The sequence below is a fragment of the Eschscholzia californica genome, unplaced genomic scaffold (assembly GCF_041429995.1).
Source record: "Eschscholzia californica isolate CP2 unplaced genomic scaffold, dmEscCali1.0.p SCAF_3, whole genome shotgun sequence".
NCBI classification, from domain to species: Eukaryota; Viridiplantae; Streptophyta; class Magnoliopsida; order Ranunculales; family Papaveraceae; genus Eschscholzia; species Eschscholzia californica.
The window spans coordinates 37,139,119-37,210,228 of NW_028238420.1; the positions used below are offsets into that span (position 1 = coordinate 37,139,119).

The window sequence follows — 71,110 nt, forward strand, 5'->3', positions numbered from 1 at the left end:
CAAGGCGGAAGATCAAGAAACACAACATACATAGAAGGTATGGTTAGAGAGAGAAGCACACACTCCGATGAATCCAAGAGACAGAAACATCCACTAGAATGTATGTTAATGTATGTTTGGAGAGAGACGTATATGAAAGTATGTAGGCAAAAATAGAAAGAAAATTGAGGATGGAAAACATTCTTAATATTTAATCTAGGGTTTCATAGTAACATGTAAGAAAAGAAAAAACCAGAAGAGATTCACAAAATGGGGGGGAAAGGAAAACAACCAAAATACAGACAATTAAAGAAACAAAAGCCGTGTCTACTCAGATGACCTGGCTGCTACCACCAGAAAGACATTTAAAGAAGAATATAGATTTTATTTGGAACTAGGCTCTACACATCCACGAAAAATTCTCCCCTTCATGTTGTTGATATGACTATTTCGAGTATCTAATATGATCTCTTTTACCTTGAAATTAATAAGAACCCATAGGAGGCATGCCAAATGCTGGCATTGGAGGCATACCCATTCCTCCCATTGGTGGTGGACCATATCCTCCCATTCCGCCCATACCGGCTCCTCCCATACCTGGTGGTGCAGGCAATGCGAGTGGTAACAATTGGGCGTACATGTTCTGTATAAAATTAACACAGATGCCAATATTAGGTCTCAGATTTGACATAACTCGTCTGGATACAACCCTGACGCTAGAAATTTCATGGAGGAAGAAGAAACACACATTCGTCAAGGAGAAAAGGGAAGTATAGAAGCTATTTACCTGCTGGGCGACCATGTCTTTCTCCTCCTGCTCCTTAACTTTGACCTCACTTTGAGCAGCAATTTTGTCCTTTATAAGGTCATCAACTTTGCCACTGTACTCGCGGATAAACTGTAAAAATACAGGTGAAAGAAGTTCGGATTAAGAATAAGGATTTTACATTTTTATCTAGTTCTAGATGTAACCAATCAAAAGAGAGTCCTGATCCGAGGATAAGGAACTATTGTGTTACAACCCCCATCATCAAACTATGTTTCTTTAATTAACTTATATTTCCATTTTAGCTATTATTTGCACACAATCAGTATAATATTAATATCTATTAGCTGATACCAAAAAGAATCATATAGAAGTAACTAGGATTGGGAATATTTAGTGCGAAAATTTTGTTCTTGCCTATTTAAGATCTAGGTCTAGTAGGTGAGAGAGATATTGGGAAGAAGCTAAGCAGCCGATAATAAACTAAAAGATGACGAAATGATAAATCACCTGTAGTAGGTACGGGAAGGCAAAGTCAATCATATTGTTAATCCACGCAAGCTCCAGGGCAACATCTGGCCGGATCAAATCATAACAAACAAAGAGGCATGAAGCAAAACACTCCTTTTTACCCTGAATGGACATCAAATAAGTCATCAGTATAATTTGTAAGATAAGAATCAGCATCAAGTGGATGACCAGTAAAAGAATGGAAGTTGTACCTGCTCAATAAAATAAACAAGCAACTCCTCGCAAAGTTCACGATCACCAGACTGAGAGCAAGTCTCCATGGCATCTTTGTAATGATTGTCTTTCTTTGACAAAGCAATGGACTGCTTCCATCGACCAGCTTTCTTATAAATATATGCAGCAACTCTCCTCATTTCAAGAAGCTCGTGTTTCTCAACCTGATAAAACACACATTGTTAATGCTTAGCAAAACAAACTCCTCTAGGAGAGAGAAATGAGTCAACAACTTATCTTTACCTTCTGGGCAAGGCCTATCTGGTCAAAGTTATCGTGCATGTCAATTGATTCACGTAATCTTTCATAGTCTTCCTCCTCAACATAGATTTCATTCAAAGCCTCATTCACAGCAGAGACATTGTTACTCTGAACTGCAACCATGTACGGCTTCACAAGAGGAAGTTGACCCGCCTGCAACAGAAGAAGTATATTACAAAGAAATACAATGGGAAAATCACTTGGAGAAAAATCAGTGTCGTTCAGGGATGCCACGTTAAACGGAGACGCAATTTGGCAACTTTGCAAGTTTTAATTTTTGTTTTGAATATTTCTCATTTTATACTTGTACATATTCAAAAATTAATATAACAGTTCTTTCTCTTGTTTCGGAAAAGAATCTATCTGAGACTAACAAAAGATGGCATCCAATAAAAACAAACCTTGCGCATTATGTCCACAACACGAGTGTGGTCGACACGAAGTGCGAGAACATTAAGCATATCGTTGATTAGATCAGGGTGTTCTTGCAAGTAGAAGTGGACGGCCTTGTAGTACAGTTCTACATTTGCAACTTTAACTGCCACGTCTTTGAATTGCATGTGATCCCACGCTTCCGGAGAATGGTTCATGATCGTGGTCGCTGCATTATCAAACTCATCATACTGGATATACAAATAGGTGAGCTCCTTCCAGTGTTGTTGTTCATCGCAAGCTCTGATAAGCTTGGGAATATTGAGACGGGTGGAGAAAAGTTTGATATGTTCCATTAGCTTCTCGGGACGATATCTAGCATATAGTACTCCTAACTCGGTAAAGATGCCCATATGAGCACGTTCTAACCCTAGTCCACTCTCCATTAGAGATATTAACTCGTTGAAGCATCCCCTGTTCTGATAATATTGACTAACCTCCTCCAAATCATCAACCTAGAATATCAGACCAACAAATGAAAGTTTCTTCAAGTTTCTCAAAATGTAAGAAATAATGTACGGAAGGTAATAACTTGTATTCATCTTACCTGGACCAAACCGTAGATTAGAGAATTAACAATGGAACTTGAGACGGCGATAATGCTATAAATGAAAGAGAAATATTGAAGAATTTACCTGTATAATGATGTTGAGCCCACATATCTGTGCCAATCGGAACTCCTCGGCATCAACACAGGCAAAGCAGATTTCCTTCCACACTTTGGCACTATTGGCCTTTCGAGCTGCGTCAACTGCACCTTGGAACTGTTTTAGCCTCACAAGAGTGGTTGCCAGTTTCCCCCAGTTAGAAATAAAAGCAAATATGATCTTTGCAGCCTCATAGAGAGCTTCATCATACAAACGATCACCAACATTTTGGAGATTAGCAACATTTGGCATTAGAATAAATTCCTCAATGTCACCCAACCTATCAATCTTGGCATATGCATAAATAAGCTCACTGTCCACCTTGGGCTCCTTAGACTTCTGCCTGACCATCAATAGGTATCTAACCAGATCATGATATACATTTGCATCCTCGGAAGCCCGAATTACGTCTAAGAATTGAGTGGCATCATCTGCACGGATGAACGATTCAATTGCTTCACTGACTAATCCCTCCCTGAGTTGGGCCTTCGCTACCTGACTCCAAACAACATCTTCTTCCACACGGAAAGCAAACTCCACTGCTCTATCAATGCTTTGGATATTATCCAACAGAACATTCACAGCCTGGACATTAAGGTTGAACTTTTTAAAGATAGCAAATGCTTCTTCAAACAATTGCGCTTCTACTGCCACCTCTCCAACAGCAGGTCCATCGAAATTGTCCAATCTATTGATGTAATCCATAACTCTGGAAGCATCTGCCTTGATGGCTGTTAGTATCAAAAGATTTTGCAGATTAAAGTTTCCACTAAAGGCTGAGTTTTGAAGAACAATCTTTTCAAGAAGCTCAATTAGTTCGTGTGGAAGATCAGCAGTCATGAAAGCTTTGACAGCTGAAGAAACTTGCTCTGGGCTCTTGCTTTCGGGCAAAGCAGTAGATACAACTTGATCAATAATCTGTCTCCTGTACTCGTTATCAGGGCTAAGAACCTTGTCCCAGAGGTCCGAATCCATTCTTTCCACCACATATCTGAAATGGAAATAGAAAACTTATATAATATTAATCGTCAAACGTACATCCACATGCACACATGCACAACAACATGATCTATGGACAACCAAAAACAAACCTGGCCTGCAGTTTAAACAAGGAGTTCTTATTTGTGACATTGATAAGTTCATCGTCACATTGTCCCCTTCGGTACGCGACAACCGCCAGAGTAGGATCCCTCTTTTCACAATACTTACCAACAACACGGGAATCGTAGTATGGATTGGTGGTTAGAAAATGTTCAGGATTGTTGTTGCTGTCAATGATGATTTTACCCAAAGCATTATGCACATGTACATCTTGGCTACCCTCGCTCACAAGATGCTCCAAAAATTGTGTTAGTAAACGAAGACGATTCCTGCAACCATCAGAACCATGAGTACAAGTATGTCTAGAAACAGAAAGATAGGGTGAACGGAGGGAACGGGAAACATACCTCTTTTCACATTCCTCCACAAGGGGCTCAACTGGGAGGAGAGAGCGAACAGAGAGGATAAGCCCTTTAATGAAATCTTCCGGGCATTCGTCATCCAACAGTTGCCCTACGACAAGAGGAGCATTCGACGGATTGACCTGTAACACGGAGATGTAAATTATAAAGCTCTCCTAATAAAATTTCTCACTTTGGGACACAAACTCCTACCACTTACCTTTTGGACATAGCCCTCGATATATCGAAGCATGTTGTTCGTGTAGAGGTAGTGAGTGAGGTCGGGAACAAAACCAAAACGATCACAGACGTTAATCAAGGGCCGTGCATCTGGAAGTTTGGCTTCCATCAAGAAGTTTTTTGTCTTCTCAGCATCGTAGAATGTTGACTCTCTTGTCACACGTTCAACTTCCTTGATTTGTCCAGTTTTAGCAGCTGCTTCAATGTACTTAAAGTGAATCTCGGGATCTTCACTGTTTCAAAAATCAGAGAGCTATACGAATCAGTATCAGTGAAGTAATCAAAAGCAGCAATCTGAGCTCAAGAGAAGCATTTCATTACCTGGAGCTCAGGTAGGAACCCAGGAAGAAGTATAAACCTTCATAGGACTTAAATTGTTCAAAGAGTTTTATACATGCATCAACACCCAACTGCTCTGAATATTCTTTGGCAGTCTGTGCAGAGTCAGCAAGCAATCAGTCAAAATATAGGAATGAGATCAACAAACAGCAGAGCCATACCGGGAAACATACCTGCACAATTATCTGAAGATTTCCCCTCAGATTAACAAGTAAAAGATCCTTCATGCACTCCAGAGCCCACTCTTTCGAAAGGGTACCAAAGAACTCCACAAGTGACTGGAAAAAGACAAATGTTCTGTGTCAATTTTACACTATTTCTTCAATTTGAAGAATGTAAGCATTGGAAAACGCAAACCTGTGGCTCAATGGCATGTGTATTAACGATGACACGTTTGATATCTGGCAACTCTGAGTAATGCTGCAAAATACACATTTAATCAAGAAAAGATATCGATCTGTATATAACTTTTGTTACGGTAGTAGGCAGAGGAAGCTATACCTGAAGAGCGCGCACATATAACCCAGCTTTTTCACAAAGTTGTGCAATGCGAGGACGGTCATAGTGACTGAACATTCCATTAGCCAAGATGGCATCTGCTACATTTGGAAAAGTCACTAGATTGATTTCCAAAACCTGATGAAAGAACAACATTATGTTAGTAAATATGTTACATGCAAAAACAATGTTAAGATGATAAGTTAACAACGTTATGGAAGCTTATAACCTTCGTTTGCAGGAAAGCATGTTCTGGTAAATTTGGCTTCAAAACATCCAACAGAAAAGCTGTCGCCTCACGGATCAAGTTCCTCTGAATTGTAAACCAGAAATAGAGAAGGATGAAGTGGTTAATTTCTAATCCAAAATTGCCCACATTTCATGTGGAAATTCTATCAATTAGAGAATACGCAATAAGAAAACAGAAGAGGAAATACAAACCTGAAGGAAAAGATCTGTGATTGTGTTATAATCAACCGGGCATCCCCCCTCCATTTGTGACATCATCAGAGCGAAATTGACAGCTCCCTGTCATCCAGAAACACGGGGAGTCATTGTGTCCATCAGACGAGGAGTCCAGTTGAAGTTCAGAAAGAATTCTATACAACTGTACAAGGAAAAGGCTCTATCCACATGATGTGTCATACAACCGAATTCCGGAAGGTATTTATTAATCCTATGTCCGAAAGCAGAATTCGGTTGTCAATTCTCAGTATAGAGCAGATAGAGTGCTCTTCTATATTATATCCAAGTGGTCTAAATTCGAGATGTACTGTACCAACGTGATGTGCATGAACTTTAAATGCAAAATACCTGGGGATCGGATCGTAATATTGTTTGGAGAAGGAACAGATAATCGGGCGTGTATCCAACCTGCATTATGAAAATCAAGTATATGGTGAAACCCACCAAGCAAAGAAAATAATACATTGATATATGTTTTAAGCGCTAGGTCATTATCTACCCTCCGCATAATGTGATGGTTTCATAAAAAAATTTGTAGATCTTAGAAGAAATTACCTGTACTGGTAAGACATTGCAGAATGCCAGTACATCGGTATAAAAGCACAATGAATTACCTGTTTTGAGTAGATGAGAATTTTATCAAATTCCCTTCGCTCAGCAAAAGCTGCAACAACCTTTGGAGTAGCTCTGGCCTTGATATATATTTTAAGCGCTAGGTCATTATCTACAGTCTATACAGAAATAAGAATCAACGTATGAGAAAGATATAAGCAAAACCACCATTAGAAAAAAGGATTGCCCTTCAGTTTGATGTTTCTTGGGCTATTAACATAAACTCGAAATGGAAAACACAACGGAAGCAAGTTTGGAACAAACAAAAATGGGACAAGCTCAATTTTGAGTTGGCCATATACCTTCACAAGGTCTCCAAGTTCCTCGCTACATTCAAGTTTATCCTCAGCCAACCAATTTTCCAAAAGATTCTTCTTGTTCTGATTCACAACAAGTCGTGATAGCTCCAATGATTCAAATGCATTGAGCTTTCCTCTAGTAAGCAGTGTCCCAAAGTACTGCAGCAATGGTGGCGTCTGTCCAGATTGAACTGGAACACTCTACAAAATACAACCCAATAATAATATCATGCATCATTTGTGGCAGGGCAGATGAACAAGCTTAAAACCCCGTTTAGAGCTTGAAAAGGTCACAGATTCGAACTTCTACTAAAGGAGATCGAATAACCACTCCTTATGACAACTCCAATTTGTATCAGAATGGAGCTTTAAGAAACACCTCAAAAGAACTCAAGTACCTGAAATTTGGCAACTGTATCTGGAGTCCTTAGGATTCCTTGTGGGGATTCCGCAGCAAGTTCCGCAGCCTCCTTGTATTTTGTCTGTGCGAATAGTTCTTGGAAACGCTGAACAACCTGATAAAGAAGCCAAAGATACATAGCTGAACATGTAATTCTGAAGAAAAAAGTGACACAGAAAAAGGTGACGCTCTCAGCAGATAGACTGTACATAACTGCGCACAGTCATCAAACACAACACATAGAGTTGCTCTGAGATCCTTTCTCCAATATTAATAAATCTAGAACTTATGGGGTTAGTTATTTTAGTGAACGTGGAGAGCTGACCTATGCCCCCAGCTCCTTAAAGAAGTATTTTCAAATGCATCCAAACAAATTAGCTTGCAATGTTCAGCTATAAATGTATTGCTTCACTCTAGTAAGAACTGAGAATAATGATCTCAGTATGACTGATAACTCAACTACCGACAATGTTCCTTGGTTAATTTCAGTTTTAAAGGCTACACAAGACTCGGCACCACAACAAGAACAAAACAAAAGACAGATTTACCAAGTTTTCTGCCCCAGGAAGATTTCCTCTTTTGGCAAGATTAACAGCAAGCTCCAGATTGTTCAACTACAACAATTACATAATAAAATTAGGCAAACTTTGATTATCATATATCATAATAGTGAAGAAAAGCAAAGTAGATCAACAACATACTTGGCCGCTAACAAATGGGATTATTGTTGCCTCATTGACAGTCGCAAGTAAAACTTGCCCTCGCCGATTGACAGCATAGAACCCTCCGACCGAGGAAGCTTCTGTTGTCAAAAAGATAGGATCTGGACTAATTCGGTTCCTATAAACAGCTGTTGCTGTCTCAAGATCATACACAAAGAGAAGTCCGAGCTTTGTAATCACATATATCAAGCTGTACTTGTGTGATATCTGTAAACAGTCGAAGTTGGCATCACGTTGTTGGTATTGAATATATAGGACTTAATCAAATAAGTGTTAAAGTTTATGTACCTGCATTGCTACAGGGAAGTCGTCGGCAAAATCTGGAGGGAAGAAAAGATCTGCTTGTTTCTTTGTAAAAGCCGGCTTCCCTGTTAAGTTTCACAAGATTAATGGTGAATAACAGACCGAAGTTCAAACTAACAAGAATACGTAAGAAAGGTATGTCTTTGTCCATTGCAAGTGATTTTCTCAGATATGAAATGAGAATATTATGATGTGATAGTGATTGTTAAAGCAGAAAGTAGAAACATTGTGATCAATCACTACATGGAAAAGATAAATGATAAAGATAAAAGACAAACCGTATATGAAGAAGAGTATGTGTATAAGTTCGGATTAGAATGTAAAGGAACATTTTTTGAATAATAGAACAAAAAACTGCAACAATAAGCCTACCTGGTTGAGCGCCGAGTTCGATCACATGCAACTTTGATGTAATTTGTCCAGCATTCATAGTCTTTGAGGCAAAAGAGATAAGAATTGAAGGATTTTCATTCCCAGGAACCTGTGTACGACATGCAAATCCAATCATTATCTAAGACGACACCTGTTAATTTGTAAGAACAAAGCGATATAAGCTATACTAATTATGCTTGTTGTACTAAGAATCGCCATACCTTTAATTGCTTTAACCTTATATTTTACACAAGATGTAAGTTAAGTAACAAGATGATATTCAGTTGTTCATGTCACTAATATATCTCGTATAAAGTTCTAAAACTTTCTCTGTTCTGGAAAATAGCCAATCAAATACAAATAAACTTACTCAAGTCAAGCTGATTGCCCCATACAAATTTATGTCAAATGTAGATGAACAAAAACAGATATCCAGATATCATATCCAAAACACTGATACACTATATAATTCCTAAGTCGGCCATTAGTGGTGATACCGTCACTTCACTTGTATACGGATTTCGTTTTGTGTTAAGGAGAAACACCTATTGACTATTGAGAACAACCATAAGTTTTCTACAACACAATAATGATATTTTGATCAGCCTTGGTGAGATAAACAACAAAAGTGAGTAACTGATGATTTCTAATGTTTTGATCCACTTAAAAGATAAAATTTTTGTAGTTAACACGTTTGGATCAATGCAACAGAGCTCCTAGTCTTAGAATTTTCATACACTCAATGACTCAAATCCATTATTTTTAAAGAGAAAATTGAATCAAATAGTTGAAAGGCCCATTCGTAGGGTTAGAGTCTCAAGGACTAAAGAACGTGGCATACTTTGAACGAAGCAAAAGATGCTGCATGTGCCTCAAGTGCTTGGCTACGTTGCTGATCCACAGAAAAAAGCTGCATGTTCCCTTTGACCAGTTGAGGTCTCTGCCAACAAAATTGGAAGATGGGGAGTTTAAGGCTCAAATTTCCACATTAACATAATATAAATTGAAACAAGTTGGAAAACCTCAGAAAGGGATTAGTAGCAATTAATATGACCAACAGAATATAAAGTAATGTAACAAATTCTAACTCAAGAAATTATACAATCAAACTTGGCATGCAATGCACAGGCGAGGGCTATCAAAAAAAACATGATCAATTTTTAGAAGAAAATTACATTGTAGAATATCGATGTTTCGGAGTTACCAAACCTTATATGTTATTGCTTTAGTATTGACTACCGAATTTTGTACCACCACGCTATCTCTTACAAGTCAATCTTTTGGCACCACAATTTTTTTCAAAAGATAAAAGAGAATATACAAAAGATAATGAATTACATCGAAAACAGTGCCTCTCATGCTCAATATTGGAGCGACCGAGTTTCCCTCTTTTAACAGAGAATATCAGAAAAAAAATACAAGTGTTTCACCACTTTCAGTCCCCTAACCGAGTAGCACAGAAGATCTATATTGGCCCCTGAAGGGTCCAAATAGCTGAGCTAAGGCCATTTGAATTCCGACTTTTCAACTTGACCATATAATTTGGTGGGAGATCAGCCTCCAAAACAACCTTCCAAAATTTGAGTCCATCCCGTAAGAATAGCTCATTAGCAAAGACATCACTGAGACTAATGAAAGGATCTGAGTTAGACATTCCTCACCTACCACGCCACCAACTTGAGGGTTAAGCTAAGGTGCCTCACTGATTTCTCTTAACATCCGCCCGTAACTCAGATTATCAGACATATCAGTATCACTTAAACTTTGTATATTGTAACAGCTAGTAGCTATTATCCAATATACTGTAATATCAACTACTTGCTAGAAAAGGCGATAAGAGAAATCTTCAATGTCGATCATTTTTATAACTTATGCCTATTATTGATAACTTGTTAATTTTAGGTTGTGACATAGATGTAAAGCTGCAACATGGAGCTAGTTAGCTTCAAATAAGGAACATAGAAAACAGAGTCATGCACCTCTTGTCAGAGGGAGGAAATGTTGAAAGCATTAATTGACAGAAGTAAATACCTCGGGTGATCCTGGAGCTATTCCAATCAAAACCAGCCATTTCTCAGAAGGATCACATCTGTAGTTGATTATCTGATTGCTCGCTAAGTTAGCGGTTCTATCGAACATCTTCACAGGCTCGGAGTCACCTGCATATGATATCGACCCAAAAACATGTAATTGCAATCAAAGTACAGAGAATCTTCCAAATTCCTGTTAGAGTGTTAGTTACTACGTAAACACTAAATATGAAAAAAATAATTATATGCAGAAAAATCAAATATCCTAATATCATATTTGAGGGAAATATGTACCTTCAATTGACCAATGGTATACTGAGGTTTGTGTGACCAGTCCTAACATTTTGGGAGTGATCCACTTCCAAAAGACAATCTATAAATAAAATCGATGTTAGGCACAAATCAAGCAAAATCTATGACATATGAGCATAACAAGACAAAATGATTGATTACCTGTTCAGGCATCTGATGTGACTTCATCTTCGCTTTCATTTCAATGTTAAATATTTGTAAGTGGTCCTGACTAGTTCCCGGAAGTTGAGCTTCACAACGAATGTACATTCGTTAGTCATAAAGAAGAGTTAACAAACATTTAGAACTCAAATCAAAGAATAAAGTCATGTAGCAAACTTTACGGACTGCACTGTGGTCCTAAAGGGATATAAATACAGGAACAACCAAGAGAGGAGAGTTGCAACCATTAGCATCGAGAACAAGTTATTGAATGGGGACAGGAGAGCAGAGAAATCCATAACAGTATAAATTTATGGGGACCCGTGAGCTTACAGAGGTCTAAGCATATTGCATAGATGCAGTTAAAATGAAAGATCATCATAGTGTGTAGGATAAGGAGTTCATGAAACAAAAGGGATTGTGATTTATTAGAACCAGAACTCGGGAACTTTTTGTATCTTTGATGTGTTTCACAACCATTATGAAAATCTTTAGGAAATCTAATTGCCTTCCCTAGAATCTTCCTTGAAGATTGCCTCTACTAAGTCTACTCCAGAACATTCTAAGATATCTATATTTCATATAAATATGAAATAACTTGAATCTTCACTAAAATAACCAGAAATATTAGAACAGGAGATCAAATAAATCGTGTTATTATCCACTTCTTCTGGTTTATTTGGATATACTATTCATAGATATCGGGGTTCAGGGTATTTGCGAGAAGTTAAGTATCTTAAAGAACTAAAATAACTAACTTTTGGAAACCAAATAGCCCATTTGAACTAAACCGTAGTAAATCCTCTGTCCTTCGTAAGCTCACGCCTAAATACGGGTGTAACTTTGTACTTTGTCCTTCAAATAAATCGTGAAGTAAAAACTGATAAGGGTGTAACTTTGTACTTTGTAGAGACTATGAGAAGTTAGCAATTTTATAAAATAGAAACTACTCCATTTTCGAATGTAAACTGTCTGTACAAATTAAGAAACATAGGTTGGACAAGTGGACCTAACCTACTTATATAGTTATATAAAACAAATAATTTCTAGTCCTGAAGCTCGAAATTTTGAAAACCTTCCTAGTGAATCACGTAAACACAAAAGACATTTCTTCTGTTCATAGGAACACATTCAAAGTATTTCATTATGAGCAGAAATTAGTTAGGAAAAGAAAATTAATTGCGTATGACATTTTCATTTTTTTTCCTTTTTGCGGAAGATGAACTTTGAACCAGATGCCAGTCCACTAGCACCATCTATGACTTGTATATTTGTTTTAGGAGTTTGGAGACTAACAAGGGTAGTGAAAAAAGAGAACAAGAGTTTTTACAAAACCAGGATACAACATAATAGCCAAAAGTTGCAATTGGTAAGTGGTAAAATCAACTTGTAAAGTGATTATCATGCAGTTCAGCAGTTATTTAGCTAAATTTTAGTAAATGCAGGGTCCGGGAATTTAATAGGAAATAAGAACGAGGTCTCGTCCGAAACTACTTCATTTTAAATCCTGCAAGATGCGACGGGCAAATCAAGGAGGATGAGGTCAAAAGTGGTAAATGCAGAATCAAAAGACTTATACATTAAATTTTTACCTTTCAAAGCAAGAATTCTACTATTAGGATTCATCAACGCCGAATCTGCAGTTATAGGCCTCCTTAATGGCTGATTAGGCATGTTCATATCAATGATGACAACACTGTTCTGTGGTGACGTTTCCCGCACACATATGTACTTATCAGATTCCATCGTTACATGTGTAAACGTGATGAATTGTGGAGTAATTCCAATAGTAGGTAACTGATATCAGATAATCAAACGAAATGACATTAGTATAACACATTAAGATGATATGTTAATCACTATATGAAAGCATAACAACAATCGATCAAGCATTGATAAATGAGATCATGATCCATTGAACAGATCTGAATTCTGACCAATATTTGAATCAACAATTCACAAAAGAACAACTACAACATTAACTAATTTGTAGAAAAATGCAGCATAACAGTGACCTAGATGATTATATGGCTCACTTAGAATCTAATTACTAACTAGTTATCTAAACTCCAACTACGAAACTGCAGAAAAATCATACGAGATTGAATTTAAGCCTTTCAAATCAGAAAAATAAAGGAACAAATCGGACGAAAACAGTGATTTTGTCATGAATTCAGCTCAAGAAAAGAAAAAGTAAATGTAATGAAACGAATCGTACCGTCAACACCTCCTTCATGGTGATTGGAGCATTTGCGGCAGCCATGGCGTCTAGATCGACGCTTCAAACCGAGAAATATAATTTACGAAGGAGGATTATAACCTCCTAGAGAGATTTCAGAACCAGGATTCTTCAACAGTAAGAGACGAGATAAACTGCCTTTGAGCTTTCGATCGCTGCGAGATCTGAAGCAGCTAAGAAATCTATAACCCTCACAGTCGAAGAGAGAGAGAGAGAGAGAGAGAGAGAGAGAGAGGGAGAGATGTGAGAACAATCGAAGGAAGGACTTTTACTTTTCGTTTTTCTCTCTCTTGTTTGTGAAGATTTAATTACAACAGCAAATGAAAAAATGAGAAATGATATTCTCCCACACTCCATAAAAAAAGTCATGTATCTGGCAAGTTTATAGCCAGAGGATTTAACCTCGAGATAGTATATTTATTTCAAAGATTAGACCCATAGTTTTGAAACTTCACTCAAAGCCGCTAGAGCACCATGATATGTCCCTTTGAAATTGGCATATCCTATCATTTGGAGTTCATCTTTTAGAACTCCACCCACATAGTTGTTAATGTGGTTTTGAGGGCGATGTCCATTTTCATTGTTTTTCAGCGAAAAGTCGTTGGTCACCGACTGTTAACTCAAAAATTTGAATTCAAAAAATAAAATTTCTTTCTTCTTCTTCTTTTCCTCTTCTCTTATCTCTCCCTCTATGCTACTGTCGACGAAGGGAATTAACAATGCCTTTCCAAATATGAAGGGGCACTATTCACCATTCTTTGAATTTTTAGAGATTTGGAGTATTGTTGGATCTAATAAGAGCATCTTCAATGTAAGACATTTAAAATTTTAAATGTTTAATGTGTCGAAGATCAATTGAGATTCTCTTTCCTAAGTAGTAAAATGGAGATCCTCTAAAAATTGTTTCAAATGTGGATCTCTAAAGTAACTCTATTTGAAATACACGTCACTCTTACTTTTAATAGAAAAATGTAGTTAATCGAGAAGGTTTGTGTTTAAATCTAAAGTTTGAAAATTAAGACATTTAGAAAATCTCTAACACAAAACTCTATCTTATCAACTCTAATTGCCACAAAAAATTTAGACTTCTTTCTTAAAAAAAATCTTCAATGCAAACCCCAGTTGGATCTCTAAGATGATTTGGTGGTAGTTAAATAAAGAAATCTTAAGAGAACACTCTATTGCTAGGGCGTTCTCTTGAGACACCTTTAATTGTCCAACTTCCTAGTAGGATGGATATTCTAACAACAAACTACCTATCTTAGCAAGTTGGCAACTCCGCATCGTGAACTGCATCGGAGGGGGCATCTAGTATCTCTTTTACGGTTGTTTTCCTCGTACCTGACCTATTAGCCCTCCCAAGCGGACATGTGGATCATATGATCTTGAAATAGGTCATCCCATCGCCACTCGGATCTTTTTAGGCGGGGGTGCTAAAAGAGACTAAAAACATGTTGTATAATGGTGTGGCACTTTCCCAAACCTTAACCGCCTCCATGTGACACACCCAAGGAGCATGCATGAACGGGATAATCAATGTAATCAGATAATTGTTAATAATGTCACATAAGTAAACAAATAACTTTAGAGATTTACACTAGAGACGCACAAAAGTTAGAGGATCTTTATTTTGCCACCTCGAAATGAGAATCTCAATTAAGACTTGACATATTAGACTAATAGAGATCTTATCATGTATTTCATTCGAGAAGCTCTTTGAGATCCTCAAGATGACACTATAAAATAACTACCTCCATGTTATCATAAAGTTCCAAACAGTCTCCCATTGGAGATCAATTTTTTGGAAAAAGAATCTAAACATCCTACGTGACACTCTAAAATTTGAGTCTCACATTGGTAATGCTCTAAATCATGGTGTGTTGATAAGAACTTTGAAATAATCTTAAAATATTGTTGAATTTCAATAATATTTCTCATGATTTGCAAAAATTCATGTACAAACAAAGGAAACATAAAGTACGAATGTCATGCTAATATATTCACTGACCAACTGTAGGGTTGGAAGCTTAGCATAAATTTTAAGCTCTAGACGATGAAAAAATACAAGACAGAGAAGGAACTATATCCTATTGGTAATGATATTTCCCCAAGTTACTTTTTGTATAAACAATAGAAAATTAGGTATAAAATGTGTGATATTTAACCCATAACTTCGATGATCGTCCATTACTTGCTTTTTATGTAGGTTTTCATGCATATAACGTTACAAGGATATAACTTGAGGCAAACAAATTCCCACCATGGGGAAGACAATCACATAGTTTTAACTTCTAACTCCCCTTCTTTCAATCTTCTTGGACGACCTGTATTTATAAACAACTATTGTTGCACTTCTCTGAATTGACATAAGTTGCCTAATTTACTTCTCTAATCAAGTATTTCCAATGTGCAAACCACAAGAAAAAATAACCTTTAAATTCAAGCTCAACAAGTTTTCATATAAAAAAAATATTTGCAAGCAAAACCCAATTCATTCTCCTAATATGTGAATCAAATAAAGTTCGACAAATCGATTACCAATTTACCATCACACTAATATCAGCGAACGACTCTCGTGTAGTGGCTAGATCTGCAAGCTTCTTGCAAGCAGATAATAATGGATGCTTGGGTCGTTTCAAATCACATTTTACTTATTAAATCTGCAAACACCTGATTACCAACTTGAATTCATGAAAATCAATGAATGTGCAATAAATTAGTCTTTCTATAAGAAAAAATCATGAATCATCAAATTACAGTGGATGCTCTAATAAATCAGAAATGGAATCACTTTGGGTGAGTTACCTTATTCCGTAGTCATTTGTTAGTATTTGAAAGTGTAAAAAACTTCAATTTGTCTATATATTTGTTATATAAAGTAAAATTAGGCTTCAATGTGACAATAAATATTTCCAAATCATTTTCAATTTTGAATGGGGTCCTTCACCTATTACTTCCATTTCAGGTTTTCGCTATTTTTCAATACTTGACGATCGCACACGGTTTACATGGTTGTATTTTCTAAATGATAAGGTGTTTCAAAAAATTTAGAACTCTAATTGAAAATTGTTTTAATGCAAAGATTCAAATTAAAAAAGTGATGGTGGAGGTGAATATGTTTTTCGTGCTCTCAGAGACTTTCTCATTGAAAATGAAGTGTTTTGTCAACGATCTTGTCCTCACACTCCACAAAAGAACAGAGTGGTTGAGCTAAATATTAGGCATATTGTAGTAACAGGTTTGACCATTCTCCATCATAGCCATTGCAAAATCTTTTTGGCATGAGGCATTTAGTACTGCAATTTATATCATCAACAGACTTCCAACTCCTATTTTGAAAAATGAATCTCGATCCCTTCTCTATTTTATATAATCGCTCACCTGATTACAATTTTATGGAGGTTTCTAGGTGTCATGGGTTTCCACTTTTGACCATATATCGTAAAAATAAATTAAACTACAAGAGTATCCATTGTTTTTTTCGGCTATAGTCAATCACACAAAGGATTCAAATATTTGGGACTTACGACTTCTCAAATTTATATTTCTAGAGACGCTTTATTTTATGAAAACCTATTTCCTTTTACCCTTTGTGATTTGCAAAATAGCACTCAGGAAGGAAAACTCGATGAAGCTCCAAAATAGATATGTATGGAAACAACATCCATGACCACCACCACAACACCCTCTTATGTCAAACCTACTTCACCCACTCATATCTCATCTACACGTAATCATGTCGACCATATTTCAGCATTTCCACCTCGTTCCATAACTAATCAACCTATTAATGATCCTCAATCATCCACCACAAGTACAAGACCTAATAAAGACAATGTTGTACAAAATGACACTGATTCTGCACCTTCTGAAGCAGAGCCATCTCCAATGTCGTTTTAATCAAAATATGATAACTCAATCAAAACAAGGTATATCCAAACCCAAAATTATTAATTCTATATTATCTACGAAGTATCCCATTTCTAATGCTTTGCTAACAACTTTATCTCCTTTACCGGTTGAGCCAACTTGTTACACTGAGGATCGTAATTGGCAACTAGCCACGGTTGATTATTTTAATGCTCTTTTGCGAAATAAATGTTGTGTGCCCAAACAACTATCCATGAATTTAGTAGGTTGTAAATGGGTAAACTAAAGATAAATGACATTATGGATCGTTAAAAAGTCACACTAGTAGTTAAGGGATATACACAAGAATATGGATTAGACTGTGATGAAACGTTCTCACCGGTGGTTAAACTAGTCAGAATTCGGCTAGTTCTTAGTGTTCTAGTGACTTTTGGTTGGAAAATCAGACAACTTGATTTTTAAAATACATTTTTACATGGTTACCTCGACAAGGAGATTTATATGCATCAACCTCTAAGGGCGGGGGTAGTGGATAGGGATTTAGGAAGACATTCGTGGACAAAATGTCTCGTAGACATTTCGAGACATTTTAAGACATTTCGAGACATTTATCTGTAGACAAAATGTCTTTATAGACATTTTAAGACATTTGGTTCATGGACAAAAAGTCTTTATGGACATTTCAAGACATTTGGTTTATAGACAAAATGTTTTGGAGACATTTCAACATATTGAATCCATGGACAAAATGTGTAGTGGATATTATTATTATTATTATTATTATTATTATTATTATTATTATTATTATCTCATCATGGATGACAATTGGTAGGCATTTATTATTTTAGATTATTGTCTAACCATACAAAATAATATATTTGTACTTATATTTTAAAAATATATTTTTCGAGTTTTGTGGACGTCTGTGGATATCTGAGGACATTTATGGACAATTGGTGGACATTTATTTATTTAATTTTATCATTATCGTTTAATCATATGAAATAAAAATAATTGTACCATTATTTCCAAAATATATTTTTCGACTTTGGTAGCCATCCGTAGATATCTGTGAACATTGATGGACAATTGGTAAATATGTATTATTTTATATAGTATACTAATATATATATATATATAATAATAATATAATATAGTAATATGATAATAATATCATTATTACTATAATATAATATAATATAATAATATAATAATATAATAATACAATAATATAGTAACATATAATAAGATAATAATAATATAACATAGTAATATAATAAGATAATATTATAAAATATAATAATAATAATACAATAATATAATAATATAATAATAATAATACAATAATATAGTAATATAAGAAAATAATGTAATAATAATAGGATAATAATAATATAATATAGTAATATGATAATAATATCATTATTACTATAATATAATAATAATAATAATAATAATAATATAATATAGTAATAATATAATATAATAATACAATAATATAGTAACATATAATAAGATAATAATAATATAGTATAATAATATAATAATAAGATAATATTATAATAATATAATAATAGTATAATATAGTAATGGCAATAATATCATTATTACTATAATAAAGTATTATAATAATTAATATTTTTATATATTATTTATTATAAATTATTTAATCTAATTTGATAATAATAATTATTTTTATATTTCTTAATGAAATGTCCACAAGTGTCTTCCATATTTTGAGAGACATTTATCTCTCCAAAAGCTCTCCAAATTTACACTAAAATGTCCTCACATGTCTCCAAAACCAATTTGTCTTGAAATGTCCTTAATTTCGTGTCTCTAACGAATACCACAGACATTTCAGGACATTTGAAATGTCTCAAACGAATAACACAGACATTTAGAGACATTTTAAATGTCCCCAACCAATAACACAGACATTTGGGGACATTTAAAATGTCCCCAACCAATAACATAGGATTTGGAGGGACATGGCAATGTCCCTCCAAATCCCCAACCACTACCCCCCCCCCCCCCTAAGTTTTATAAACCAGAATTATCATAATCATGTTGTCGACTACATAAAGCACTTTACGGTCTAAAGCAAGCTCCCAAGCATGGTTCACCAGATTTACTAATTTCTTGAAAACACTTGGGCTTTGTAGCATCCAAATCAAATAGTTCCTTTATTTATCAGACTACTAACTCTATTACAGTGTTATTTCTCTATGTAGATGATATTTTGATTGTAGGATCAGACTCTTTACAAATATCTAAATTAGTCTCATGTCTACATTACTAATTTTCGAGTACTGATAAGGAGATATTCATCATTTTTTGAGAATGCAAGTCCAAGTTTAGATAATGGAATCTTCTTAACTCAGACCAAGTACACACTTGACTTGCTCAATAAAATTGATTTTCTTAACTTCAAACCTATGTCAACGCTAAGTTCATGTCGTGGTAAAATGTCTTCTCATAAAGGTGACAAAATTCATAACATCACCTTATATCGTTCGTTTGTTGGAGGTTTACAATATTTATCGTTAACACGAGCAGATATTACATACTTCATTAATCAAAATTGCCAATTTATGCATTCACCAACTGAAATCTACTTTACAGCAGTTAAGCGTTTCGCTATTTAAAAGTAACTCTCAAAGGGGATAATTTTTTTGCACCAATTTAGACTTTCAAATTCGAAGTTTGAATCTCAACTTCATGCTTCTTGGATGTTGATTGGTTGGTGATCTGGATACTAGAAGTTGAATTTATGGTCATTGTGTATATCTATATAATCATCTCATTTCATGGGCTTCTAAACAGCAACCAACTATGTCAGGGTCGAGCACCAAAAAAAAAAAATACAGAGACATGGCTATCACTACAACTGAGATTGCATGGATCTAATTCTTATTACGCGATTTCAGGATTATATGAAGCTTTCGTCTACTTTTCACTGCGATAATATAAGTGCCACTTATATGGCTTTAATTCCAGTTTTACATTCAAGGACCAAACATATAGACCTTGATTATCATTTTGTTCGTGAGAGAGTAACCATGGGCGCTCTAAAGGTTGTCTACGAACCAACACATCATCAGGTTACAAATATATTCACTAAAGGATTAGCCAAAGCTCGACATAAACTTCTTTGCTCCGAGCTTTTTCACTTCAAAGTCCAAACGTTTGGCTTGAGGGGGGCAGGGGGTGGGGGTTGATAAAGCATAAAGTAAAATTAGGCTTCAATATTGCAACAAATATTTTCCAATCATTTTCAATTTTGAATTTGATTTGTTCTGATCCAAAACACTGTTGTACACATATTGTACATCTATAAATACCTCTTCTACCAAGAGTTACAAGCAAGAAAAACTAAGAATAAAATTCTTTTCCGTTCGTAAGCTTCTCTTGTATTGTCCAAGTATTACTTCTAAGTTTCCTCTTCAATTGCACTACTTGTAGATTAAACAATATCATAATTGGTTGATGCATTGAAATGATAAACTTCTACATACTAGCCAAAAGGGGAAAGAAACTAAAGAAGAACTACTTTGCAGCTAAAAACTTCTATTTTGATAAGTGAATCACCATGCATTAGAAAGATTATATCAACAAAGTTAGTTTTTTTTTGTTAAGGGTTATCAACAAAGTTAGTTATCTTGATACTTGGATTGTATGGCATAGGGGTTCAACATTTCTTTTATTTGTCATATCTTCAATTCAAGGAAGGAAAAGTTTATAAATTATCAGTTCATATCTTACATATAAACATTACTTAGTTGAAGCTTAAGTTCGAATCTTTGGGTGTTGTGGCTCAAGTCCATATCTTCTATGACCAATCTCTAGTTGAGTTTCCCAGATAAATTGGATATTTTGATTTTGTGGCTTAAGTTTTTTTTTTTTTATTTCCTTTCGTGTACAATCAGTGCGTCTGGAACAGAAGAAACTGGAAGAGATTGGCGTGTCCATTCATATACATGTGTTTTTTCGTCTAATGATGTAAAACATGTAAAACTTATTAAGTGGGTGTCTACATCTAATACCATGTTAAGTTTGTGTAGATCTTGACAACGAGTATCGAAGACTTTTGTATTATATTTTTGATAAGATTTTTTTTTACGTGGGGTCAGACCAGCCCTCATCACAATGGATCATCCAAAAGATCATTAAATGTATGTCTCTAAATATTTATCATGTGGTATACATAAAGAAGGGGGTGCAAACGGTGTCGTCGCACTTCAACACCTGCTACCTTGTCCTCCATTGTGAGTAATGCTAAAAATGTTGTACTTATAACATAAATATCGTTAGACAGTACAAGAGAATTGATAATGTCAAAAATTGTTCTTCTAATATCATTCAAGATGTTAGGACTGCTAAGTTGAATCCCGCTTTGTTCCTTTCGATCTGGGCACAAAATCTGCAAGGAAATCGGAAACCTCTCTGACGCTCAATACAATTAGATTGCCTTTGGAGTTAAATAATTGAGTATTGAGTGAACTCGAGTTTATGAACTGTGACTTACTCGTAGGTTTTTGTGTTTCTGCCTTCTTCGTTGCGAGTTCATTACCTTTCTTTGTCTGACTGTTGATAGGCGGTATTGATGAGGCGGTTGAGATCCATCATATTAAATTGGAACTATTATTTCATAGTTGTGAGATATTATAACTCCTCTTTAGCATTATCATGTATTATTGATAAAGGCAAGTTCCATTTTTCAATGATACTCTCTATTTATGATAGATCGTATTTCCCATTTTGTAAATTATGTATGGAAAGTTTCCTCCTCGTGGGACTTGTGTGTCCCAAGTTTATTAAATACTAAAGATCCTCAGTGATTGATATCTTTGATTGGATTCAAGATTAAGTCGGTAAAGCATCAGGCACGTTTCAACCCCCCTCCCCATATTTCGGGATTGAGGTTCCGACCCCACTTATGCGGACCACCTTGTCATCTCTTAAATCCCATGACATGCTGGTCGTATTTGAGCCAGATCAAGGCTTAGGCGCTTAGGACAATCGTACTGGCCCCCTGATTTTAGGCTTGAGTAGTAGTCCTCTTTCGGATTCAACCTCCTTGTTGACTTGGTAAGGACTGGCCTGTTAGGCTTTTGTTTTTTTTTACTTAATGACCGTAGCCAACTGATAACCTTTTTTGGAGTCATCACGAGTCTCGTCACTTCTCAGTTGAACGATGAGAAATTAAGGAGTGGAAGAGCTTAATAACCTGTGATTATGTCAAAATTTGTTCTTATTGTAGATGTTGAGACTGCTACGTTGAATCTTGCTTTGTTCTTCTCGATATGGTGGAGAAAACTGCAAGGAACTCGGAAATTTTTCTAACGTTCAGGCCGTCAGATTGCCCTTACTGTTAAATAATCAAGTATTGTGGGAACCTGATTTTAAGAATTGTGACTTACTCGTAGGTTTTGTGTTCGTGCCTTCTCCGAGGGAAGTTCATTACCTTTTATAGACTTCTTTGGTTAACTGTTGATAGGCGGTATTGATGAAGCGGTTGAGATCCATTGTGTCAGTTTGAAACTACTATTTCGTAGTTGTGAGATATTAAGTTTCCTATGCAAAATATACTAGTTTTACTTGTTGAATTTGGTTTTCCAGATCATACTTATTTGTTAGATGAATACTTCTTTAATTCATATAATTGCGTCTATCCAATATTCACTTAAATTGTGTATATGCATTTATTTAATTACATCAATATACTTCAAATATTGTTATTGGTATTATGTAAAATTGAGTGCATTAATACTTTTACATAAATATATTTTTGTCACTACTTTTTCTTTAGTTAAGTTGTGTTGGTATTGTAAAAATTGTGTTGGTCAATACATCTCTCCTACTTCCTTGTGCAATACATACACTTCATTAATACCCCTTCATCAAAAAATGAAACTCTTTAATTTTTCATATGTATATTCTCTTCTCTCGTCTATCTTTCTCTCTCTTTATTATTCTTAATATTTCTCATCTATTGACGGTTAAAAGTGAAACTTTTCGAATTTGGAAGACTAGTTAAGTAATTTAAGTATGATGTTACGTGTACTTAAAAATATTTTATACTTTGATCATTAGAATTTTTTAAGGTTATTTTCCGAATAACCCCCTAGTTTATGACTAGCTTCTCGCTTAACCTCCTAGTTTATCGAAAATACCTAGTACTATTTTTTGTCGTTAACGTCAAAAGACCGTTAACTTTATATTTTTGCCAAAAGAATCCTTCTTTTAATTCTTTCACATGAAGTCCTTTTCTCTCTCTCTAAAAACTCTCTTTTTGTCATCATCTATGAGTTTATCTTCTCTTAATTAGCTTTCTATCTCTCTAAATGATTTTTTTACATAGAGGGTAAAGAAAAATCAAAAGTGTTATTTCCCAAATAGCCCCCAACTTTGTGACAGGTTTCCTGCCTAGCCCCCTATTTTGTCAAAAATACCCAGATGGCCCCTTTTTGAGTTGTCGTTAACTGGTCATCACCTTCTTTCCTCCATCTTATCACCTCTCTCTGCCACCTCATCTTCTCGCCACCTCATCTTCTCGCCACCTCATCTTCTCGCCACCTCATTGTCTTCTCCGACAAAGGTCGTCGGCCAACCATTTTTTCGGCCGGCGACCTTCGCCGGAGAAGACGATGAGGTGGCGAGAAAATGAGGTGGCAGAGAGAGGTGATGAGATGGAGGAGAGAAGGTGATGACTAGTTAACGGTGTTATAACGGTAGCTCAAAAAAGGGGCCATCTGGGTATTAGTAGGGGGCTAGGCAGGAAACCGGTCCCAAAGTTGGGGGCTATTTAGGAAATAACCAAATCAAAATGAGAAATTGTTTGAACTCATCTTCTCAAATCTCTCTTCAACAACTTGAAAACAATCAACAATCTCAACAAGTCCAAAAACCTTCAATCAACAATCAACAAAATCCGAAGATGGTATTCGAACAATAACATGATACTCTGCTTCTTGTATTCCAAGATGCTCACTATGTCCATAAGCTTCATCTCAAAATTTGCAATCTTGTCTTATCTGAAAGTTAACTTTACCTTAAATTAGCTGAAATCAAACATTTTTGTTTGATACAAACTATATACATAAACAACACAAAATCCCTAGAGTTTTCTGCAGAAATCAAACCTCAAATGTAGGGTTTTAGTATGATCTTTGTGTCGGAATGAACTTTTCTTGATTTAGGGTTTATAGAAAACAAAACGAAGGACTTACTAGGGCTTTCGAACATCAAGGTGACGGTATCACCACCATCATCAGCTTTGATGGTGTTAATATCATCGTTACTAGCGTATTTAAGGATTTGACTCAGATTCTCAAATTTTATTCCCATGGATATGTTTCGACCACATCGGTAATGTTCAAAACCCTTAGATCTAAGTAAAACAGAAATAAGAGCAACATGACTTGAATCCATGATCTGAAGAGAGAATCCTATCGCCAAGCAGTCGAAGTTGGTGTCGTTCAATAAATCCTTTAAAGATTCCATTACCTTCTTCAACAAACTTCCCTGTACTAGCCTGAGTTCTAAAATCTCCTTCAACAAAGATTTCATTCCATCGCCGAGAAAAGAAACTAAATTTCCCAAAATGAATCAACAATAATGGAAACGTAAATAGGAAACACTGGAAACTGAATTTCCCAAAATGAATCAATAATAATGTAATCGTAGGGTTCGTGATCTTTCTTCCTTTCGTTGTCTTCATCTTCACTTACAACGATGGATTGACTATATCACTCTCTAGACCTGTAAAAGATTTTGATGGTTCTTCGTAAGAAAAAGCCCCAAATATATTTTATGTAGTCGGTCTAGAGGGGGATAACCCATATCAAAACCAAAATTGATGTTCTCCCTCTAATTAAAAGGATGATCCATATCAAAACCCAAATTGCTCACAAAATCAGATTTGCAATCAATAAACTCATCAAATCCACGACCGACGGTCAAATTTTCTTTATCATCAAATTGATGGGTCATGAAAATGTCTCATCTGAGTCGTTTAATTTAGCCAAGTTAGTCGGTTTCGAGTCTTTATTATAATAAAATGGTTGGTTTTCCTGATTAGGTGTCTTTTGCAGAGTTAGGTGTGAAAAACGGTTAAAAACGAGGAAAAGATGCATGAAGGGTATTTTGGTCATTTCGAGTCAAGGACATTCTGGTAATTTGGTCAAGGTCAGTGCGTGGTTGAGAAGTAGAGGTTGAGACGAGTTCGTAGGAGAAAACGGAAGTCAAATCGGAGTCCGGATGGAGAAATAAATCAAGGTCAAAGTTGGGTCAAATACTGTTGACCAGGTGGGATATATTCGGTAGAAATTCGGGCACGCGGGATACAAGAAGACACGTGGCGCAATATAGAGGCCGGCGTATCCAATTCCCGCGTTTCCGCTTAGCAACGAAATGGACCCTATGAGCATGATCCGGTATGTCGCAAGGCAATTTAATCCGGTAGTCCCGTGACCACATTTTAATCTCGACCGTCTCCTTCCGCGTTTTCGAGATCTAACGGCTGCTGAGCGTTTGACCCATTTTCTCATGTTTCTTTGTAACCCGAGACATCTTATTAAGGTGCTCCCGGACACGTGGCCTCCTATTAACCACCCAGATCCGTGCGCGTGAAAATCCAAGGGCTTCTGTTCCGTCTCACCCTATTAACTTATAACCGGCTACACCCTAGCATCCGAAATTCCCACAACAAACCCTAGCCGCCGACCAGATTGTGATTTTACCCCTAGAATTCCAATTTTGACCCTCAGCTTTCCACTTTTTACCAATTTAACCCACCAAAAATCCTAACCCACCTATAAATAAGTCCCTTTCTCCTCCATTAAAAACCTAGACTTACAAACCCTTTCAATATTCCTCTTCTCTACTCAACCTATACCTCTTCTTACCTATTTCTTTCTTTCTTCTCTACTATTAAATCCATCTTTTCCATTCTTCTTCCATCTTTCTCTACTACTTCTTCTCTACTACTTCTTCTCTACCACTATTCTTTCTTCCATTAATAGTTTTCTCCTTCTTCCTTCCATATTCTTCTATCATCTTTACCCTCTTCATCTCTTCTTTCCAACTTCTTTCTAGATCTAATTTCTTCCTTCTCTTTCTTTTTCTTATTTGGGTGGCAATAAAATAGCTATTACTTGGAATTCTTGGAGTAAGATTCTTGAGCACAAATGGAGCAAATCTTGGACAAATTGGAGATACATGGGGATATGGAATTTGAACATCCTTGGTGATTTTTTTCCATTAATTTCTTAGTATTTTCATTTATTTTACAATGTCAATGAATGTCACTCTAGATTCCATGTATAGTTAATTTAGTCATCTAAGGTTGTAAATGAAACCCATTTTGGATCTTTATAATACTTGTTCTTGATTAATTAAATCTTTTGATGTGCTTTAATGTCTATTGATTGTTTATCTATATGGATTGGATTTTCTTTCTATTACTCATGCCTTATAATTAGATATTTCATACTTTCGTTAAGTTGTTAGATGGAGTATGCGTTTTAGATGATGAATAATAGTTAAGCGATCCGAATCTCTATAAGGAAGACAATTAGAATTAGTAATTATAAAATTGTTTTATCTAGAATATCATCCGGAATCCAAATAGTTCATTATATTGGATCCCGAGTAAATACAAAAGAGATTTAAGTAATTAAGTGCTTATTTTATAAAGTGAAATTATGTGGTGGATTTTATAACCTTAGATATCTTCTCCCCTCTCTTAGATAGTTTAGTTAGTTTCATTTGTTTTCTTATTTCTTATATATCAATCATCAATTTTATGAGGGGTGTGTGTGTGTTTTAGTCTAAGTTAGATATTGACATCTTGATTATTGGGTTAAACCCGCATTCAATATCCGAAGTTACCTACCTATCTCTTGGGACGATACTCGATCTTATTATAAATACTATAACTTGACCCCGTATACTTGCGGGAATAGACCTATTTTAGGCCTATCACAAATCCACGAGGAAGGGAAAGATTCATATCTAGTTATATCTATAACTCCATATTTACAAAACCCCAGGTTTGAATGCAACCACATTTTGATCTAAATTATACTCGATACCTTTATTTGTTGGTTTACTTACTATTTTCTTTTGCTTTTCTTCTATTCTGAAGCTCCAATCGTCTTATCTACCTTCGACGAGTTCATCTGCTCATCCATCTTCCACCAAAAAGATCGATAATTTCCATGCCTTCCATCATTCGAGTTAAATTTTCATAACAGCCATGAAGATGAAACTCATGAGGTTCAAGTCGACAATTCCAAACCAAAGAGCTTTTAGAAAGAGAAAATCTAGGGAGCAGGAAGACAAAGAGACTATTGGAGAGAAACAAATTTTAAAGAGAAAGAAAGAAAGTTGGCTATGTCGTAATTAAAAAAGAAAAGTTTTAGAAATTTTTTTAAAAGTTAACAATCAATTGGACGGTAACTGCAAAAAAAGGGGTCATCTACGTATTTTTGGTAAATTAAAGACTAGGCAGGAAACTGATCATAAACTAGGGGCTATTTAGTAAATAATCCAATTTTTTTCGAAGAAAATAATCCAATCTTTTATCATCCCTAACTATGAAAAAGAAAATTAAAACTTTTGTTATATTACATGTGGCTGCCCATAAGGTTATTAGATATCAAGCTGCTATTGGGCTTTGGTAGTTGCCCACATAATCCCCTATAAGCTTCTCAATGATAAGATGGGAGAAAAGATGAGGCAGTGTTAGTTGGGTGAGTCACTGTGATGACAAACATGAGGTTCCTACATCAATTAGGCCTTACCATCTTTAAGCTCCACGTTGCATACATCTCTTGCTATAAATACACCATTTTGACCATTAATTATGGTATGTAAGTTGAGAAAAGTATACTTATACATTTATAGAAAACGGAGTTTGGTTATTTAAGTGCCTTTACTATTTAAATTATCTCTCTCCTTTGGTACAATCACGACACGTTATCAGCATGATGCTCTAGACGTAGAGAAGATTTCAGTCAACCCAAAGGGACTATCAAAACTTTACAGGCAATTCGTAAATTTTCAGGTTCAATATGTCGACTCTAACAAGTGTAGATTTTACAGCCCTCGACTTATCGGGGAAAAACTATATTACTTGGAAGCTTGAAATCGAAGCCCATCTAGAGGCCAAACAACTAAAGAAGACAACTTGCGAGGAAAATATTGAACCTCTTTACAGACGATCAGCGACCCTCATTGTAATCCGCCATCATTTGTGTGAAGAACTCAAATCAGAATGTTTATATCAGAAAGACCCACTTATATTATGGAAATGTTTAGAGAATCGATACGATTATATGGAATCTCCTAAATTTCTGGAAAGGATTCAAGGAGATATATGTGGTCCTATTCACCCACCATGTGGACCATTTCGATATTTTATGATATTGATAGATGCTTCTGTGGGATTGCCCCATGTTAATCTTCAGTCTACTCGTAATAATGCATTTGCAACGTTGCTTGCCCAAATTATTAGATTACGAGCTCATTTTCCTGATTTTTCGATTAAGTCCGTACGCCTTGACGGAGCAGGCGAATTTACATCAAAGGCTTTTGATGAGTATTGCATATCAGTTGGTATTGATGTTGAGCATCCTGCAGCTTATGTTCATACACCATACGGTCTAGCAGAATCATTCATAAACATATACAATTGATTGCACGTCCAATGTTGATGAAAACCAACTTACCAGTTTCTGCATGTGGATCTGCAGTATTACATGATGCTGCTTTGATCCGCCTACGACCTACTGCAAATGGTCAACATTCTACTTTGCAACTTGTTTTGGGTCATAAACCAAATATAGCGCATTTGCATATTTTTGGATGTCGGTGCACGTGCCAATTACACCTCCTAAACGGGTAAAATTCGGACCTCAGCGGCGTCTGGAGATATATGTGGGTTTTGATTCACCGTCTATTATCAGGTATCTAGAACCTACAACAGGTGATACTTTCACTGCAAGATTTGCAGATTGTCATTTTGACGAGACAATTTTTCCGCCATCCGGGGGAGAAAATTCGTCTGTCGTGAATAACAGACAAATTGAATTGTGTTGGAGTGCGTAAAGTTTATCTCATCTTGATCCTTATACAAATCAATCTGAGCTAGAAGTAGAAAGGATAATACAATTGCAAGGCATTGCAAATAAACTACCAGATGCATTTAATGATGCAGCAAGGGTAACAGAATCATATACCCCTGCTGCTAATGCTCGTGCACGAATTAATATTCCTGAAGGATCAGGATAAACTGCTATAGCAAATGAGTCGTCTAAAATACGTCAGAAGGGTGGACGATCAATTGGTTCTAAAGATACAATCCCTAAAAAGAGGAAGAATCAATCACAAAATAATAGTTCTCTAGAAGAGACTATTAATGATACACCCACACTTTCTGAACAAATACCCCTTGAAAAGGGCGAAGCCCTTGATGAGGCAGAGATACCTAACAATTATGAAATCTCTATAAATTATGAATGTTCTCCTTTGCGGTGGCAACCTCAATTCTGAAAGAGAATGATGATTATGAACCACGCTCTATTGAGGAATGTCGACAAAGACCTGATTGGTCAAAATGGAAAGATGCAATTCAGGCTGAACTCTAGTCACTCAATAAGCGTAATGTTTTTGGACCAGTGGTTCTTACATCTAAAGATGTACACCCAGTTGGGCTCAAATGGGTTTTTGTAAGAAAACGCCATAAAATTAAGGGTTATTTCCCAAATGGCCCCCAACTTTGTGACCAGCTTCCTGCCTAGCCCCCTACTTTAGCAAATATTCCCATATGGCCCCCTTTTTCCGTTATCTTTAACTGTCCATTACTCTCACTCCTCCACCTCATTTCCTCTATCTGCCAAGTCGCCACATCATCATCTTCTTCGGCAGGGGTCGCCAGCCAGCCAAATTTCCGGTCGACGACTTTCAAACATAAAAAAAAAAATATTCCCTCTCTCTCTCTAAAAAAAATTCCCTTTCTCTCTCTAGATATGGTTCATGGTGAACCAGATCTAGGTCTGATTCGAACAGACCTTCAAAGGTCTGTTCGAAATCAGACCCTCAATGAGAGTCTGTTCGGCTGAAACAGACCTTCAATGAAGGTCTGTTCAGTTTGTTCAGACGAACAGACCTTCAATAAAGGTATGTTCGAATTAGACTTAGATCTGGTTCATGGTGAACCAGATCTAGAGAGAGAAAGGGAAATTTTTTATTTCTTTTTAAAGAGAGAGAAGGAAAATAACTTTTTTTTTTTATGTTTGAAGGTCGCCGACCGGAAATTTGGTCGGCCGGCGACCCCTGCTGGAGAAGACGATGATGTGGCGTTTTAAGTGACTTGGCAGAGAGAGGAAATGAGGTGGAGGAGTGAGAGTAACAGATAGTTAAAGATAACGTAAAAAAGGGGCCATATGAGAATATTTGCTAAAGTAGGGGGCTAGGCAGGAAGCTGGTCACAAAGTTGGGAGCCATTTGAGAAATAACCCTAAAAATAATGAGATCTACGCTATAAAGCACGACTTGTGGTATAGGGTTTTCTACAAAAACCTGGGATAGATTATGAAGAAACATATTCTCCTGTTATGGATGCAATTACATTTAGATATTTAATTAGTCTGACATCTCAAGAAGAACTTGATATGCATGTACTAGATGTTGTTACTTCGTATCTATATGGCAATCTAGATACTGATATTTATATGAAAGTCCCTGAAGGATTCAACTTACCTGAGAGAAAACCACGTGTCATGTATTCACTAAAACTTAATAGAGCTTTATATGGTTTAAAACAATCAGGGCGAATGTGGTACAATCGCCTTAATGAATACTTGACCAAGGAAGAATATGTAAATGATCCTATATGTCCATGTGTGTTCAGTAAGAAATCATATATCGGGTTCGCTATCATTGCAATATACGTTGATGATATAAATCTAATTGGGACAGTTGAAGATGTCTCAAAAGCTGCAGAATATTTGAAGAAAGAATTTGAGATGAAAGACCTTGGGAAAACGAAATTCTGCATTGGCTTACAAATTGAGAGAAGTACAAGTGGCATACTTGTCCATCAAAATCTATATACCGAAAAAGTTTTGAAAAGATTTCGCATGGATACTGCATACCCTCTTAGCACTCTAATGGTTGTCAGATCTTTAGATACTGCAAAAGATCCTTATCGTCCTAAAGAAGATAATGAAGCACTACTTGGTCCTGAAGTACCATATTTAAGTGCAATTGGTGTTTTATTATATTTGGCTCAATGTACTAGGCCTGACATTTCTTTTGTAGTAAATTTATTAGCCAGGTTCAGTTCGGCACCAACAAAGCGACATTGGATGGGAGTAAAACATATTCTTCGATATCTTCGAGGAACTACTGACATGGGATTATTTTATTCGAAGAATTCATCCAATTGTTCACAAATAATAGGATACACCGATGCAGGATATCTCTCTGACCCACATAAAGGAATTTCACAAACATGTTGTGTTTTTACTAGTGGCGGTACAGGTTTCTCATGGCGATCAAGTAAGCAAAGTATGTCTGCTACATATTCTAACCACTCAGAGATTATAGCTCTTCATGAAGCTACCAGAGAATGTGTATGGCTCAGGTATATTATCAGTCATATTAGAATTTCTTGTGAACTTCCTGAAATTACAAAGTCACCTACCATTATTTATGAAGACAATGCGGCTTGCATTACTCAAATCAAGGAAGGGTATATTAAAGGTGACAGAACGAAACACATTTCGTCAAAGTTATTTTTCTCGCACCATCTACAGAAAAATGGTGAAATTGATATTCAGAAGATACAATCATGTGAGAATTATGCTGACTTGTTTACCAAGTTTTTGCCTACTACAACGTTCAGAAAACTAGTAGAAGGTATCGGAATGCGAAGCCTGAATAATCAAATGATGTAAAACTAAACCGGTCCCCAATATGATATTCATCAGAAAGAGAATATTATCGTGTAAAGATTTTCACATCACTAATACTAGATATCTACGCCCTGTACTCTTTTTCATTCGTCCAGTTTTTATCCCAATAGGTTTTTCTGGCAAGGCTTAACGAGACAGCATTTTGCGTATCCAGCTCCACTCAAGATCTCTATTGATCAGTTTTTATCCCACAAGATTTATTGAGAAAGTTATTTCGCGTAATGGTCATCCAAGGGGGGGGGGGTGTTATATTACATGTGGCTGCCCATGTTATTAGAGATCAAGTTGCTATTGGGCTTTGGTAGTTGCCCACATAATCCCCTATAAGCTTCTCAAGGATAAGATGGGAGAAAACATGAGGTGGTGTTAGTTGGGTGAGTCACTATGATGACAAACATGAGGTTCGTACATCAATTAGGCTTTACCATCTTTAAGCTCCACGTTGTCCACATCTCTTGCTATAAATACACCATTTTGACATTAATTATGGTATGTAAGTTGAGAAGAGTATACTTATACATTTATAAGAAAACAGAGTTTGGGTATTTAAGTGCCTTTACTATTTAAATTATCTCTCTCTCCTTTGTACAATAACGACAACTTTCTTATTTTTGCACCTACGACTGAACTAAAATTGGACACAGGAGCTATAGATTTCCAGCCACAGGACCCTAGTCAGAATACTAAGAAAAGGAAAATGATTTATTACCCATCTTGTTCACTCCCCACCCTACCGTCTTGCTGACATGTCATCTAAATGAAAAAGAAAAAAAGTAACTGTTACTTACCATCTTATTTGCCGTTAACTCCAACCCAGATGTCCCCAGCTGTCCTTATACTCCAACCGTGAATCCTAGTTGTCCCTTAAGTTAGACCAAATCTAACCGTCCGTCGTAGCAGCAAGCAAATAACCTTAGATTCATTTCATTCCTTAGTATCAGCAAGCAAATAACCAACACAACTCCTAACCAGCCGTGATATTCTCCGTAAGTTTGTCTCATAAAAAAAAACTCCTAACCAGCCGTGATATTCTCTGTAAGTTCATCTTTCTCTCCCTCTTTGAAATTTCAAACTTTATCCTTTTGATTTAATCTTTAAATGTATCAAAAATATGTCAAATTTTTGAGACCTAGTGATGAGTCATGAAAATGCCTCATCTGAATATCTTAATTTAGACTAGTTAGTCTAATTCGAGCTGTTACTCTGATGTTTTGCTTGTGTTTCCTTGCTCAGGTACCTTTTTCAGAGTTATGTGTGCAAAACGGATAAAAGTCGGAGAAATGCAGACTAGGGGTATTTTGGTCATTTTGTGATTCTGATCTCATGATCAGTATTAGTGCTCGGATGGAAAGTAGAGTCCAAGACGAACCCGTAGGCGAAAACGGAAGTCAAATCGGAGTCCGGATGAATAAATTAGAGCAAGTCAAAGTTCGGGTCAAATTTGGTATACTAAAAGTCAAGAGAGACACGTGGCATGCATCCGGCAAGAAATCGAATGAACCAGGGAATACGCGGGCTACTGTCGGTCACGTCCAGAGGTACACCAAGCTGTACGCGTGACCCGGACAACCCAACCCGACTCGATGACGTCAGCTGACGTCATCATCTTCCTCTTCCTTTTATAACCGAGAGCTGTTTAATTTCTTGAAAAGGAGATATTTCAAAATCGAAACAGAAATGGAAAGAGTAATAGAAATGGAATGTTTGTGAAAGAAAGGAAAGGGAGATAAGGAAGGGAATCAATGGGGTGTCGGTGGCTCTCTACATAAACAAAAGAAGAAGGAACAGAGGGGGATCTCTCGACAGCTAAGAAGGATCGGGTTGTAGAGAACAAAGAAAAACAGGGAGGATAGAACAGGAGAGATCATCACATCATCATCTTCTATATTTCATTTTCTTCTTTTTGTAACTCTTTAGTGAGAGAAGAGTTTGCAGAGAGAGAGAGAGAGAAAAGAGAGATTCTTATCTCGGCTATAACAGTAGAGAGAGAGAGAGATAGAGAGGTTTTGATTTTTCTTTCATCTATTCAATTGTAGTTCCTGTTATTTGTGAGAGAGAGAGGAATTACAGAGAAATTAAAGAGAAAGAGAGATATTGTAGAGAGAGAGAGAGAGAGAAAACCGAGAGCTTGTTAATGGAGTTTTTCTTTTGATTTTTGATTTTCTTATTGATTCCTCTATTTCTTAGTGAGAGAGAGATAGAGAGAGAGACTTTACAGAGAGATATTAAGACAAGAGAGAGAAAACAGAAAGGATTAGTGAGAGAAATAGAATCGAAGAAGGTGAGAAAACTATTTTCTCTCAAGGAAAATATTTCCGGGAAGACGAGAAAATCGCTTTCCCGGAGGGTCTGTTTGGCAGGATCTCAGAAAATCAGAAGGAAATTGCTTCCCTAAGGCTCTGTTTGGCTGGAAAATTTTGTGAGAAATCTAACTTTTCTAATTTTCTTTTCTTTTTCCATATATTCAAGCTTCAATCCTTTATCATGAAGAACTAATTTTATATCTAGGGTTTAGATGAAGTCGTACTAATCAATTTCTCGACAATTTATTAGAGTTTTTACCATTTTTAACGATGAAACCTTCCGAGTTTTCAGACCGTTCATGGACTGAAAACCTGAGTTATACAAAGAACAATCAAATTAAACCAAAAATTAATTTGTCGTTAGAATTTTTAGGAAAACGGATTCAAAAACCCTAGGTTCCCTTTATCTGAATATCACTTTAGTATTATTTTATTTTAAATTGTTATTTGTCTTTTTGTTATTTAAAAAAAAATATATATTACCCATCAAATCATTTCCTGAAAACCTAATAGTTTTAAGATTAGAATCAAAATTCGACTTAGTCTCTGAGGAACGAACCGGTCTTACCGGATATTATTACAACTTGACACCCGTGCACTTGCGGGTGTAGACCTATTTAGGAAACTTTTTAGGCCCATCACCTAGGGTTTTGATTTAATCTTTTAGTGTATCAAAATGGGTAAGGGAATCATTTTCCTTTACTTATTCTAGATTTGATTTTGGTTTCAATTCTTTTAATAATGAGATAACAAAGTCAAAACATGAATTCATTCCTTTCTATTTAGTTTCTGTTTTGAGTTAATTGGTTGGTAAGAAAGGAATCACTTAGATGCTTTCAGGTGGGGGTTGGCTGTTTCTTTTTTATTGTCTTTCCTGATTCTCTTTTTCTTCTACTTGAATTGCATGTTTTCTATTGTTGGTACTATCTGATTTCAGTATTTGGCATGGAAACTTTTACCTGTAAATGGGTTCTACTTGCATTTCTCATCTTTTGTTTTCTCCTCTTTCCTCACGCAAGCTCAGTTTATCGTCTAAAACCCTTTTACTTTTTACACTTTTGTTGAATTTTTACAGATACCTTCAATCAATTTCATTTTTCTTTGTTTTCAATAGATTTGATTTTTATCTTTCATGGAGTTTTTGTGTTTATGTATCTGATGATTATATATTTTGTTTATATAGATTTAGGGAAAGTTCATATTGTCAAAGTTTAATAGGGTTTTAGTGATTTTGCTATTGCTGATTTCGTCATACTAGTTGTTTAGTGTTAAATCATGGAGGTTTTTATGCTTTTGATTCTACTTCATCTCTAGTTTAGATCATGAATAGGAGAATTTCAAATATACCTTGTTCTTGCGGCGGTGGCAACATGGAAATAAAAGTATCCGCATCAAGTGCAAATCCGTCAAGAGAGTATAACAAGTGCCCTTTAGGTGGTGATCACCCGAATGCTTTCATGTGGGCTGAACCTCCGAGATGTGAGAATTCTCAATCTTCAATTCCGGCCAATTCTACATCACTTAAAGATGAAGTCGTAACATCTCAACCAAAGATGGGGGCAAAAGTTGAAGATCTTCTAGCTACCTTAGTTTTTTATGTGCAAATTTTGATAGTTATTTCCATTGTACATCTTTACCATGATTGGTGAAGATCTTTTTATATTTTTTGTTGTGTAAAATGAAATGAAGAACTTGTAACCGTGTTTTGTATTACGACCTAAATGTTGATGTTTGTTCTTTAATTAAAATTAAAATTAGGTTGTTCATTTTTGTTGATCTTTGTGCTTCAATATCTCATGGTTACAAGTTAACAAAAAAACTACTTCAATATCACATGAATATAAGTTCAACAAACATATATTCGAATTAACAAAAAACTTCTTCAATATCACATAGATATAAGTTCCATAAACATGAAAAGTTAGCAAAAAGAAAACAACTTCAATAGCACAACTTGAAGAACCATAAACTTCACAACTTCAAGAGACATCCTATTGACCTGCATAATGTGAAAAATCCTATAAACTTTCATGTCACAAAGAAGTTCAAAATATCATAAAAGTTCAAGAGATAAACTATAAATTTACCATCATATCATGGCTCTACTCGATTTAATAACTCTTGAAAATTGAAGCAATGAGTTGATTCACATTGACCTACATTACACAAGAATTAAAATGCAATACACAATCATATATGATAAAAGATATAATAAAAAGTAGTAAATACATACACTTCCGTAAGGATTATAATGACCGTAAAAGGGTTGTTGTATTTGCTCAAAAGAGTTGCTTTCTTGGGTGAGCGGGGCATCATTAAGATTGTTCTCTTCGGCGCATTTAGCATCCTGTGAATAAGAAAGTTATTTTACATGCCCAAATGGTTAGTAACAATAAAATACTTTCACGACATTGAATTTTTACCTTGTTCCTCGAGGGTTTGAAACTTTTAGCTTGTAACCGTGTAGAGCGAGCTCTCCCTTTACGCCTACTACCTTGTGGATCGAGTATTACAACTTCTTCACCATTAACATTTGAAGGGGGTGGATTAGCTCTTGCGTGTTGAGTTGTCGTATCAACGGATTTATATAAAGGTATTGTGTTTTTTTCTTTTTCACACCACTGAAAGTATCTTTGACAACGCTGCTCATCATCACAGGCCAAGTCTGCTACTTCAGTAAAAGCACAACACAATTGATCATAACGGACAAGATCATCACTTAATTCTGTCGAGTCATATCCAACCAACCTCGTTCAAACTCATCTTCGTATTGGGAATCATATACTAAATCATGCAACTTGTAGTTAATTCTGTTGTAATTTTTGTCACTTCCTAACTTTTGAGGCAACTTCTTCAATATATGCCATAAACAAAACCTATGCCTAGTGTGAGGGAAGACTTTTACGATGGCAGCTTTCATGGCTGCATCTTGGTCTGTAATTATTCCTACAGGATGGGAGTTATGCATGCAAGTAAGCCATGTCTCGAATAACATACAAATGAATTTATATCCTCATTCGCAATCAAACCACACCCAAGTAAGACTGTATGACCGTGGTGGTTTACACCAACAAATGGAGCAAATGGCATATCATACCTGTTTGTTAGATACGTAGTATCAAACGTGATTACATCCCCAAATTCTTTGTAACACTTTTTGCTCCTCCCGTCTACCCAAAATAGATTCTTCAAATGACCTTGCTCGTCCTGGTCCATGCAATAGAAAAAGTCTTTGTTCTGTGTTTGCATATTCAAAAAGTAACGTTGTATTGCAACAACATCACCTTCAACAACGGCTAATCGCTTAAGTTGATCTACATAATTTCGACAATCTCTTTCTGTTGCGGTAACATTTTCATAACCTTGTGCATCTTCAACAATTGTACCATAACTCTTATACATTCGAATTCCTGCTCTTTCATTTAATTCTAATCTTCTTCTAACAGAAGGCGTAATATTTCGATTGCATTTGTAGAATCGAGATTGAGTAGGACTAAGAACATGGTTGTGATTAAGGAAAGACGATGTTATTCTCCATTGCTCGTCTACTCCAAGTGTCGCTCTAACACAAACTTTGCAGTCTGTTTGAGATTTAGGTCTGGGTTTTAAAACATTTGCAGAGTTGCTAGGCTTCTTTCCTTCACGAGCACATGAGAAAGTAACGTATCTAAGAATACCATCAGAGCCTTTTTTACTAGATCGCTTCTGGATCGGAAATCCTGTCAAAGCCCCATATTTCTTAAAACATTCAAATATCTCTTTACTCATGGTAAATTTGGATCCAACCTTTAGTAACTCTTGTAAATTTTCTATACTATTTTCTGACCCATCATGGTTTTTTTTCACTTTTTTTCCCGTCATTTTCATTATCCATTTCTTGATTATCCTCATCACTGTCTATCTCTACATCGTCGTCTTCCACCTCTACTACTTTTTGTTTACAAGGTCTCCCTTCCATTTATGCTACAAATATTATCCGAAAAAATGATAAAACTATAAATTTTTCACAAAATAAATCTATAAATGATGATAAAAGAAAATAATGTAAATATTAACATTATTGGAAAGAAAAAAAATGAAAAATTTGAAATAAAAAATTACCTCAACCAATTGAAATCTTGAAATGAACCAATTGAATCCTCAAAAATAAAAATTCCAATAAGCTTTTATCCACACCTAGTTTGCTTCCATCTTTAACTCACAATTACAGACAGTTTCCTTAACGAAAAAAAAAAATTACACACAGTAAGATTGAGTTGGTTTATTTAAAGATCAAGGTTATTATACAGGAAGGTTATAGTTGGGTTCCTATTAATTAGATGGGTACTTTGATTGACGGGTTATTAAATCTCAATTGCCAACAAGAAAGAAGGAAGCACCATCCTTATCAATTAAGTTTTTTTCAAATTTAATTGTCAAAAGACAAAACAGTCCTCCCTTTACTCCGTTACCAACCTTTACTCCGTTAACTCCCCTCATCTTTACTTTTTCAAACATTTCCAACATGTTTCCTGTTTCCAAGAGAAAAGTGACTTTTTCCTGGACACGTCACCAAGACGGTAGGGAAGGAAGTAGAGTTGACGGGTCCCCTATCACTATTGCTAAGAAAAACACAAAGTATTACGTGTTAGGTCACTTGTTTGAATATTATAGAGTTAATTCCTATATGGTCCCCTACTTTGTGACCAGCTTCCTTTATGGCCTCATTTTTTTCGTAAATTCAAATATGGCCCCCTTTTTCAAGACGCCGTGTAAATGTCGTTTGGTCCAAACATTTTATCCCTAATCTACCCTTACCAGGGTTAAGGAGCGTGCGCAGAGATGGTGACCTCAACAGACGTGGGCAGCGCGATATCTTCCTAATGTATCTCTTCCCTATGCATGTCAAATCCCAAAAGTCACATTTTGTTTCATCTTCTCTACCTAATTTTTTCTCTCTCCTTATTCACCTTTCCTTATCTCTCTACTTTTCTTTCTCAGAAGCCACAACGAAGCAGTTCTTTGTTTCATCTTACTAAATCTTCACAAAACTTTAACAGAATGTTCTACTCAGACTCGTCGGACGAGGAAGAGCGGCACAATTTCTACTCAGGCTCGTCGGACGAGGAAGAACGACGCAATTTCTACTCCGGCTCGTCAGAGCAGGAGGAGGAGGAGGATTTATCTTTTTCCGGTACAGTTGATGTTCAAGTACATTACGGTGGGTTGTGGAAAGATGATCTCGAAATCTCTAATGCAAGCTATAAGGACTACGAGGGTTTTCTGAATATGATTTCTACAGAGATGAACTTGGCTAAGAGAGGCGTTTTGATTAATCTGATGAGCATTATTCAAAGTGAGAAATGGTTAGTGTTCATCACGGCAGATGAATACTTACAACAAATTTTCTTACAGGCTAGACCCGATGCTGTAGGTGGAGGGTTTCTACACTTTTTTGTTTTTGAGGAAGAACTGCAGATTCCCCCCCCCCCCCCCCACCCCTCCTAAAATGTTGTTACTTGAATGGAAGAAACCTCCCGGGACCAAATCGCGTGGGCGTGTAGGGTATAAACGTAGGCCTCTAAACCCTAGAAGGCCAAAAAAGCTTGCTTCAAAAGGAGATATACCAGTTCATCATGCATGCATAAAAGAAAACCCTTTTGTGGAAGATACAGTTATGCCTATGGGTGAAACAGAAGGTCCCCAAATCAATTTTGTGGAAGATACGGTTATGGATGAAACCCAAAATACTGAAGGCAATATTGGGGGGAAGATACTGTAATGGTTGACAGAAACGAGAATGTAATGAATATTGGGGAAGATACTGTAATGGGTGATGTAGATCAGGGTGAAACAGAAAGATCAGTGGGGGTCAAATTGGAATTGAAATTGATGAAATAATGGAGTAGATTTGGTCTGAAATTGAAGGGGGCCAAGAAAGAACTGAAGACCTAGGTGGCCAATCAGGAACTGAAGAGCTAGGGGGCCAAGAAGGAACTGAAACAGTAGGGGGCCAAAGTGGAATTGCCTCCAGTAGTAACTACAAATCCTTCGATTGGGCGAATTTTGATTGGGATGGTTTCATCAGTGGAAACGATAAAACATGGAGGTGTACTTTAAGAGATATGGTGGGACCTTCTGACCTTGTTGGTACACAGGCTTAAGTTGTGACAGAAGATGTTGTGATAGAAGATGTTGTGACAGAAGATGTTGCTCTGGATACAAATGATCCAGGTACAGGCGACTTTGGTGGGGATGTTGATCCTGAAGAATGTTATCACAGTAGCAGTTCAACCGAAGAGGAAACACAGGAAGACAACCAATCTGAGGACGATTCGGGAGATTATTTTGACACAAGGTTTGAGCAGTTTGACATTTTGTTGAAATGACAAGTAATGTGTACGAAGATGAAGAAGCAGGAGCTGAGAGAGAAGATGAAGGTGGACTACGAATTGGTATGACCTTGGCAACAATTGAAGAGGCAAGATTATACGTCAGGAATTATGCGATTGCCAATCAATTTTTCTTCAAGCAAGTTAAGAATGAAACAAGAAGGTTGAAGTTCAAATGCAGAGATCCGACTTATAGTTGGACTATCTACATTGGTCAGAGGAAAGATGGACACACGTATCGTCTTGGTCAGAGCAATCTGGTCCATACTTGTACTGCCGAACCTGAAGATAAAAATGTTCTAGCAAATGCTAATTGGTTGGCAGGCCTGTTCTTGGAGGAGTTTACACGAGACCCAGATATAAAAGTAGGGACTATTATTGCATGGGTGAAGGAAAAACATGGTGTAAATGTCCGATACAAGACTGCTTGGAATGCTAAGAACATAATGATGGAGAAGATTAATGGGAATTTTGAAGAAGGTTATAGACTGGCTCCAGAGACGGCACGACAGACACTACTTTCAAACCCAGGAATCATTGCCACTATTTCGAGGGACGACACCACAAGTATGTCTTCCTTTTTGGCCCCCTTTTTTATTGTTTTCCTTTTTGGCCCCCTTTTGTAATTTTTTCGCTTTTGGCCCCCAGGTAAATTCACTGGTATGTGTGTTTGCTTTAAGGCTAGTATTGATGGCTGTTTAGCTGGGTGTCGCCCTATATTAGGTATAGATAGATGTTTTTTGAAAGGAAAATATGTTGGAGTCTGCTTGTCCATACTTTCTTTGGATGCTTCAAATGGAATTTTTTCGATAGCTATCTATATCTGTAGGAATGAGTGCAAAGAAACATGGTTAAGATTTCTTGAAACAGTTGGACCTAGACTGATGCAACACAGTAAACCACTTACAATTATCTCAGACAGGCAGAAAGGTTTAGTGGATGCTGTTGACATTGTGTTTGGGAGTGGAAGACATAGGTTTTGTTTTAGACACATGTATAAAAACTTCAAACAGAAACATCCTGGTCTACATCTCGAAGAGATTGCATGGAATGCAGCTAAGTCATTCACCAAGCCAGACTTTGATAACTGGATGGCTTTGATGGACAAAACAAGCTCTAGTGCTAAGCAATGGTTGATGAAGGAAGACCCCAAATCATGGGCCAGATCTCATTTTGATGTTGATGCCAAGTGTGAGCACATAACAAACAACTTTAGCGAGAGTTTCAACAATCAGATAATGAAACTGAGGGATAAACCACTGTGCAAAATGATCGAAATGTAGTGGTTAATGGTTATGTCAACTATATACAATCAAAAGATGCAGGCGAAGGAATGGCGACAAGATGGGTTAGTTCCTAAAGTGGCAAAGTTTCTTGAAACACAAAGGGCTAAGATTAGGTATTATACTGTTCAACCTTCTGATAATACATTGTGGAATGTGAGTGTAAGTTCAGGCACTAGATGGCAAGTTGATTTGACAAATCAAACTTGCACATGTTGCGCATGGTAAATATCAGGGTTGCCTTGTATCCATGCCATGTCTGTTTTGGTGCCAAGGAGGGAAAATTTAAAAAGGTAAGACACATAGTTTCTTTCTTTGCCCCCTTGTTCCCACTTATATTAGTCCTTACCATTTGTCTTAATTAACCTTTTTTTTGTCTTTTAACAGGTTTTGTAGCCCTTTTTTCACAGTAGCTTCATACTCCCTTACCTATGGGCATCGAGTAACACCTATTCCTGATGAATCAGCATGGGGAGAGGTAACTTTTTGACCCCCTTTATGTGTTTACAAGTTCACTTATTTAAAATTTCCTTTTTGACCCCCTTTATATGTAGCCTGCGTATGTTGTCCGACCTCCTCTACTCTCAAGGCCAGCAGGCAGACCCAGGAAAGAAAGAAGGAGAGACATGTCAAAAGAAGGACATGGACAGAGAAGGAATATATGCAGCACTTGTGGTAATGTTGGCCACAATAAGAAGTCTTGTAGAGGAGCTCCCCCTCCCCAAACTGGTGCATCTTCAAGTACTGCAGTTCCTCCTCCAACTGGTCCATCTTTAAGTACTACTAGAGGTGGAGGAAGAGGAAGATGAAGTGGGGGCAGGAGAGGTGGGGGAAGGAGAGGTGGTGGCAGAAGTGGTGTACAAAATGAGGGTCAGCAAGAACAACAACAAGAGCAGCAACAACAACACAGAGGTGGAGGAAGAAGAGGTGGGGGAAGAAGAGGTGGGGGAAGAAGAGGTGGAGGGAGGACTTCTGTTCAACAACAACAACATCGGGACCAACAACAACAACAGGACCAACAACCTCAACAGCCTGAATAACAGTCAAGACCAAGATTGGTTATTCCACCAATCCCAGATGCCCACCCTATATTCCCAGGAAGAAGAGGTAGAGGGAGAAGAGGTGGAGGGAGCAGAGGCAGAGGCCTGTGGAGTTGGTTCAACATGAGCCGAGATGCAAGTGATGAGTAATGGGTTGCTAGTTACTGTTAGTTATTCTGTTTTTTTTTGTGTTAAACCTTGATACATTGGGTTACATTTTGTGTTAAACCTTGATACATTGGGTTACATTTTGTGTTAAACCTTGATACATTGGGTGACATTTTGGGATAGTTAGATGTTTATGAATGTTGATGTTTGTGATGTTTATGGTTGTTGATGGATGTTTATGAGTTGTGTATCAACTTTTTGTTCACAATGATATTTATGTTTGTGATGCTTTATACTTGTGCTTCTAGTCCTTAGTGACTCCCTAAAACCTATCTTCTCTACATTAGGTATCTATTCCTCTGTGGACCCCTTCACAAATGGAATGTGAATGTCAAAAATTCCTCTGTGACCCCTTTAAAACCTATCTTCTCTACTTTAGTTATATATTGCTTTTTGACCCTCTTCACAAATGGAATATGAATGTCAAAATTCCTTTGTGACCCCCCCCCCCCACAACATATCTTCTACATTAGGTTTCTATTCCTTTTTGGCCCCCTTCACAAATCGAATCAAATTGACAAATGAAGAGATTCGTCTGAGTAGAACAATTTATGGAATTTTTACTGTAATTAACATACAAGAGACTTTTCATTCATTAATTATACTGAAACTTCACATAATCAAGGTACATAAGATCACATTGAATTCTTCTGAACAAAATCCCTACAGAACTGATCATAAGGTATTTGGATTGACACCATTCGTGGTTCTGCTTTAGATTTTTCTACACTTTCAACCCAGTTAGATAACCAATCGAATTTGTTGCAGCGTACACAAGACATAAACTTCCTTTGATAATTTTTGGTTGTCAAAGATGTACGGATCTTCCTCCTGCCTGTGCATTGTGGCTATGGACATGGAGTGTCAAACCATGGGCACTCTTTCGCCCAGTGATCCACAAAACCGCAATGAAAGCAAGATTTTTCCACCACCGACTTAGAGCTGCTGGATCCGTCAAGTGAAACCTTACCTGGTCGAGCGCTTACAGAAACATCTTCATCCTTAACCTCACTCTTCGCCACCACCGACTTAGAGCTGCTGGATCCGTCAAGTGAAACCTTACCTGGCCGAGCGCTTACAGAAACATCTTCATCCTTAACCTCACTCTTCGCTTCATTTAGCCACTGGAATTCAAGGCATTTGTAAAACTGACAAGAAAGGTATTTTCGCACTTTACCTTCTTTGCTTATGGAGGCAGACACAAATCGAATACCAATGCAGTTTGGGGTTCGGCAGGGACTGTAGATCCATGGACTCTCTAAACCACAGTGTCATTTTTCATCACAGATCTGACAAAACTAGAGAGAGAAACCATAGATTAGAGACGCAAATGGGAGAAGGAATGGGAAAGGAACACTCGGACTACAACTTACCATCTTATCTGATGCATCACCTCCACCCATTAATCCAGACGAACCTTTCCGCATGTCAATGGCAATATCTGATCTGTTTAGGGTAAAATGGCGTTGATCGACTGAGTAGAGAGAGTTGAGAAGTGAAGAAGAACTTCTGAATGGGGTTTGATATTTCTTGAAAAAGAAGATGGAATCGTAATTAATGGCACATTTGTAGTGATTTGACAACATCGGGAAGGAGGAAAGTAGTCTGCTGAGGTCACCGTCTCTGCGCACGCGCCTTAACCCAGGTAAGGGTAGATTAGGGATAAAATATTTGGACCAAACGGCATTTACACGGCGTCAGGAAAAAGGGGGTCATATTTGAATTTACGAAAAAAAAGGGGGCCATAAAAGAAGCTGGTCACAAAGTAGGGGGCCATATAGGAATTAACTCAATATTATAATATCCCATTACTTCGTTGGCACCCATGCATACAAACTAGATAAATCACACATTGACTCTCTCTCTCGTGTCGCCTAAACCAGGACTCTTTGGCTCTTGCCATCCTCATCTACACACGCGTCTCACTTCTCATATAAAAACCAATCACCCCATTTATCTTTCAGTCACTCCAAGAACAAATTAAGAGAGAAAAGGAAGGAAGAAATATGGCATCAGAACAGCAACAGAATAGGCCAGAACTTGAAGCCAAGGCAAGACAAGGAGAGACTGTTGTCCGTGGTGGCACAGGGGGTCACACTGTTCAAGCTCAGGAGAACCTTGCTCAAGGTAATTAAACAAACCCTATTTTATAATCTAAAACCCTAATAATACTTGATTGGTGCTTTTCTTTTCCATATTCATATTTAAAATGATCTAAACCAATTTTTAAATGGGTTAGATTAAGTTTAGTCATTGCTGCCAGCTGACTGTGTGTATGATCATAACAAGTCAGGTCAGTCATTTTTAACTTGGGTGGTGTTTCTTTTGTCATTGACTCATCTGATGACTTTTTTTTTCGTTGAGAACATCTGATGACTTATATGACCCAAATAAATTCAAATGATTTTAAAAAGAAACATCACGAAATCACACAAAAAAATCTGGAACATCTTGCTTAATTGTCAATGTGATCTAAATCCACAAACGAAGCGCACACGTACCACCTACACCTTACCGTCTTGATGACACAAGACTGCCCATATAAGACCCGGGTCGTCATTTCTCACTACATGGCTGTCGTCATTTCTCACTATATGGGTGGTCATCGAGATTAGGGGTGAACATCGGTCGCGTAACTGACTTTTCGAGGGTTCGATTATTGTAAATCTCAATCCGAATCAATCTGTTCATGCCTTCATGGTTTTGTTCGGCTACCGAACCAAACTGATGAACTATGCATGAACACTTTGGTTCGGTTGGATAACCAAACTGAAGTACAAAATTTTGAGTTTTCGACTTTAAAACCTGCTACAATTATACTTAAAACGTGCTAAAAATTAATATTATCTCACAAACCATTAAGTCTATAGGTAAGCAGGGGCGGATCCATGGGGGTGCGAGGGGGTGCGGCCGCTCCCCCTGGATCCGCCCGAAAAAAAAAAATAGTAGAAGTAGATATTTTTTCAATATATATATAAGTATGTCTAAAATATAAATGACGTGAATGTAATACCATGACAAAAACAAGTCTTTGGCTTAATGGTTAAAATTTGGGTTTTAGTGTTGGAGGGACTGTGAGGGTGTGAGTTCGAACCCATCTACAGGCATATTTTTAGTGGTTTTTTACATTTATTTGTCTAGGCCTATATATAGCGGTTCATGCATAAACTTGACTCAATGGTTGATGCACTGACTTTTATGTGAATGGCTGCGTGAGATATTGGGACCAAATCCCACTTTATTAAGCAATCTTAAGTATTTTTAACTTTAAATATTTCAATTATCCTAAAATTTTTTAAATTTCAATTTAATTACCCTAAAAACTATAAATTCCAATAAATCTACCATAAACTCCTACAAATTTCAATTCATCTAACATAAGTCTTATACAATTCTATTTAACTATCCTAAATCTTATAAAAATCTTATAAACTTTAATTCATCTACCACAAATCTATACAAACTTCAATTCTTCTTATTACATTTACGATATGAGGCAGAATGATGATCTTTCAAATTTAGACGAGATTGGAGCTCTTGCTAGAACATTGGTGGAAACTACGAGAGATAAAACATATCATTTAGTTTATGTGTTTATCACTTTAGCACTAACTTTGCCGGTTGCAACTGTCTCCGTTGAAAGAGTTTTTTTTAGCTATGAAACTAGTTATAACATGCTTAAGAAACATGATGAGTGATTCGTGGTTCAATGATAGTTTAGTAGTCTTTATTAAAAAAGAAATTTTTAGTGAAATTGACAATGAGTCGATTATATGAACATCCAAAATATGAACTCTCGTGGAGGTCAATTGCATTTGTAACCGTTGATGCATTAATATACTTAATGAATATAGGTATTGTGTTAATTACTACGTCTGCAAAAAAAAATTATTTAGGTATATAAATCTGCACCCCCTAAGTGAAAATCCTAGATCCGTCCCTGTAGGTAAGTGATTAATTCGACATAGTTATATAATATATAAAAGATAATAATAAATGGTTTGGTTTGATTTTTTCGGTTATCCGTCAAACAAATCCATGGGCCGGACCAAACCCTTCGGTATTGACTTTTTAGTATCCATTGGATCAGTTTGGGACTGTCAAAATCTGTTTGAATTGGATTGGTTTGGCGGTTCGGATACTAAATGTACACCCCTAATTGGGCGGTACTAAAAAACATCAGGGGCAATGTCGTCATTTCTCACTATAGGGCCCGGCCATCATCGAGATAGTAAGTGGAGGCCGTGCAGAACTCATTTTCCTAGAAAACAGAAACACTATGGCTGTTAATATGTGTGTAAGTGATGAGTTTGGTGAGTGAATTAGGGCGGAGCCGTGGAGGGCAGACAAGGAAGGAACAGCGTGGGACTGAAGGATTTAAGGAGATTGGTAGGGAAGGCGGACACTCCACCCAGTCTGGTGGCGGTGGCAGCAGTGCTGGAGGAATTGCAGCTGGTGGAAGAGGTGCTGAACCAGCTGACGATGATGATATCGACATAGACGAGTCTACTGGCTGAAGAAACTGTTAAAGCCGGGTTAATATTATGCAAGTTTCTGCTGATAAATCTGTTTTCTTGATGCATACAAGAGTAGAACCACTTTTAGTAGTAGTTTACCTAGTAGTTAAAATAGAGTAGCAGTTTGTAATTTGGGTCTGTTTCCAATATGCAAGTAACTAATAACTAGTGAACCTTGCTATTAAAGCTAGCAATCTTTAGATAACCCTAGTTCCAAAAAGTTAATGACTGAGAAGGGTAATTCAATGAACACAAAAGGGTTTGTCAATTCAAATAGGTTCAAAATATTCAACCAAGTCTTTTTTTTTCAAAATCCCAGAGAATAAGTCACTCATCATTCAAATTATATTCAATAAACTTCACATCAATTATGCAACTTATTTTGGTCAAAGTATCACACTACATAATTAGATTTACAGACTTGTAGGATATCTTTCTTAAAGTATGACTACTATGAAAGAGGAAAATGCCTTAAACCTTTAGATGTTCAAATTGCAGTGTTTTGTTTTTTTAACAAGAGTTCACTTGTTACTAACATCAAATTGAGTATCAAAATTTATGTATCTATACTGGTTAGAAAGGAAACAAATTAACGAAAACCCCGAGTACAAGTTACTTTCGTCAAACATCCAAAGCTAAAGTAAGGAAAATTTAGAACCACTTCACACAATTAAAGGAACAATTCAAAGAAACAAGTCAATGAACTAATGAATACGGTGGGCGAGAGTAAGGACTTTGTACATGGAAATTGATCAAGGAGTTGCACACAAGGGCAATTGATCAAAGAGTTGCACACAAATCGACGGAGACAATGACTAAAAAAGAGTATTAATACATAATAGTTTTGGACAATATAGTCATTTGCCGGACTCTTTAATCTTTTTTCTACTATTTATTTATGTGTTCGCTACTATAACCTAATTGGCTAACTTTAATCTAACAAAGTTTTAACCTCCGTTATGATTCTTATCTCTTCTTCTATATTCTTCTTTGTTTATCACTATTTGGTAAATATCTTACAAAGAAAACAAAATCAAAACAAACATAATCAATTGTGCCCTTATGATTACAATTGTTTGCACTTGGGATCTCATCTTCAAGGTTAGTAAGTTGAAGTTGAGCTTTGTATCGCCCATTGTGGGTCTTATGTTATAAAGGAAGAACCCTACAAACTTTACATCCAGGGTTACCTTAACGTAGAAAAAAAGTGTTTTCTCAAACTCTCAATTTTCAATCCAACTAACACCACAAGTAGTGAAGCAAACAAGTACAAAATATAGAAAGATATACTACTAGTACTAGCTACCAATTGTTCCTTAGCCTTTACTTCTCCCTATCTTCAAGTTACTTGTATTTCTTAAATCATTTTCCTTTTGTTGAACTACTATTATATTGTATTTTTTTTATCATAAACTTGTATGTATTATCTTGCTCAAACCGAAATGGTATGGTAATGAGTTTTCTAAATATGTGACTCAATCAATAATATATATATATATATATATATATATATATATATATATATATATATATTACATCACATAACGTGTATATGATAAGTACATAAGGATTGACATTCGCAATTGAAAATGTTCTTCGTAGGAGATAAATTCTTAAACACTTATACAATTATACAATTACATCGATCATTTTTCTTGAAAACTGAAGTCCAAATTGTACAGGCATGTCATACAATTTCGGCACATGCTTCAAATTATGTTACTCAACGGAAAAAAAAACTTCACCTAGTACTTTATTTTTCTAAATATCGTTGAAATAAGAAAGAACGATAGCTAGTAAACACGTGACTTTATTTTGTTCTTAAGAATCCTTAACCACTTAGATTAGTTGGACCTAAATCAATGAAACAAAGTGACCCTTTCAATTTCTTTATTTCTCATTTTTTAGATTTCAATTTTGGATTGAAATCGGTCCTAAAGAAGAAATATTTTGAACTAAGCAAGAAAACTTTGGACTCACTCTTAATGGGATGAATTGGTTATATATGAATTTTAAGAGAGAAAAAAAAAACAGAAAAAGACATTTCTCCCTCCAAACACCAAACTTAATTCAAAGACAATCCCCATCTCACCAAATCTAATTGAACAAACTAAACCAACTCCACTTCTCTCTTTCTCTCTCTAAAACCCTCTCTCTCTCTCTAAAACCCTCTCTCTCTCTATTACTCTCTTCCTATATCTCTGTTTCTTTTCTCATCTCTTTAGAGCTAAAAGTTATCATGCAACTACCTCGCCGGAAAACACCCCCATTTCTGTCAGAAACCCTCACAATGAAGCACGCAAGTGGTGGTGGTGGTGGAAGAAAAAACAGCAATCTATCAATCTTTGTTGTCATCTTCTCAATATTTCTCTTTGCTGGATTCATGTATAATGAAGATGTGAAATCAATTGCTGAATTTCCTTTCTCAAGTCGACCCACTTCTAAAATTCAAGAACTCTCAACTACCATTAAAAATGAAGAAGAAATCAGTACAATTTCAAACATGAATTCAAGAATAAAGAAAGAAGAAGATGAAGTAGAAGAAGTAACCCAAGTTGATTCTGATGATCAAGATCATGAAAAACAAGAAGAATTACCTGTTAATTTAAAGATGAGGGTAACTCCAGAAGATGAAAAACAGGGGAAAATTGCAATTGAAGAAGAAGATGATGAATCAAATCATCAAATTATTGAATCAGTTGAAATCCCACCTGAAGATTGTGATCTTTTTACTGGAACTTGGGTTTTTGATAATTCAAGTCATCCTCTTTATAAAGAACAAGACTGTGAATTTCTCACTGAACAAGTTACTTGTATGAGAAATGGTAGAAAAGATTCTCAATATCAGAATTGGAGATGGCAACCCAGAGGCTGTAATTTACCCAAGTAAGATTTCAAATTCTCTTCAATTTCCTATTAAGAATTTCAAATCAAAACCCAATTCGAATTCAATTCTCAACTTTTTTGTGGATTTCCTTGTTTAGATTCAATCCAAGATTGTTGCTTGAGAAATTGAGAGGGAAAAGGTTAATGTTTGTTGGTGACTCGTTGAATCGGAATCAGTGGGAATCAATGATTTGTTTTGTTCAATCTGTTGTTCCTCCTGGCAAGAAAAGCTTGAACAAATATGGGTCTCTTTCAGTTTTCCGAGTTGAGGTACACTTTTACATGAATCGGATTGTCCGAGTTAACTCATCCGTTGGACCGATTTGAATTAAAACAATACTAATTTTTAATTTATCTTTTTTTTCTGTTTGATGAATGAAGGATTATAATGCGACAGTAGAGTTCTATTGGGCACCATTTTTAGTTGAATCGAATTCGGATGATCCAAAGAAACATAGCATTTTGGATCGGATCATTATGCCCGAATCAATCTCGAAGCATGCAAAAAACTGGAAGAATGTCGATTACTTGATCTTCAATACTTATATTTGGTGGATGAATACTTTTACCATGAAAGTCTTGTAAGTACATTACACTTATACATTATAAACATTAAATATTTTTTAGGTGTTGTTAGTAGTGATAATGATATTGATCTTATATGACAGACGAGGATCTTTCGACAAAGGAGACATTGAATATGATGAAATTGATCGACCGATAGCATATGAGAGAGTATTGAAAACTTGGGCGAAATGGGTAGATAAAAATATTGATCCGAACCGTACATCTGTATTCTTCATGAGCATGTCTCCTCTTCATATCAAGTAAGTCTCAAATACCTTCCAAAATTTAATTTAATTTTGCCTTTTCTTTTTCAAATTTTCGACTAATTTATTTTTCTAGTTTATATCTTTAAAGGTCTAAAATGTGGGCCTTATTTGTCATTATCATTATCAAAACCAACCACTAAAAGTTCAACTACCAAATATAACTAATCATGTTCATAATTATAATTTGGTTGACCCAGTAAGGTTTAATGGACTCCACTTGTTTGTTTGTGAGTCACTCTGATTCCCACTCTTTTGGAATAAATTGTATTTCACTCCATTTTTCGACGATTGTTTGACTCGAAATCAAGATCGAGTCATTCCAGAATCAAGTGAGTTAACTCGGAATATCTTTTACTCTACAGGAGTGAAGACTGGAACAACCCGAATGGGATCAAATGTGCTTTAGAAACGACACCCGTTCTAAATATGTCGACCTATTTAGAAGTGGGTACGGATCGAAGGGTCTTGATGGTAGCTTCGAATATAACCCGGTCTATGAAAGTACCTGTATACTTTCTCAACATAACAACACTCTCAGAGTACCGAAAAGATGCACATACATCTGTACATACGCTTCGCCAAGGAAAACTATTGACTCCTGAACAACAAGCTGATCCTGTAAATTTTGCTGATTGTATTCATTGGTGTTTACCAGGCTTACCGGACACGTGGAATGAGTTCCTTTATACTCGTATTATCTCTCGCACGTAACCTCGACTGAGTTCACTCACTCACTGACTCAGTCATTCACCACTTTATATGATTTCTCTTTTCTTTTTTTTGCTTAAGTTTTTTCTTAATGAGAAAGCAAAATTGAGTATCATCTTCTTTTGCCTATTTTTGGTTTTGTAATTTTCGTTACTATTTTTTTTTTTGTTATAGGTGGTCTTTTTTTTCGTTTTCGTATTTTTATTGGTCATGTTGGTAACTTGGTTGTTCATTTGGATCTGAAATTGTCATGAGAAAATTTGTATATTTCATTGATTTCTCCTAAAGAAATTTGAAAATAACTAGCTCAAGTTATGCTTCTTAACTTCTTACATTTCTGTCTAATTTTTTAAAACAGCTTAGTGACAATTGAGTCCAACATTTGCAAACTTGGATCAACTTGAGATTAGGGTTTCTTTTAAAAATGAAATTAGGTTCAATGAAGTTGTACCTAACCAAAATTTCTAGAGAAAACAATACTAAGGAATATATAACAGGACAAATTGTAGTCTCACCAGCTAGTTTGTGTGCTACAATTTTCAGTTTCGGAACTCCTAATGAAAAGTATTTATCCTGAGAATTTTGTTTATTAGGTGAGCTTGTTTTCAATTAGATCAATAACACAAAAATGTTGCAGAAAGTAACCACAAAGATAGTTAAAATTTATCTTAAAAGTGTTGCGAAAAGCTTTAAATTGTCACAAAAGTGTCATAGTAAATGCTAACAGAAGTCGTGTAAAGTCGTCACAGGACTTCATAACATAGCCATTGATATCGTTCTAGGGTAAAAGGTAAACCTCAAAGAACCAGAATATTTGAATTAAGTCCCCGATATGAAATTTGGCTCGAGGTTTAAATTGACTTGAGTCGAATTTAAAAATTGTTTGTTTGTTTGTCTCACTCGTGTGGATACCATTTTGGATTGAATTTGGGCTAATTTGAGTCCGACGATTCAGATTTAGACAAGTGAGATGAGTCAAATCCAAACAATGACAAAGAAACTAAACACCACCTAAGAGTGAATATATTTCGTGAATTTATCGGATCAAACAAATTGAGTATTAGTTAGTAGGCTTAGAAATTCGAATGAGAATGCGAAAAAAAAGTTCTTGTTTGTTTTGTTTATTACATTTTACAAGTAAGAATAAAACAGTTGATTCCAAGTATCAGGTACACCCGGCAAACACCAATGTATACAATCTGAATGATGTGTTGGCTTTGCTCTTTCATCTTCTGTTACTACCTTTCCGTTGAATTCAGTATAAACCGATGTATGCCCATCAATTCGTTCCTCTGACATTCGCGTTATGTTGATAAATTTCACAGGCACTTTCATCCGCCCTACTACACTACCCACAATATCCATAACCCGCCGATTCAAACCACTTCCCCAGTACTTCATAAAAGGTCTAGTCTCATTATGGCACCGAAATCCCTTCTTTTCATGTCTATCTAAGCTTCTGCAATGAAAAAAAATGTTAGTTTCGTAATAGATTAAGCTTTTTAGAGGGATTTTACTACTCATTTTCGATGTTTTACGGATGTGACATACCCCATATGTGTAGGAGACATCGTTGTGAAGAAGACGCGGGTCTTGTTCGAGTCGATAGTAGAATCAACCCAATTAGCCCATGTCTTCAAACCAATCCTATAAGCAACTTCTTGGTCGAACTCTTCAAACCCATCTTCCCCATTCGAAAAGGAACCCCATCTGGCCTCAATTTCATGAAATAAGGAACTTAGAACCAACTTCATACAAATCTATTTATATTTGATTCATAGTTTCAACAAGGTTTAGAGAGGTAGCTAGAACTTACAATGACTTAATCTTTATACCATTCATCCACCAAATATAAGTATTGAAAACCAATATATCTACTCCTATCCAATATTGAGCATGCTTAGATACAGAGTCTACTTTTAGTATCCTCTTTTTTGGGTCTGCTATAATATCAAGATCCGAATTCGATTCAATAAGAAAAGGCGCCCAGTAGAACTCAATCGTTGTATTGTATTCCTGCAAAATGCAATTGAAGTCATCAGTTAGCTTGTATTGGCAATTTTCTACTAGCTAGAAGTGTATAATCTGTTCGAATAATCCCACATTGGTTGTAGGGCAGGTGGTCAGTTTATGAGCGTGGAGGAAACCCACACCTCTTGAGCTAGCCTTTAAGGTGAGAAAGAAGCCTAAGACCACCCAACAGTGTGGTATCAAAGCCCAAACAACAAGTCTCGGCCGATAATTAATTGAAGTTAAAACCAATGTGTGGGTGAGATTGTGCAAGGGACTAGGTGGTCTGTTTTAAGTCTGAAGGAAACTTTCACCTTCGAAGCTAGTTTTTTCGGCCAACACAGGCCGAATACCAGTCCACACACTTTATCTGTTTACCTTAGCTTTGAAAATACTGTGAGATCGACCACGTCTCATTGACTTTCGCTTAGCCGGTATAACAGATTCAACTAGACAAACAAAAGATTGCCATTGATTTCTTTGTAGTGAGTCTCCTACAAACATGAGTCTCTTTCCTCTCAGTTTATCAAGAACAACTTGAGGATCAAACCTGCAAATCAAATCAATCTTTTGTTTACACATTTTTAGTTCTTAAATTTTTGACATTATCAAAGAACTGAAGTTGTAAAGCAACCTGGGTAGAACACATTCATCTGGTTGCCATTCCCAGTATCGATAATCGGTGTCATTTCTGCCATTCTTTACACACGAGACTTGCTTATCAAGATAAGGACAAGTAGTGTCTGAGTATAAAGGCTTAGACATATTGTTGAAGACCCACCTCCCTTTAGCTAAATTGCAGTTATTTCCGATAAATTCTTCATCGTCTAGGTTGACAGTATCGGTATCCTCTGCTATCATAGAAATACAAGAGTAAAGTACTACAACTAATAAACATAATCATCAACAACTAGGTGAAGATTTGCTACGAAAAATAAGCCGGGTGTATGTAAAGTAAGATACCTTTATCACTGTCCTCAGTATTAAGAGCATTTTTGAGTTTTTGGGTTGTAGAAGAAGACTTGTTAAGATTGGTAATTGAACTAGAAGAAAAGATGTCTGAATTATCGGTGTAGAATAAGGTGATGAAGACGACTATAAAGAACAAAATGGCCAATATTAAGAGAGGAAGCTTTGCTCTGAAATGTTTCATCACGCCGATAAAGAAGAACTCAATATTAGTTGAGGCACAAAGAGAGGGTGAGTAGTTTGTGAGATACAAATGCAAAGAAGTGAAGATGGAAATGTTACAAAAGGGTGAGGTGGGGGCAGAGTTGGTGGTTATGTCTATATTCTAATGGACTTTTGAGAGGAGAAGTAAAGTTGAAGCATGTCTGAGGTTGGGGTGTATTTAGTAGTAGCTTTTTGGGCATCTTAAGCTTGTGTAGAAACTAAGGTAGAAGGAATAAGTTAAAAAAAATTTAGGGTCTCTTGTCATACCCACCATAACTACTACAGATGGGATAGCCCAACTATAAAGGAAGTGAGATAGTAGAGTGGGCTCTATAAGAGGTTGAGAGTTGCAACTTGCAAGTGTCTATACCAATAAAATAGAGAATGTAAACGTATTCGTCGTGACGGACACGAAATATGGCATGGACAAGTGGGTGTTGTTCGGGCTACCCTCATTCATAGAGAAGTCGGCGTGGTTCAATCTTATCGAAATATGAATTGGACTAAAATGAAGGTAAAGCTGCAAATGTATATATTCATGGTAGAAATTATTGAAAAGAAAAAAAAAGAAGTGAATTGCGGTGAGCGTGGATCGAACACGCGACCTTCAGATCTTCAGTCTGAAGCTCTCCCAACTGAGCTATCCCCGCAAAGTATTAAATGAGGTGAGAGAGGCTCGAACTCTCGACCTCAGGATCACTCTATAGCTATGAGACCTACGCGCTAGCCAACTGCGCCACCACCCCTTTGGTGAACTTTTCTCAAACTTTGCAAACAAATGTGGCCGAGCTTTTCCATAAATCTATATAATAAATATATCTTAAATCTTCTATAAGAGTTAAATATTTCTTAAAATATAATTTTGATTCCTGTGTTTTATAATGGTCAAACGGATTCATTAATTTGGTTTCTATTACTATACAATTTGAATCACTGTGGTTTTAAATGGAATTACAAGTAGGCTAGGTTGCCTATTTGGTCTTTTGAGATATTGAAGTTTCATCATATATTAGGTACTCAATTCCACTTAAGAACATCATCTTCAAAACCTAGGTCTTGCAACAAAAAAAAAAAAAAAAAATCTTCAAAACCAAGGTTATAAGACAATACCTTGTCTTACATATGGAGTAGGCCGTTACATTAATTTCCCATCTAGATTACCTACATGAAAAAGTCTGGGGTGGTTTAGCATAGGCCACACTACACAATCATACGCCATAAAGAACTAGGCTAGTGGACATTCTGAATGCATAAATCAAATATCAAACAACTGATATTAAGAAAAATGTTATATCAAATGCACTAACGATAAGCGATAAATGTCAAAACGATGACTAGTAAAAATTGTAATTAACAAACACAAACTTGTTCTTTTCTATGTTTAGATTAGATAACATCGCTCCCGTTCGAATAATATTAAGCACTTTCGCCTACTGTATGTATATACGGAATCGATAAATAAGAGCATTACTCAATACAAATGTGTCAGATACAATAAACACTCCCTAAAATACAATCTGCCAAAGAGCATAAAAGATCTTAAAAAAAATGACTTTTATTAAATGATTAAAGCAGAATAGAAGAGCTGGTTCCAAGTATCTGGGAGTCCAGGTAAGCACCAGTGACTACAGTCAGATGAATGGTCAGGATTTGCTCTCTGTCCCGGGTTTAGATTTCCGCTGTATATGGAGGGGTGCCCGTCTTTTCGGAGCTCGGAGAGAGTGGTGATGTCAAGGAGAAAAGTAGAAGTTTTCATTCCACTGAGAACAGATTGAATGACATTCATTTGATCCGGATAGGGCCCCGGATATGTCCCACCAATCATAGGTGTTGTTTCACCAAAACAATTCTTTTTATCGGTTACAGAATTCCACTCCCTTGGACTGTAAAAAAAAAAAATTACAACAGTTATACAACAAGATATTATTAAAAAGATTTGTAATTTTAGTTTTTTTTTACAAAATTATAGTATGTTCTTAACAATTCTAAACTTTGAGTGATATTAGTTACATTTGATTAACATATAATCAAAAGATTCGACGTAACAACAGTAAAACAAATTAGAGACTTTAAATGTTCAAAAATGACTTTATATCCGGCCAGGTCACCCGGTAGAAATTCAACAGAAAATGAGTCGGACATAGTATCACAACTCTTAAATATGTTCTACCCTTTACCATTTCACTAGATGGATCTGCCCGAGGAGTTAGAACTACTTAGACCATTTAATGAATGTATTTTAACATCATTTGTGTCCACTCAACCGCATAGACAGTACAACTGCTTGAACTACTTGAAAAGGATCAATAGAAACATATTGAATGTAATGTAATTTTTGTCCGGACCAGTCAAAATTGCGACAAAATAATGACCTATCGACTCTAACACTGACAGTATGTCAAGAAAAAGACATTTAAATGACCAACATTCAATAAAGAAAATATAAACATTGTTATAAACGGTTTGTTCGTATAGTAGACCCATCAGTGGTACAACTTGCAGGCTATATAAATTATATCCCCATATCTCTCTTAAAAACAAAGAAAGAAAGAAATTGGAGAAGGAATAGAAAGAAAATAAGTGAAGAACATCAAACCACGTAGGAAAAGTACTTTCTACATTTACCTTGGCGGCTTATAAACCCCACCACTTCAAATTGTCTCTCCACCGACAAGATTGAGTTTTATGGTTCTAATTTTTACCCTAGCAAATACTACAAGTTACATGATGAAAACATTTTTTTTGTTTAAAGACATGATGAAAACTTTACTTATTTTTGTCAATATTAGACCTTCCCCACATTTTCTTTTTATGTATGGAATTATTTTAGTTAAGGATTTATTTATTTACTTATTGACTTGAGAAGGATGATTGTTCGACTTATCGCGCGAGGACCTCAGTCTGATTAAGATTTTTAGTTATTAGCATTTCATATTCATGTCATTTAACTATGAAGCTAGATTATACTCAATGTGAAAACAAAAATTATAAAAAATGAATTAAAAAAGAAGTGGAAGATCAAATTACTTGTAATGTGTAGGAGAAACTCCTTGGAAGAAAACCCTAGTTTTTGAGACATCAATATTTGTATCAACCCATTTAGCCCATGTTTTCATCCCTCTTTCAAAGGCAACCAAACGATCCATATCTTCATAAATTGATCCTCCTGATTCCATTAAGTCCCACCTACAAATAATTCTCCAATTCAAATTAATTTTTTTTGAATTAAAGTATCACTAATTTCTTCCACTAAAACTAAATTTAATTAATTAAGTTTTTTATGCATTAAATGTGCATACCCTTGAAGTTGTCCTTTATGAGTCCACCAATGGCCCGAATTAAACGATAAAACATCTGCACTTTTCCATACATCACCGCTTTTCGAAATATCGTCTAGTTTTAAAATTCGCTTACCTTGTTCAGAATCGATATCAACTAGATATGGAGTTCGGTAAAATGATATAGTAACACCAAATTCCTATAACACAAAAAAAAGAAACTTATATAAAAACATTAAATTAAGTAAAGTCATTAGCATACTTTTTTATTTTTAATTATGCTTACCGTAAACTTAAACGATGACAAAGGATCGTGTTTGATTGTTTGGGTGGGTGATTTGGGTACCGAAGCGGAAATCATACAAATCAATGACTGCCACTGGTTGAGCCCGAGCGAATCGCCTATAAACATCACACTTTTACCTCTCATTTTTGTTAGAAAATCAAGGCCATTAAACCTGTGATTAGAGTAGATTAAGGATTAATTAACTCTATAGTTAAAGAAGAACTTCAAGATTGAAACTTTAATAGAAACAATGCAAATGTATTACCTTGGGAGCTCACAATTTGTGGGTTTCCACCTATATCTGAGGTAATTGGAATCAGGTCTTCCATAGAATTGGCAATTGAATTCAGGATCAATAATTGGGCAATTTGAAGATTGATAAATTGGGTAAGTATCATCTTCAACCCAACTCCCTAAGAAATAATCACATGTAGTTTGATTGGTTCCAACGCTTGGTTTCTTCTTATAGGTTCCTCCTTTAGCTGGTTTTCTCTTCTGGTTGTTTCCTATATTGGGTGTTCTGTTCTTGGTGGATTTATGATGGTGGTTTAAATTTACAACTTGAGTTGATGAAGCTATTTGTGCTTCAAATAAAATCATAAAAAAACTAAGAAATGCAAGAACTTTATAAACACTAAGAAGAGCCATTAAAGATAAGGGAATGAAGAAAAGGTGTTGCAGAGAAGAGAGAGAGAGAAAGTAAAGGGTTTTAGAGGAGAGAGAGAGAGAGTGTGTGTGTGTGCTTTCTCTAGATTTATATGGAATAGAAAGTGGGTTCTGTTTTTGTTTTGTTGTATGTTGTGTGCATGTGAAGATAGCTAAGATGTTTCATGTGAAGTGGGGTGAGAGTCACGAGTGTAGGTAGAAATTTAGTTCATTGCATCAAGTTGCTTACATGATGTTTTTAGTGGAAAAGGTGTACATGTATAGATCTCACAAAAGACATACCATGAAATTTTTTGATTGCAAAATGACCTTATGTCCAGCGAGTCTCGCAGATGAATCTTGTCGGGTTACATCAGTCGGTCAAAATTCGGTTAATTTTCTCTCTCTGAATCTTGGCTGATCACGTCACCAGATCGGAATTTAGCGAGGTTTACTGGACATTCTATCAGGACTATTTATGATTTTACCAAAAAACTTAGAGCTCTGAACTACAAAAAATCTAACGCGAATTATTTGATCCAAGCCTCGCAAGGGTCTTTGTGGGATATGAAATATGTACATATTAGACAGTCTATCTATAGTTCTATACATATATAACTTTTGATGTTCTTGTTTTTGTTTTTTCTTTGTTAAATTCTTGTTTGCCATCTTCACTAAAAAGATAGAAAGTTAAAAGGTGAGACATCACTTTCTATTGGGACACTACTGTCATTTTTACTGTTGCTTTTGGGTGCATATATAGTTGACAAATTAAGGGGTTGTCACATGTAATAACTACCTTCCTTAGATATTTATATTGGATGTTTTCAAAACCTAGAATGTTTTCTTGTGATAGGTTAAAATCAAGAAGCTTTTTATTATAATGAATGAAAATATATAACTAATTATGAATCTAATGTTTATTCTTAACTCATAGTTTATGTTGTTGCTAATTCTCATTAAGATTATATAAATGGTGGAGTTGTTGGTATCTAGAGTTTATTTATTTTTAATTAATTTATGCTTAGGGATATGAAACAATAAAATTTAAATTTTGTTGTTTGAACATTCTCACATTTAAAAAAGAAAAGACGACAAAATACAATTATAAATTGCAGCATATATAAGCCCAAAAATTCAGTATAATTTTGTTTTTTGTTGATTCGCTGCAGATAATTGACAAATGTAATACATGTATTCCGGATCTTTTAGAGGAAACATATATATATATTTGTGTATAGACACACGTAGAAAAGTAAATTTGTGAAGAAATAAATCTGGGTAAGTGAACACTCAAGTGATAGCAATTATTATTGCATGATATAAGCTTTTGCTTTACTCTGAAGCTTATTTTACTTAAATGTAACCCAATGGCATCATATCTATGATTTATCAGCTAGTTGGCTACCCCAATACTTGCAACATTATTTCCTTTTACACTAATTTTTCTTTTAAAGGTGAGGCCCAGTCTAACAAAGAGACAATACAAGAGTTTGTACATACAAAAATGATTGACGACCCGCCTAGTGTACTTCTTCGGTGACCAGCTTGTCTATATGGCGAATACAAAGAGCATTTTGATCTTTTCCCACCTATGACGTGCAATGATCAAAATACTTCTTGTCTTACTAGGGAACAGTCGCCCAAGAAGTGACTCAGACAAATCACCTATCGGCCATGATGTTCATATAGACACTCACATGGTAGATTTATTCAGACTAATTAACTAACATGAAAAGAAAATTGTACTTATCAAACCTCTATAGACTAAACTCCAAAGATTGAGACATACATTTCTAGTAAGAAATCGAGAACACTTTTATGCAAATAATAATCACATAAAAAAAATCTTGAAGAAGCAAAGAACAAAGGCATCCATATTATCTCCCTCTCTTACTTCAAAAGCTAGCAGTGAGGGTAAAGTTTTTCCCACACTTAAAAATTCAGTACTCCGTGTATTTTCCACTACCAATGTAGAATAATTCCAACAAAATCAACACTCGTATAAATAAAAAAGGCCGCGGCTTTGGAGCATAACGAATAATTTCCGGGGAATAAATTCTTTAGGGAATCCATGTTTTTCTGCACATTCTCGAGGGAATATTATATTTTAACCCAAAAATTAGCTTGATCATACATTGCCCCTCAATCTTCATCATCTCTATCACAATCACCACCACAACTTCCCACCACCACCATTTTGACTACCATTGTCTCTTCTTCTCTCTCCCCTCTTCTCCTCTCTCCCCTCTTCTCCTCTCTCACTTACTGTGACCCTGTCTCTCTCTCACTATCTCTCTCTATTTCTCTCCCTATCTATATATGTCTCTCGATCTCTCACTGTTTCTCTCTCAATCTCTTATTGTTTCTTGATCGATATCCCTTTGTTTCTTTATCGATCTCTCATTGTTTTTCTCTCTCCCTCTCTCACACACAGACACTGCTCGGCTAGGAGAAGTGTTCCCTTTGCCAAAACCGGACCTTGAGGAGGGCTTTGGGCGAAACCCTCAGAGGATTTTGTGGCCAAAGACTGTTTTGTGGCCACAAAACATTTCGTGACCACGAAATCTGTGATCTCCACAAAGAGATCAATGCATACCGCTGGAGAGAGAGGCTGAGATAGAGACTGAGAGAAAGAGAGATAAAAACTGCAAGAGAGAAAAAGAAAAAAAGAAACTAACGTACAGAGAGAGATGTTTACAACGAGAGAGATACGGTGATCTATAATTAAAGAGTGAGAATGACAAAGAGATAGTTACTGAGAGCGAAAGAGATAGTGAGAGAGGGAGAGAGAGGGCGGGAGAGAGGACGAGAAAGAGAAAGAGAAGATGAAGATTAGGGGACAATGCTTGATTAAGGTGCTGTTGTTTTTTCGTTTGTGTCTGAATCTGAATTGGCTGAATCTGAATTGGCTGAACTGAATTGACTGAATCTGAATTGGTTGAATTGTTTTACTTATTTGATATTTGTTTTCTGAATCTGAATTAGTAGGTCTGAATTAAAAAATTTACCATTCTATCCCTCATTGATATGTTTAACCAAACAAACCCTAAACATTCAAAAAAAACCTAACAGACCCTATATTGGCCAAATGAAAGAGGCAGAAACTAGGGTTTCATCATTTTCCTCACCTCCCTCTCCTGCTCGCCGGTTCTTCATCTCCTCTCCTGCTCGCCGGTTCTTCTTTATCCGATGGAAAGTTGTCGTCGGCTCTTTCTCTCCCTCTCTCTAACCAATAATAGCTCTCACCAGATCTCTCTCCCTTTAACCGATGAAAAGCTCTTACCAACTCTTTGTGTCTCTTAGCAATGGAGAACACTCGCCGGATCTGCCTCTTTCTCCCTCTTTGTTTAAGCAAATACCAGGAAAACGAAACCCCCGCCAGTTCCGGCAAGGGTTAATAGATCTCTTTCAAAGGAAACAAATATTTGGTGATGTTTTGGTTTGGTGATGGATCCTTTGGTGGTGGTATGGTCTGGTGGTGATACGCTCTGTGGTTGTGGTATCCTCTATGGTGGTGGTGATGTGCTCTATGGTGATGGTGTTGTAGTGTGCTGGTTGTTTGGTCCGCCGGTGTTGGTGGTGAAGGAGTTGAAGGAGATGTCCTTCGACCAAGATGGCAATGCGAGCAATATGTCGGATAGGACAATTGATGTGGAAGATCATCAAGTCCGATTGATTTAAGGATCGTAGAGTTGTAGCTAGAGACCAACTACGATCGTCGAATTACAAAGTAATTCGCGGCTAACTTCGATCGGATCCTACAACGGGTTACACATAAGAGTGACAAATTGATCTAGGATATGACTAGTGGGAGTGAGATATAATCATGGGAGTGTCCCATAAACATATCTCATAGGCCTAAAAAGGAATTAGGCAAAGATAGTACAAAAAGGCCAAAAACAGGTTTTTGGGCCTAGGCCGATTCGGGCACTTTTAGGGCTCGGATTGGGCTGATTTTTGGAGGGACGTTTCCTCATGTTATGAACATTAAATCTGCCAATTTTGGCTGGGTTTGGACGTCATATCCTTAGGGAATTGAGAAAATACCAATAATTGCTATTTTCGACTATTTCCCTAAATCTTATTCTAAAGGGTGTTTTAGGAAACCTAAAAGGAGGTGGATTCTTATTAGGGTTCTATATAAACACTCTTAGGGCAGAGAATAAGGTGTGGAATTTCTCTCTAAGCTTTCTTACTCTACCACATCAAGTAGAGAGGAGAAAGTGAGCTAATTCCCATTACTATCAATCTAGTCAAAGAAGAAGGTGTTCTTCTATCCAACCACCATTGGTGTGCTAGCTATACAACAAGGTGGGAGATCAAGTTGATTGCTCGTGTCCCAAGTAGAGGAGCTACACTTGAAGCTCTTGGTCTTCTTCAATCAATTCAACTAGTTCGAGGGAAAAGCGATTAAGGTAATCTACTATCTCCATTAGATTAATTACTAGTTTTGCATGTGATCCTGGGGATACTAGTGTAGACATTAGATGTCTTATTTCCGCTATAAACACTAGTATAAGGGTTTAAATCCCTACAGTGGCGTCAGAGCCTCTTGCAATTAACTAGTTTTTGCTAAGAATCGAACTAGTTCACATTGGATATGATTGATAGTTCAATAAATTGAGTTTATAAAAGTATTTTAAAAGTATTTTAAAAATTATTTAAACTCACAATTTGATATTATTGAATGGGATTCAATGAATTTCAAATTGAGAATCAAATTGTTAAAAGTATTTTAAAAGACTCAATTTGATTGAATTTCAAACTAATCCATGCTTGATAGTTATGCTTAAAAAAAGTTTTAAACATAAAATTTGATTAATTTTGAATTGGATTCAAAATTTTTTCAAATTGATTTCAAAATTGTTCTTTGAAAAATTTCAAAAACCTAGACTTTGATCCAAAATTGGTTTGATTAAGAGTTGTTTTTAAGTTTTGGAAACTTTTGAAAAACAAAAATTTGGAATTTTAGAAGTGTTCTAAAAGAAGTGTTTTGAGTTTCAGGAAACTCTCAAAACAAAATTTGGAAATTTTAAAAGTTTCTACAAGTTTTGTAAAAATTTTAGAAGTGTTCTAAAAGATTTCAAAATTTAGAAAAGTTTTAAAATTGGAAGTTAGCAAATAAGATTTGCACAACAAAAAAAAAAAAATTTTTGGAAACTAGGGTTTTGAAAAACCCTAGTGTCCGGCCAGGAAGCTTCCTGGCCGGACCAGAAGCTCCTGGATGCGTCCTCTGGACGCGTCCAGAGCAGCTGCTGAGACGCGTCTAGGACGCGACCAGCAGCTGCGACAGAAGCTTCTGGACGCGTCTTGAAGACGCGTCCAGAGCAGCTGTTGGGACGCGTCTTGGAGACGCGACCAGCAGCTGCGGAGGGAGCTTCCTGGACGCGTCCAGAGCACTCGACCAGACGCGTCTTGGAGACGCGTCTGGGAGGTTCTGGGTGTCTCGGACTAGTCCGAGACACCTAGTGCTGGTCCGGTCCAGCACCAGACACGTCTAGGACGCGTCTGGTACATGGACTAGCGTCCTGGCTCCGGCCAGGACGAGACCAGGCCTTGATAGGCCTCGGCCAGGACATGTCGGCCCTATGGGCCGTGCTATGTCCGGACCTTGTCCGAGCCCTTTTGTGGGCTTGGGCCGGGACTTGTCTAGGACTTGACCCGGGCTTTTTCGAGGCTTTTCGGACTACGAAAAGGGACCATCATTCGAGTGGGAGTTTTTGCCAAAATTTCTTCCGATTCCAACCAAATAATTCCAAAATCAATCCGGGCCATCCAAGGGCCCAAAACGGATTTCTCTTTAAATTGATTTATGAAATCATTAAGAATCGAACCAATATTTTTTCCGAAATTGACCCGGGCTTTCTCGAGCCCAAAACGGAGTTTTTCTTGAAGATGATTTTAGAAATCATAAAAGATAAAACCGGAACGCACCATTAGTTGAATTCTTCGAATTTAGACTTAAGGTCCGTAATGTGATATGTGATGTCAACAAAAGTATCTCCCAAGATAATCATGCATATATAATTCTTAGCCTTAATATATTATATGAATGCATGTGATGTGAATGCGGGAAACTAGTATGGCCATAGATTTATATCTTATTCTTGTTTTAAGCACGGATGGGTGCATGCTTTGTAATTAATTTTAATTTCAAGTTTATACGATCTGCGAATCGTTAGAGTCTTGTAATTAGAGTTTAGGGTCTATGAGTCCATTGAAGAAAACTCAAGGATGGAATCCAAAGGCGAGTGGGAGAAATCAATGGAGGTTCAAAGATGGCGATCTAAGACGAACCGAAAGGCGAAACAAGAAGAAAACCAAAGGAGATTAGATCTTCTAGGTTAGGGGCCATACTAGGATCCATGTCTGCTTGATTTACTTTCTCGCGCGCATTTACTTACTTATTTACGCTTTATGTCGTGGATGTTAGTTAGGCTAAATAGTTCACTATAACAAGCGCCAGACTAGCGTAAAAGTCCCCAAAAGTAATCTTGAGTAATCGCCTATCCAGATTAAGACACTCGTTGCGCCCTTGTTCGAGGAAGGTGGGTCGGCCTTCGCAGAGTACCTCCTCTACCTTGGGACAATGCGGGTAGGTCTATAGAAGAGGCCTACACGTCTAAATGGTTCTACTCAACGAGATCAGCAAGAGAGTCTTGGATACTCGAGGCAAAAGGATAGATTAGTCATTCATTAATGAAATCTATCAACCAAGAGTCATAAGGTATGATCAGTGAAGTAGTTCACTCACCCGGAACGACGGAGTCAAAGGGTAGGGCCTTCGTCCGCTTTACTCCGAAGAACTGGGGTCTTGGAATCACTTATTCAATCGGGGACGATTTTTATTGAATAATGTGGGAAAACTAAGTTTTTCAAAAATGATAACGAGTTTTAAAACTTTGCCATTTCTTTTATGTAGTTCAAAGATGACAAAAGATATTTTCAACTTCCGCTCACTTCTCGACAAGGAGAAGCTAAATGAGCACAACTTCCTTGACTGGGAGAGGAACCTGGGAATAGTTCTCAGGATGGAAGGAAAGCAACATGTACTAGAAACTCCAATTCCTGTATTGGATGATGATTCGACTAAAGAAGAGATAGATGAAGAAAGGAGTGTGCGGAAAAAGGCAGAGCCTGTAACTTGCTTAATGCTAGCAACCATGGAACCGACTCTGCAAGAGCAGTTCATAGACATGGATGCTTACTCCATGATGCGACAACTTCGGGAAATGTTCCAGAAACAGTCGAGATTGGAGAGGTTTGAAACCTCCAAAGCAATTATGGACATGCGCCTTGAAAAGGGAAAACCAGTTGGGCCTCATGTTCGTCAAATGATCAGGCTCATGGGCAAGCTGGCTAAACTAGGTTTCCCTTATAGCCAACAGACGGCTACCGACACTATCCTTCACTCCCTCCATAGTGGTTTTAATCAGTTTAAGATGAACTACAACATGAATGGATGGGATAAAACGTTGGAGGAACTTCATTCTATGCTTCTAACAGCCGAAAAGGACGTCGCTATAGTGGAGACTAAGAAGGACGTTCTTATGGTACAAAAGGACAAAGGGTTCAAGAAAGGTGGAAAACAGAAGAAGAAAACCGCGTCAAAAGGTAAAGGCAAACGAGTTGCCAAATCTAAAGACAAAGGTCCTCCTCCTGACACCATATGTTTCTACTGTGATGGCAAGGGCCACTGGAAAAGAAACTGCCCTAAGTTCTTGGAGGACAAGAAGAATGGAACAGTGGCTTCCAATTCAGGTATAAACAGTTAACTTATCAAATGCTGTAAAATTCCCAAACCTTGGTATATGATACCTGAAATTGCCCTATCATTGTGAATGTACAGGCGCAGCTGGGAACTGAGTATTTGGCTAAGGAAGACAAGATCCAAGAGGGAGCAGAAGCCTCGACTGCTAAGGATGCTGAAAGGGATCGAAGTCTGCTTTAGGCACTATTCTAGATTAATCGTTTTTCTAGTTTTTTAACATCATCTCTGTACTAAGTATTATGGAGAATCAATAAAGAACTTTATTTCTAGATTGAGATGTTAATAAGTGCTAAATTTAACAAACTATACCAAAAGATTCTAAAACTTGGTCAAAAACCTATAAGATAGGTTCATCCCAATCGGAAGGGATGAGGACAACAAGTCCACTATAACCAAAACATGAATCAAACTGACAAGAAAGAAAGCCTTGAGTCGGAAACAGAGATTGATCTTCAAACGTACTTCTAACCTATCCATATTTGGAGTGTCCAAATGGATTAAGATGAAGAACACGAATCAAACTCTATCCTCCAAATCCATTAGTCTAGACACAGCTTCTCACAAAACTACCAAAATTCCGTCTAAAGCTAAATCTGTAAAAGCGTTACAAAACTAGCTAATATCTGACGCAATTTCTTTTTGAAAGAAATTTGGGCTTCTTCCATAACCAATCAAGAGAACAAAGTGTTTGTTGCTCATGATAGTATTCTTCTAATAATTAGCACTAATTATTACAAGAATAAGTGGGAGAAAAAGGTACAAGTCGATTTAATTCGATCATGAGAAAAATCATGAAGAGTCATGAAGAACAATCATGAAACTTGTACAAGACGATTAAATTCGACCAAGAGCAACAAACTGCGGCTCCTCGGAAAAGGAAAGGTTAAAGATATGATCTTATAAACCCACCGCACAAAAGCGAATGTCATTCGCCGGAGAACTCTCAAAACAAATGAAAGTGTCTCTAAAGGAATATCTCAAAGTAGTTGAGAAAATTCCAAATTGTTGTTCAAAAGCCCTAAAAGGTCAAATCTCAAAGACTCAGAAAATAAAGGTTATTTCTGAAGAGATAAAAGACCTGCGCAGAAACGGAAACTGACTCTAGATTTTGGCTAGAAGCCAAAATCATCGTGGAATCCATATCTCGTCAAGACATGAAGCTTGATAATTTAAGTCAACAGAAGACCTAAATTGGTTTTCCAAAATAGAAAACTGAGAAGGATGGAAACATTCATGTTTCCCGAAACGAGACAAGAAGAATAAAGATTCTTCCAATCAAGTTATGTCCATAAGCATGCTTCAGAAATCTATCGACGGATTAAAAGCACGCAAGAGTTAGAATCTTCGATTCAAAAAGGAAATCAAAGAAGTTTGATTCCTGAGGAATGAAGAAAATCTTGAATCACGAGTTTCAAGAAGGTAAGTGGGAGAAACAAACCTTCCGGGTCCGTATGCAGAGTACATACAAAAGATTGAGTACGACATAAGGTGTTGTATAACAGTAACGAACTGACTCAATAAAGGACCACACACAAAAGGATAAAATGCCATTTTGGGCATCTGAAGATCTATAGGCATAGATCAAAAAGATGATAGGATTAGAGCGACTCAGTACGCTGAGATGCTTGAGATCCGAAACAGAAAATCTAAGACTCGGAAAGTCTAAAAGAATTTCGATCCAAAAACTCCTGACAGAGGGCGTTGCAAAAATCGGAGTCTGAAAAGACACCGATGAGCTAGCACGCATGAGAGAGACATTTATGTTCGAAAACATAAAGTCAATCATGTTGGACATGATTAGCATTTAAACATCCGAATTCGGATTGGAAAACCGAAACACTACTTAGTACATCCTAGAAGGCTAAAGGATGAAGTAGTACAAAATTGAACATGTCATCGTAGCAAACTTTCAGACATGGAAGGAAAGTAGGCTAAAAGTGTTTAAGCCGGGAACTGTTGCAAATACTACATAAATAATTAAAAGCCTTAACTCTAGTAAAAGTTACTAGAAATTATCAAGGTTGAAGATAACCGTCTTCAAATTAATTGATAATTAGCAAAGTTTAAAACCGACTACCACGGTAGTCAAACTGAACTGTCACCTAAGACATAGTATGAGATTCATACACAGTCTAAGGCATGAGGTATAATTTTAAACCTCGACGAGTAAAACTGAGTGGGTAAAAAGAGTTTTACGGAAGAGGCTCAGATTTACAACTCTCGTTATCAGAAATAATAGAGTTATTTCACAAGTCGTCTAAATTTGGTTTAGTATTTAAACGACAGTCCATTGATGATAAAACATTCCGAATAGGTTTGTCAGATACGTGATCTGATGAATGAAACCCTATTAAGTGAACTTGGAATATTTATTATCGAATCCCTGGTCCAGGTCATTGCATGGACAACAATGACTCACGAAGACTAGCACGGGAGTCGATGGGATAGCGCAGTTTCATGGGCTATAGGAATAGTATATTCTATTCGACTACGTGAGTGTGTAAAAGGTTTATACACTGGATAACCCTCAAATGAGAAGTACATCACTCGTGATGAACGTCAATACTTCTCATAAAGACAATTGGAGAGATTCCTCAAAACATGAGTGCTCCACTCATCTTATGTAAGGAATGCCCGACTTTGGTTCCGTTAAACGCCGCGTCGTAAAAGGAGGTTATAAAGGCGGATACTGGGAAGGACAGGATAGACATGAAGTTAAGTGGGAGCGCAAGAATGGATTGTGTCACCCTAATCACATTAGGTACAAAGTGTCTCAAGGCCACTTGATGAGTAGCAACTGAAAATGCGTGGCCGCGCTCAAACGAATTAAAAGTTAATCGTTTGTCTTTTATAGTTGTACTCGGATATCAAGAAAGTCTGAATGACGTGACGTATCAGATGGGATACTAAATTGACACGGGAATCGAGGCATTGCACTTGTTCTAAGTCCAAGTGGGAGTCTGAAGGAGTTGAAGGAGATGTCCTTCGACCAAGATGGCAATGCGAGCAATATGTCGGATAGGACAATTGATGTGGAAGATCATCAAGTCCGATTGATTTAGGGATCGTAGAGTTGTAGCTAGAGACCAACTACGATCGTCGAATTACAAAGTAATTCGCGGCTAACTTCGATCGGATCCTACAACGGGTTACACATAAGAGTGACAAATTGATCTAGGATATGACTAGTGGGAGTGAGATATAATCATGGGAGTGTCCCATAAACATATCTCATAGGCCTAAAAAGGAATTAGGCAAAGATAGTACAAAAAGGCCAAAAACAGGGTTTTTGGGCCTAGGCCGATTCGGGCACTTTTAGGGCTCGGATTGGGCTGATTTTTAGAGGGACGTTTCCTTATGTTATGAACATTAAATCTGCCAATTTTGGCTGGGTTTGGACGTCATCTCCTTAGGGAATTGAGAAAATACCAATAGTTGCTATTTTCGACTATTTCCCTAAATCTTATTCTAAAGGGTGTTTTAGGAAACCTAAAAGGAGGTGGATTCTTATTAGGGTTCTATATAAACACTCTTAGGGCAGAGAATAAGGTGTTGAATTTCTCTCTAAGCTTTCTTACTCTACCACATCAAGTAGAGAGGAGAAAGTGAGCTAATTCCCATTACTATCAATCTAGTCAAAGAAGAAGGTGTTCTTCTATCCAACCACCATTGGTGTGCTAGCTATACAACAAGGTGGGAGATCAAGTTGATTGCTCGTGTCCCAAGTAGAGGAGCTAC

The 71,110-nt window shown here is 36.5% G+C and overlaps 6 protein-coding genes and 2 non-coding genes across 9 annotated transcripts; 3 read left to right on the forward strand and 5 right to left on the reverse strand.

Moving 5' to 3' along the window:
- Positions 1-164: 164 nt before the first annotated feature.
- Positions 165-13,801, reverse strand: LOC147549972 (clathrin heavy chain 1). Its single transcript, XM_086667072.1, has 30 exons — positions 13,223-13,801; positions 12,597-12,801; positions 11,005-11,093; positions 10,846-10,924; positions 10,553-10,680; positions 9,363-9,461; positions 8,522-8,630; positions 8,135-8,214; positions 7,826-8,053; positions 7,673-7,738; positions 7,123-7,239; positions 6,728-6,925; positions 6,428-6,544; positions 6,162-6,221; positions 5,790-5,876; positions 5,578-5,661; positions 5,352-5,486; positions 5,208-5,270; positions 5,024-5,128; positions 4,833-4,945; positions 4,492-4,744; positions 4,278-4,414; positions 3,921-4,199; positions 2,818-3,820; positions 2,152-2,637; positions 1,733-1,903; positions 1,468-1,653; positions 1,256-1,378; positions 767-877; positions 165-622 (listed from the first exon to the last, which is right to left on the reverse strand). The coding sequence occupies exons 1-30, from the start codon at positions 13,265-13,267 to the stop codon at positions 464-466; spliced, it is 5,115 nt and encodes a 1,704-aa protein (XP_086523198.1). The 5' UTR covers positions 13,268-13,801; the 3' UTR covers positions 165-463.
- A 26,963-nt stretch (positions 13,802-40,764) lies between these two features.
- LOC147549973 (uncharacterized) lies at positions 40,765-42,863 on the forward strand. Its single transcript, XM_086668407.1, has 4 exons — positions 40,765-41,338; positions 41,420-42,050; positions 42,442-42,532; positions 42,609-42,863. The coding sequence occupies exons 1-4, from the start codon at positions 40,765-40,767 to the stop codon at positions 42,861-42,863; spliced, it is 1,551 nt and encodes a 516-aa protein (XP_086524533.1).
- Positions 42,864-45,089: 2,226 nt separating this feature from the next.
- LOC147549974 (em-like protein) lies at positions 45,090-47,999 on the forward strand. The gene is made up of 2 exons (XM_086669396.1): positions 45,090-45,389; positions 47,589-47,999. Exons 1-2 carry the CDS (start codon positions 45,269-45,271, stop codon positions 47,777-47,779), a joined length of 312 nt encoding a protein of 103 aa, XP_086525522.1. The 5' UTR covers positions 45,090-45,268; the 3' UTR covers positions 47,780-47,999.
- Positions 48,000-49,176: 1,177 nt separating this feature from the next.
- Positions 49,177-52,517, forward strand: LOC147549975 (xylan O-acetyltransferase 1-like). Its single transcript, XM_086669393.1, has 5 exons — positions 49,177-50,665; positions 50,764-50,935; positions 51,047-51,246; positions 51,334-51,492; positions 51,861-52,517. The coding sequence occupies exons 1-5, from the start codon at positions 50,019-50,021 to the stop codon at positions 52,207-52,209; spliced, it is 1,527 nt and encodes a 508-aa protein (XP_086525519.1). The 5' UTR covers positions 49,177-50,018; the 3' UTR covers positions 52,210-52,517.
- Positions 52,518-53,202: 685 nt separating this feature from the next.
- LOC147549976 (protein trichome birefringence-like 3) lies at positions 53,203-55,474 on the reverse strand. 2 transcript variants are annotated; one of them, XM_086669395.1, is made up of 6 exons: positions 55,180-55,474; positions 54,851-55,067; positions 54,595-54,766; positions 54,023-54,222; positions 53,758-53,916; positions 53,203-53,665 (listed from the first exon to the last, which is right to left on the reverse strand). In XM_086669395.1, exons 1-6 carry the CDS (start codon positions 55,367-55,369, stop codon positions 53,338-53,340), a joined length of 1,266 nt encoding a protein of 421 aa, XP_086525521.1. In that variant the 5' UTR covers positions 55,370-55,474; the 3' UTR covers positions 53,203-53,337. The 2 variants fall into 2 exon arrangements, with proteins under 2 accessions (XP_086525521.1, XP_086525520.1); XM_086669394.1 differs by having other exon boundaries at positions 54,851-55,070; positions 55,180-55,461.
- A 492-nt stretch (positions 55,475-55,966) lies between these two features.
- TRNAF-GAA (transfer RNA phenylalanine (anticodon GAA)) lies at positions 55,967-56,039 on the reverse strand. Its single transcript has one exon. It is a non-coding gene; the product is annotated as a tRNA-Phe (tRNA).
- Positions 56,040-56,050: 11 nt separating this feature from the next.
- Positions 56,051-56,135, reverse strand: TRNAM-CAU (transfer RNA methionine (anticodon CAU)). Its single transcript is given in 2 exon segments — positions 56,051-56,086; positions 56,098-56,135. It is a non-coding gene; the product is annotated as a tRNA-Met (tRNA).
- Positions 56,136-56,739: 604 nt separating this feature from the next.
- On the reverse strand, positions 56,740-60,587 carry LOC147549979 (protein PMR5-like). The gene is made up of 5 exons (XM_086670337.1): positions 59,219-60,587; positions 58,954-59,125; positions 58,689-58,867; positions 58,417-58,575; positions 56,740-57,272 (listed from the first exon to the last, which is right to left on the reverse strand). The coding sequence occupies exons 1-5, from the start codon at positions 59,599-59,601 to the stop codon at positions 56,948-56,950; spliced, it is 1,218 nt and encodes a 405-aa protein (XP_086526463.1). The 5' UTR covers positions 59,602-60,587; the 3' UTR covers positions 56,740-56,947.
- Between the last annotated feature and the right edge of the window lie 10,523 nt (positions 60,588-71,110).

Bases quoted from the DNA above. Each gene is read 5' to 3' on its own strand.
- LOC147549972 (XM_086667072.1), bottom strand. From the start codon at position 13,267: ATGGCTGCCGCAAATGCTCCAATCACCATGAAGGAGGTGTTGACG. The intron at 1,654-1,732 runs GTAAAGATAAGT...GTGTTTTATCAG, and splicing joins AGATAGGCCTTGCCCAGAAG to GTTGAGAAACACGAGCTTCT. The intron at 1,379-1,467 runs GTACAACTTCCA...ATGTCCATTCAG, and splicing joins TTGTTTATTTTATTGAGCAG to GGTAAAAAGGAGTGTTTTGC.
- LOC147549973 (XM_086668407.1), top strand. From the start codon at position 40,765: ATGACAAGTAATGTGTACGAAGATGAAGAAGCAGGAGCTGAGAGAGAA. The intron at 41,339-41,419 runs GTATGTCTTCCT...TTTGGCCCCCAG, and splicing joins TTCGAGGGACGACACCACAA to GTAAATTCACTGGTATGTGT. The intron at 42,533-42,608 runs GTAACTTTTTGA...CTTTATATGTAG, and splicing joins ATGAATCAGCATGGGGAGAG to CCTGCGTATGTTGTCCGACC.
- LOC147549974 (XM_086669396.1), top strand. From the start codon at position 45,269: ATGGCATCAGAACAGCAACAGAATAGGCCAGAACTTGAAGCCAAGGCA. The intron at 45,390-47,588 runs GTAATTAAACAA...TGAGTGAATTAG, and splicing joins TCAGGAGAACCTTGCTCAAG to GGCGGAGCCGTGGAGGGCAG.
- LOC147549975 (XM_086669393.1), top strand. From the start codon at position 50,019: ATGCAACTACCTCGCCGGAAAACACCCCCATTTCTGTCAGAAACCCTC. The intron at 50,936-51,046 runs GTACACTTTTAC...TGATGAATGAAG, and splicing joins TTTCAGTTTTCCGAGTTGAG to GATTATAATGCGACAGTAGA. The intron at 51,247-51,333 runs GTAAGTACATTA...CTTATATGACAG, and splicing joins ACTTTTACCATGAAAGTCTT to ACGAGGATCTTTCGACAAAG.
- LOC147549976 (XM_086669394.1), bottom strand. From the start codon at position 55,369: ATGAAACATTTCAGAGCAAAGCTTCCTCTCTTAATATTGGCCATTTTG. The intron at 54,223-54,594 runs GTAAACAGATAA...TGCATTTTGCAG, and splicing joins ACAGTATTTTCAAAGCTAAG to GAATACAATACAACGATTGA. The intron at 53,917-54,022 runs GTAAGTTCTAGC...AATTGAGGCCAG, and splicing joins GGTATAAAGATTAAGTCATT to ATGGGGTTCCTTTTCGAATG.
- LOC147549979 (XM_086670337.1), bottom strand. From the start codon at position 59,601: ATGGCTCTTCTTAGTGTTTATAAAGTTCTTGCATTTCTTAGTTTTTTT. The intron at 58,868-58,953 runs GTAAGCATAATT...TTTGTGTTATAG, and splicing joins TGTCATCGTTTAAGTTTACG to GAATTTGGTGTTACTATATC. The intron at 57,273-58,416 runs GTAATTTGATCT...TTTTTTTTACAG, and splicing joins GTTTCTCCTACACATTACAA to TCCAAGGGAGTGGAATTCTG.